This window comes from Lithobates pipiens, unplaced genomic scaffold, assembly GCF_037356315.1.
Source record: "Lithobates pipiens isolate NorthernLeopardFrog02 unplaced genomic scaffold, aLitPip1_a1.2 Scaffold_1, whole genome shotgun sequence".
In the NCBI taxonomy this organism is placed as follows: domain Eukaryota; kingdom Metazoa; phylum Chordata; class Amphibia; order Anura; family Ranidae; genus Lithobates; species Lithobates pipiens.
In genome coordinates, this window is record NW_027507685.1 from 69,433,294 (window position 1) to 69,505,382 (window position 72,089).

The 72,089-nt window shown below is 44.1% G+C and overlaps 1 protein-coding gene across 1 annotated transcript; it reads left to right on the plus strand.

Annotated features, from left to right (window-relative positions):
• Positions 1 to 11,871: 11,871 nt before the first annotated feature.
• CCDC61 (coiled-coil domain containing 61) lies at positions 11,872 to 41,752 on the plus strand. Its single transcript, XM_077455755.1, has 14 exons — positions 11,872 to 12,036; positions 20,797 to 20,952; positions 21,065 to 21,147; positions 24,164 to 24,324; positions 24,402 to 24,554; positions 24,646 to 24,856; positions 26,300 to 26,382; positions 27,918 to 28,105; positions 31,497 to 31,575; positions 32,164 to 32,222; positions 37,323 to 37,398; positions 39,943 to 40,012; positions 40,274 to 40,346; positions 40,622 to 41,752. The coding sequence occupies exons 2-14, from the start codon at positions 20,805 to 20,807 to the stop codon at positions 40,714 to 40,716; spliced, it is 1,479 nt and encodes a 492-aa protein (XP_077311881.1). The 5' UTR covers positions 11,872 to 12,036; positions 20,797 to 20,804; the 3' UTR covers positions 40,717 to 41,752.
• Positions 41,753 to 72,089: the final 30,337 nt, after the last annotated feature.

A 72,089-nucleotide genomic window follows, 5' to 3' on the forward strand; every position in this document is an offset into this window, starting at 1 on the left:
TGGGTGAACCGAAAAAAAATTGTGTCACCTTCCTGTTGCCTTCTGTTGCAAATAGGTCTATTTCTGGCCTTCCCCAGCATGACACGATCTCCTCGAACACTTCCTTGTTGAGGGCCCACTCGTCCTGACCTATCTTCTGGCGACTGAGAAAGTCGGCCAGGAAATTCTGGGTTCCCTTTAGGTGAATGGCTGATATTGAGGACAAATTCTTCTCTGCCCAGCAGAAGATTTTGTCCGCAATTACCTGCAGTGCAGGGCTTCTGGTTCCCCCTTGCTTGTTCAGGTAGGCTACTGCTGTCACATTGTCTGAGCGAACTTGCAGATCCCTGCCATGTAACCGGGACTGGAAGGTTTCTATAGCTTTCCAGACTGCCAGAAGTTCCTTCTGGTTTGAGGAACGACCTGTCTCTAGGTTCGACCAGGAACCCTGGGCTAAGGTTCCCTCTAGGTGGGCACCCCAACCCAGCGCACTGGCATCGGTCGTGACCACCACCGTAGCTTGTGGGGACCAGGGAAGACCCCTGTCTAGGTTGACCTGGGCCCGCCACCACCAAAGAGACCTCCTGACTGCCGAGGATAGGGGCATAACCTGATCCAGGCTCTCCTGCCTGCCATCCCAATAACGGAGCATGAGTCTTTGTAAAGGACGCTGATGTCTTGCCCAGGCCACCGCTGGAAAGCATGATGTCATCAACCCTAGGACTCTCATCACCTCCCTGATCTGGGCTTCCCGACCAGATTGAAGCTGGGCTACCGCCTGCTCCAGCTTGCCGATCTTCTCCTCCGGAAGAAATACCCTCATTTCCACTGAAGAAATCCTGTATCCTAAATACAGGACCTCCTGTGAGGGGGTCAGCTGGGATTTTTCCTGGTTTATCAGCCACCCCAGTGAGCGCAGAAACCCCAAAGCCTCCTGTATGTCCCTCTGCAGCTGTTGGGCCGACTGGGCTATGAACAGTAGATCGTCCAGATATGGGATCACTGTTATAGCCTTGAGCCTTAATGGGGCCAGTGCCTCTGCCAGAACTTTTGTAAAGACTCTTGGTGAGGCTGAAAGCCCGAAGGGGAGAGCTCGAAACTGGAGGTGTAACACACCCGTGTTCAACCTCACCGCCAACCTGAGAAATCTCTGAGATTCCGGATGAATCGGGATATGCAAATATGCATCCCTGAGATCCACTGTGGCCATGTGACAGCCCTGAAACAGGAATTTGGTTACCGAGAAGATTGACTCCATCCGGAACCGCTTGTATTTTATAAATCTGTTCAGGGGACGGAGATTCAGTATTAACCTGAACTTCCCCGAAGGTTTCTTTACCACGAATACGTGGGAGTAAACCCCCAAGCCTCGCTCCTCCTGAGGTACCTGCACCATTACTTCTTGGTCCACCAGATCCCCCAGAAGAAGAGCCAAAGCCTCTGCTTTCTCTTGGTCCCTTGGTAACCTTGTTACTTGAAAGTTTGGGAGGGGAACTGAACCAAACTCCAACCTGTAGCCGTTCCTTACAAGATCTCGAATGAACGGACTTTCGGTTGAAGCTTCCCACTGTGGGAGGAACTTCCCCAGTCTTCCTCCCACCGGGACGCAGGAGTCACTGGGTTTTAGGGGAGGGTTGAGGAGGATTGAATAAGATACCTCCTCTGCCTCTTCCCTTGTGACCCGTCCAATGCTTTTTGGGGCGAACCTCCCTTTCCTGCAGGTTTTGCTGCCTGGGGCTTCGAAAAAGGCGTTTCCCTTCAGGTCTCTTTTTCCTTTCTGGGAAAGCTTTCTTCCTATCCTGCGTGCGCTCTAACTCCTCTTGCAGGCCGGGCCCAAACAAATGGTCCCCTGAAAAGGGTAATCCACACAACTTTAGTTTTGAAGCTGTGTCTCCTGACCAGGTTTTAAGCCAAACGGCCCTTCTGGCAGCGTTCACTAGTGCTGCTGATCTAGCAGCCAGTTTGACTGATTCTGCAGAGGCATCCGCTAAAAAGCCCACAGCCTTAAACAGTAGCGGAAAGGACTTCAACAGCTGTTGCCTAGAAGTACCTGCAGAAATATGTGATTGTAACTGTGTAAGCCAACACTCCAAGTTTCTGGCCACACAGGTAGCTGCTAGGGCCGGTTTAAGCCCAATGGAAGAGGCATCCCAGGCTCTCTTGAGCAGCAGATCTCCCCTCTTATCCATAGGGTCCCTGAGTGAACCCATATCATCAAAGGCCAAATCTGTCTTCTTAGAGACCTTAGCCAAGGGAGCGTCTAATTTGGGAACCTTGTTCCAGGGATGCACCGCATCCGATTCAAAAGGGAACCTCCTTCTAAGGCTACCTGAAAAAAATGGCCTTTTTTCCGGTTGTTCCCACTCCAGCAGAATCGCCTCCACTAGTGACTTATGGACGGGGAATACCCTGTCTTTCATTACACTCGACCCTTGATACATCATGTCGTGTTTTGAAAGCTGGACCTGTTCTTCTCTGATTTCCAAGGTGTCATATATAGCCTTAAGGAGGTCACCCACATCATCCAAAGACAGCTTGTATCTGGCTGATCTAATGGCCTCTTCCTCCCCCTCAGATTCTGAAGTAGACTCTGTCCTAGAGGAGGCTAATGACCTGGATAACCTCTCCCTATCCACCTCCTCCTCCTGACTTGGTTCGGATAAGGAAGGCATACTCACGGCTCTGGGTAAAGAGACAGAAGGACCCTGCATCCTATCCATCATGTTTTTAAAAGATTGGAAGGTGGATGCAATCTCATCCTTTACGGATGTTAAAACATTGTGACAAGCTGCCACCGAGTCCTCTTTTACCAGGCTACTGACACAATCTGGGCAAAGCGGCTTCTCCCAACCGGTGCCTAACTTAGCCCCACACACGGCACATTTCCTTCTGGGTAAAGGTATCTGGGCTCTGTCCTGTTTAACCTAAAAACAAAGAAAAACAGGGTCCCATTAAAATACCACCCCTGACCACACCACTGTGCTTCTAGGGTCTGTTTAGGAAGTGCCCCCCTTCACCAGCAGGTTCTCCACCCCGGGAAGGTACTACGGGTCAGAGTGACCCCCCACCCCCCAGTGTAAGTCCTGGTCTGCCCTCACCAAGCTTACCTGAGAGGTACTGGAGCCTGTTGAACCGGAGTCCACCTGCACAACCGCACTCTCCATGGTTCCTGTGTATCACTCAGTCTCTCTGAGCCTTCACACTGCTCCAGGCAACCCTGTAGTCACACCGCCGCGCCCAAAGGACTGGAACGGGTCCTGCTGCGCCCCCTGATGACGCGAATCCGGCGGAAGTGCGTCTCTCCCACTTCCGTACGCCAGAGCGCAAAAACTCCGCCCCGACGCCGTGCGTTCCTTACGAACGCACCGCTCACAGTACCCGAACGCCGGTCGGTAGAGCGAACGTCTCCCGCCGCCTCCGACCGACAGGTACGAGCGGTTAGCGCTCCGAGGGGGAGATTGCCGCGTATCGGGGTCCCGTTCTCTCCGAACGTTTAAATGGCAGCGGGGACTGAAAGCTACCCTCTCCTCCCTTCGTTCGGACCGAGGGGTGCTAAGGGCCAGGTCCATCAAGGCGCTCTCCCCAGGCAAAACCCCTGAGAAGGAGCTCCCCTTACCAGTTCCAAGACGTGCTCCTTCCCGTCCGGCAGGAAACACAAAAACTGAGGAGGGCCTGGAGGACCACACCTTTTATTTAATTGGCTTGACGTGTTTCCTGTCCCGGAGGGAGGAGCCCTATATCTCAAAGGCTGTCCTGGAAGACGATATGAGAAAAAATTATTCCAGTATATAAACCATAGTTTGTAGATGCTATAACTTTTGTGCAAACCAATATATGCTTATTGAGATTTTTTATTTTTTACCAAAAACATGTAGCAGAATACATTTTGCCGTAAATTTATGAAGAAATTTTATTTTTTTACGTTTTTTTATTGGATATGTTTTACAGCAGATCGATTTTCAAAATCGTTGGTCTTTTTTTGTTTATAGTGCAAAAAAAAGAAATACACGCACACACACACACAATGGTGATCAAATACCACCAAAAGAAAACTATTTGTGGGAAAAAAAATTATATACATTTAATTTATGTATGGCGTTGCATGACCGCGTAATTGTCAGTTAAACTAACGCAGTGCCAAACGGCAAAAAAATGGCCTGGTTCTGAAGGAGGGTAAATCCTCCAGTGAGCAAGTAATGCAAGTTAGACCTCTTTCACGCTGAGGCAGTTTTCAGGCATTTTAGCGCAAGAAATAGCACCTGTAAAGTGACTGAAAGCTGCCTCCCATTCACTTCAATGAGTGCTTTCACACTGGGGCGATGCGCTTGCGGGACGTTAGAAAAAGACCCACAAGCAGCATCTTTAAATATAAATAGCGCTCCCAAAATGCCCCTGCCAACTGAAATGAATGGGCAGCGCTTCCAAAGCACCGCAAAGCTGGTCTTTTTTCATTTTTTTATGTTAAGGTCCTGTTGTCACGAGACCTATAAAAAATAAAAAAACAAAAAACAAAATAAAAAAAGGCCCGCTAGTACAAAAGTGCCACTAAAACAACCGTCGCTTTATCTCTGTTTTAGTGGCGCTTCAGTGTGAAAGTAGCCTTACTCAGTATGTTGTGTTAGGACTCATTTATACCACAATTTCTGTGTTCACTGTGTGTTTCTGCATGCGCATTTGTTCACGTTTTCAGTGCATTTGCATGCATTTTTGGAATAATTTTTACTAAGTTGCATTTAAACGCAATTATTTGAATACATAAATTTTTCTTTGAATATGGATTTGTACTGTGTTTTTGCTGCATTTAAAAATGCAGTTGACTGCATCTGGAGTAAATGAGCCCTTAAAGTTAAAGTAATACCAAAGCTTAATTTTTCTAAAATAACAAACGTTGTACTTACCTGCTCAGTGAAATGGTTTTGCACAGAGCAGCCCCATCCTCCTCTTCTCGGGTCCCACGCCAACTATTCTGGCCCCTCGCTCCTGCCAGCTGCCCCCACGGCAAGCAGCTTGCTCTGGGGGCACCCAAGCCGTGGCTCGGCCCTGCTCCCTCCGTTTGACTGGCTCACTGGCTGTGATTTCCAGCAGTGGGAGTCCATGGCTCCCTCTGCTGCCAAAAGCCAATTAGGAGTGTGAGTTACCAGAGAGTCAAGGCTCTTGTGAACATTGCTGGATCGAGAAGGGGCTCAAGTAATTATTAGAGGGAGCTGCTGCACACAGAAGGTTTTTACCGTCATGCATAGAATGCATGAAGATAAAAAAAACCTTATGCCTTTACAACCACTTTAAACCCATAAATGTAAAAAGCTTACAGTGCTTCTTACCACTATTGATTATGTTTTTCTATTTGAGCCTTGCTTTGCTTTCCATCTCTCAAATTCTCTTATCCCAGGGTCCAGTTTTTTGGGGGCCTCAAACCCTTACAGCACGGGTGCCCAACCAGTTGCCCGCGGAGCCCTCTGATGTGGCCCGCGACCTCCCGCTCTGGGCTGGCGGGTTGGCAAGCCCAGATTGCAGGTTGTCTACCCGCCATGCCAGAGCATCAGTGTTGTGAATGAAGCCAGTGGTAGAGGAAACAAGGCTCCTGTCATAGGTGGAGTGATACCAAATGCCCTCTGCCTGGGACACCAAGTTTATTACTAAAATCACAGTATATCTGGACATATCTGTTCTGCTGTGCTTACTGGGCTGCTTTTAAACTAATCCGCAGGTGTAGCACAGTGTACCTGCAGCTTACCTGCACTGAGCCATAGACTTCTGGTTTTACCTGTGGATTTGGTGCACTTTCAGAAAGTGCATCACACCTGCAGGATATGATAGAGTCCTATGGCAAAATACAGCTAACCTGCAGGAAAGCCACAGGTGCGGGTAGACCGCAGACCATCAGTGTAAAAGTAGCCTTGGGCCCCTTTAACATGATCTGTCTGACCCAATCAGACCCCATTCACCTCTATGGAGCGGCAGATGTAAACAGACTTGTGTCTGTTTACACCTGCCTCCTTCCAACCCAATCTGCTAAAAAAACGTAAAGTGGATCTGTCCCCTTCCATTTGATCAGATGAGAGGGCCCATAGAGTAGAGTGGGCTGTGTCTATGTCCGTTTTGCATACGCAAAGTGGACACAGAACTGTCATCTGCTCATTGTGGCCGCAAACTGGTTACTAAGCCGCTTAAGTGGCCCTCGCTCTTCAATAGGTTGGGCACCCCTGCCTTACAGGGACCCACGGAGCCAACTTTATGTGCACACTCCCAGTCAGCACCTATGTGCACCCAGAGGGGTTCATTTACTAAAACCCAAAACTAAAAGCACAGAAACCAGTCAGCTTCAAACTTCAGCTTGGTCCCTCTCCCCCACCCCCTTCTAACCCATCATGTAAAGCTATTTCTTTGTCTTACCTGCTGAAGGAGGATTTACTCACCTAAGTCACCCATCTGGTCCCTTCCCAGTGCCATTTTCTGCTGCTGCAATGTAATCCTTGTTGTCCCAGTACTCTACCATTCCCGCGCAATTAAATCACTCCTCTTCTGGCTCCTGGAAGTACTCCCCACTGGACAGCCAATAAGAAGTTTCCACCTCACACAGCCAGTGATGTGAACACCTGAAAAAGAACTCCACCAGAAGAACCTGGAGGAAGAAGAAGGATCAGGACCTGAAAGTTTTTTCCTATTCCAGCAATCAGCTAGAACACATATGTGAAGCACAAGGCATGCAGGTCAAATCTGGCAGCAACAGATCTTCAAAGAGAGAATGATCTCCCTGCAAGGCACAATGCCTACACAGGGAATAGAGTCAGGTCAGGTAGCAGAGGGAGATGCAAGGAAGCTCGGGGAGGGGGGGGGTTGATGTTTGGGGTTGCACACCCCACACTCTGTACACAGCGCACACCTGAACTTTGTACGCAACACACTCCTAAACCCTGCCCTTTGTACACAGCACATCCCTAAGCCCTGCCCTCTGTACAGAGCACACCCCTAAGACCTGCCCTCTGTGCGCACCGCCCCTCTAAGCCCTGCCCTCTGTGCGCACCACACCTCTAAGCCCTGCCCTCTGTGCGCACCACACCTCTAAGCCCTGCCCTCTGTGCGCACCACACCTCTAAGCCCTGCCCTCTGTACATACCTGAACTCTGTACATAATGCACTCCTGAACTCTGTAGACAGCGCATCCCTGAACTTTGTAAGTAACATACTCCTGAACCCTGCACGTACCACACCCCTAAAACCTGCCATCTGTACACAGCGCATGCCTGAACTCTGCACTTTGTACATATCGCACACCAGACACAACCGACCCTTTAAGGGCATCCATACTGCTGATGTGGCCAGTGGTGAAATGGAGCTTGACACCCCTGAGCTAGAAGGTAGTGGGATTGAGTGATGGGAGGGGGTAGTGTTTTACCCAGGGTAGGGCTCTAAGGCACCTCATCACAACAAAACTGCCCCTGATCCTTTGTCCAGATCACCCCTAAGCATTTGAAGTGCCTTTCCTAAAGTGTCTCAACGTTCAACATCAAGATTCCCATTATATTCAATGGTGCCGTTCACACCTGAGTACTGCACAGAGAACACATAATGTGAGTGCATTATTGATGCAATTTTCATTGATTTCATTGAGGAAGGTGCATTTTTGGTGTTTTTTTTTTTTTAACAGCCTAAGGGCTGGTTCACACCAGAACGCTGTGCGAGATAGGCGCATTCCTTGCACATTTCCTGCACTGCGTTCAAAACATTTTGGGGTTGATTTACTAAAACTGGAGAATACAAAATCTGGTACAGTTGTGCATGGTAGCCGATCAGCTTCTAACTTAAGCTTGTTCAATTAAGCTTTGACAATAAGCCCCACAATTTCAAAGCCACGTGTCAATGCAACTTTGGTTGCGACTTGAAAGACATCTGTGCAGCTTTAGGCCTGGGATCACCCAGGAACACGCAGCGCCTCGCAGCAGGAGGCCATTGTGTCTCCATTCACCGCTTCAGGTGTTGATTTCAGGCCAAATTTTGGGCTAAATTCAGACCTGAAATGGACCAAAAGACGCACAGGACTCCTGTGCAATTCGCACTAGAACCGCTGCGGAGATGTGTGAACCCGGCTCCATAGAGACCCGGTCACAATCTCCCGCTATGCAAATTGGATACGGAGAAACCTGCATCCAATTCGCATAAATTTGAACCCAGCCTCATGCATAGAGGTCTATTAAAGGCGCACCTGAAATTGGCAAAAATAGTGCAGGAACTACTTTTGCAAATCGGTGCGGCATTGCACCCATTGGAACGGTGCCAATTCCGGCAATAGGCCGCGAATTGTCGCACGACAAATCGTTTCAATGTGAACTAGGGCTAAAACCTGGAAGCTGATTGGTTTCTATGCAGAGCTGCATTCGATTTTGCACGCTCTAGCTTAAGCCCTTGTTCACACAGCTGTGACTTTCAATCCGACACCCCTGCACGACTTTGTCATGGCTTGCATGCAACTTTTTTTTTAACAGAAGTCAATACAAGTCGCGTTGAAGTTGCAGCAAAAGTAGTGCAAGAACCTATTTCTAAGTCGGAGCGACTTGAATCGCACCAATTAGAAGGGTTCCACCGTCGTTAATAGGGGGGGGCTACTTGTCATGTGACTTTAAAAGCTTAAGTCGTGGCAGTGTGAACTGGGGCTTAGTAAATCAACCCTGCTGCAAACTGCTGCGAGTGCCAATACATGGTTAACATCCCCCCCCCCCCCCCCAAAGATGCAGTATGTTTAATACAAGTAGCGCATGAAGTACGTTTTGCGCGTTCCAGTGCAATTTGCAGGCCATTCAAATTTAACCACTTCTCCCTGAGAGGGCGTACATGGACGTCCTCCCGATTCAGTGGTTATACCAGGATGATGCCTGCACATACAGGCATCAACCCGGTATCAATCTCTTCAGCTGGCAATTCCCTGCACCGTAAGAACAATCATAGCAGCAGTTCAGCCACTTGATTGTTCTTACGGGCGGCGGGAGGGGATGCGCCGCCCACCCAGTGCTTCCACCGGTGCCGGAGTTGACCAGGGAACAGATGGTCCTCCCGTCACCTCTATGACTCTTGGAGGTCTGGGCCTGACGTTATGATGTCATGCCCGGCAATTGCAAAGACTGCCATATTTCCTGCCACTTGGCAGGAAAGCCGAGATCGTCCTGTTTTTTTTTTATTTTTTTATTTCAGGCTTTCCAGCCTGAAGGAGAGATGTGAAGTCTTACACCCCTTTCACACCAGGGCGTTTTGCAGGCGCTATAGCGTTATAAATAGCACCTGCAATCCGCCCTAAAGAAGCTGCACCATTGTGTGTAGTGTGAAAGCCCGAGGGCTTTCACACTATAGCGGTGCGCTGGCAGGACGTCAGAAAAAAAGTCCTGCCAGCAGCTTCTTTGGAGTGTGTTTACCGCTCCTCCACCGCTGCTCCCCATTGAAATCAAGCGGCCATAACCCAAGTATCCTCTTTTTCGACCAGCGGTCCGCTTTCAGATAAAAGTGGTCTCTCACAGATTCGCCGTGAGATCAATTTTTTCGCTGGCGGGAGAAGCCCCCCCCCGCCATGCTTCGGTGCCCTCCGCCGCTTACCATCAGCAGCGGAGATCGGATGTTGCTCCTTCCTTAGCATTGAGATAGGAGAGGAAGATGGCCACCCATCTCCAAATCATTGCAGGGCAGAAGAGACATCAAAGCGTCACTTCCGCCCATAGCTCTTAAAGGGCCATTTTTTTTAAATGACAATTTTTTTTTTCTTTTTTAATTGCATTTTAGTGCAAGTGTGAGATGTGAGGTCCTTTTGACCCCATATCTCATATTTAAGAGGTCCTGTCATGCTTTTCTTTTTTTTTTTATTACAAGGGATGTTTACATTCCTTGTAATAGGAATAAAAGTGACAGTTTTTTTTTTTTTTTTTATAAAAGAACAGTGTAAAAATAAAAGGTAAAATAAATAAGAAAAAAATAATATTTTTTAATGTGACCCGTCCCGCCGAGCTCACGTACACGAAGGAAAACGGTGTTCAAACCACACATGAGATATCGCTGCGATCGGTAGAGCGAGAGCAATAATTCCAGCCCTAGACCTCCTCTGTAACTCAAAACATGCAACGTGTAGATTTCTTTTAAATGTCGCCTATTGAGATTTTTTGTCGTCATTCCATGAGCGGGCGCAATTTTGAAGCGTGACATGTTGGGCATCAATTTACTTGGCGTAACATTATCTTTCACAGTATAAAAAAAAAAATTGGTCTAACTTAAAGTGGGGTGCCCCCTAAAAAAAAATAAGTCAGCAGCTACAAATACTGCAGCTGCTGATTTTTAATAATTGGACACTTACCTGTCCCAGGGTCCAGTGATGCGGGGGAACGAAGCCCCCCCTCATTCCCCGCTCCGCTCACGGCGCCGTCATCCTTACTGTGGGCACCCGGCTGTGACTTCACAGCTGGGCACCCACTGTAAATGTGCGAGCAGCGCAGGGCGCATTGATACGCCGCACAGTCATCTGGGACACGTGACAAGTCCCAGATGACAGTGCGGCATGAGGGGAATTGATGTCACCAGCCCGGGCAAGGAAGAAGGCAGACTACGAGGGACCCCCTAGCAACGGGCATTTAGAGATGAGTAAAAAAAAATAAAAATTCCAATTATTATTATTTTTTTTTAAAAATAATTTTAAATTATTTTTCAGTAGCAACACTACTTTAACTGTTGTCTTATTTAATTTAAAAAAGTGTATTTTTTCCACGATGTGACAGAAAGTATTGCAATGACCGCCATTTTATTCTCTAGGGTGTTAGAAAAAAATGTATAATGTTTGGGGGTTCTAAGTGATTTTCTAACACAAATTTTTTTTTTAACTTGTAAACAAATCTCGAAAAGATGCCCAGTACTTAAAGAGGAAGTAAACCCTGATGGGTTTACTTCCTCTTTCATTCCCTGTAAAGGCAAAGCATAATGGACTACTATGCATCGCATAGTAGTCCATTATGTGTCACTTACCTGACACAGGAGCCGGCGAAGTCACCGCTGTCCCTTGTAGTTCCGAGCGTCCATCTTCTTGGTGGGTCTCGCTGCTCCGGCGCTGTGATTCGCCGGAGCAGCGATGACGTCACTCCCGCGCATGCGCACGGGAGCAGAGACTCGCGGCATTGCCGTCATCAACAATGCCCCACTCAGTGCGCCGCTGTGTACGGCACATGCGCCGTAGATAGCGGTGCCCGTCTTCGGGCAAATATCTCCTAAACCGTATAGCTTTGGGAGATATTTCTTGGACCTACAGGTAAGCCTTAATCTAGGCTTACCTGTAGGTCAAAGTGGTTTGTAAGGGTTTACAACCACTTTAAGTGGTTAAAAATGCTTGAAGAAGCTACCATGTAAATGGGGAACACAAAGCAGGGTAGTGCACTGTGGCATGCTGCTGGGTAAGGCTAAATTAACTGACCACACTGGGCATACGTTCATTTTATAGAGAAGGGGGGTCAGTCAGGTCTTCATAGCTGTACCCTCTGGGTAGGGTCTCATCCTCACTAGTTGCCTTGGTGACCACCATTATCAGCAAGACACAAAGAAAACCATGAACTGATTTAGTTGTCACCTGAACAGGAAGTGAGGGGGAGTGCGTTAATACCCCCCCCCCCCCCCCCCCCCGATGACCATTGACAGAGAATCCGATCTCATCTACTGTTCTGTCTCCAAGGAGAATGAACGGCTACAGGGACTTCCGCTTCTCACCGGGAACACCACCTCTACGCTAACATTCAGCGTGCACATGTCATTTGGAAGTGGGAGGGGCCCTACGGTTACCAAGCCAACAATGCTTCGCCAACCAATCCTTAGTATTTCCTACTAAAGCTGTTGTGGAAACTGTGACTGACAGGAATCTTCACCAATCAGGGAGCAGCAGCGAAAAAAGTCGCAGGAAGTTGGGTGACTTGCGTACAGAAAGACCAATGGAAGGGCGGAAGCTTTGTAGGTAGCCCAATGGGAATAGAGGGCGGTGTTGTTGGGGATACCGGCGGTTTAACTGACCGAAGGATAGTTGGTACAGGAAGAGGAAGAGAGGAGGTGAGTAATGGGGCTTTGCTGGTTTTTATTAATACATAGTCTGTGTTGTGACTGTTGCAGGTATCTGCTTGTATTAGTCCTTGGCAGGTGAACTGTGACTGAATAGACTGGCCTATAAGCCTTCTGCAGCCTAAAGAACTACAAATCCCATGCTGACCTATTCATGGCAATGCTGAGGGGAATATGGAGGCTACCATTGCAGGTCAAGACCTTGCCAACTGTTGGTTGCCTGGCAGTCGTTGTGATCCCCTGGTTTCACTACTTCCTGAGACAATGAGGAGAATTCACTAAAAGTGGGTGCAGCTGTGCGTGACAACCGATCGGCTTCAATATGCAAAACCAGGATTGCACCGGTATCTGTGCCGTTAGCGTGTATTTGCACGTGTGCTCATGTAAAGGCTCCCATGCCTTTGCTGTCTCATATGAGCCCAAGCACAATGATCACCTTGGTTCACACAGGAGCGAGGCAGGGAACTGCATGCGATTCAGACAGGAAATCACACCGCAATCCTGTTCAAATCTTGCTTGCGATTCTTTGTAGTGCAATATGAGCTTATTCATTTTGTATGGACTTAACCGCTTGCTGAGGTCATTATACTGCGGCAGGTTGGCACGGCTGCACAAATCGCCGTAGGTGTATGTTGGCCGATTTAAGAGCAATAGGGGGGCGCGTGCCCATGACGCAGGAGCTGATGCGTTTGGTGGGCACTGCAATGTCTGACAGCCACCTGCAATCACATCACAGAGAGTGGGAGGGGCAATGTCTCGCTGCCTGTGATTAGTGCTGCGCTGACTTCCTGGCGGGCTCTGCACATGTTCCATGCGAACACGCCTGAGCTCATCCCTAGTGATTAGGAACAGCTCTCTCTCTCGCTGTGAATGGTTGGGCCGTCTTCTGGGACCTGTGACGTATCCCAGAAGATTGCAGGAAGGGAATGGGGAGAGGTGAACTTCCTTCCGACGCCGTGGAGGAAGTGGGAGCTGGGTGCGGTCAGACAGGTCAGGGGGTCAAATCACTTAAAAAGCGTAAGTTCCATTTTTGGGTGGAACTCCACTTTAAGCTCTTGATCGCCCCCTAGTGTTAACCCCTTCCTTATCAGTGACATTTATACAGTGCATATTTTTAGCTCTGATCGCTGTATAAATGTCACTGGTCCCAAAAAAGTGTACAAAAGTGTCTAGTCTGTCTGCCGCAATGTCCCGCAAAAAATTGCAGATCGCCGCCATTACTAGTAAAAAAAAAAAGAAAATAATAATAAAAATGCCATAAGTCTATCCCCTATCTTGTAGACGCTATAACTTTTGGGTAAACCAATTAATATACAGTTATTACGAGATTTTTTTTTTTGTCAAATATGTAGAAGAATACATATTGGCCTAAACTGATAAAGAAATTTGTTTTGTTCTTATAATTTTTTTTTGGATATTTATTAAATAAAAAAGTAAAAAAACATTTTTTTTTTTTTTTCAAAGTTGTTGCTTTTTTTTTTTTTTTTGTTTTCGATAGCGAAAAAAAATAAAATGAATAAACCAAAAGAGAGATACGTTTTTGTTTGGGTACACCGTCACATGGCTGCGCAATTGTCAGTTAAAGCGATGCGGTGCCATATCGCATAAAATGGCCTGGTCATTAAGGGGGCAAATCCTTCAGGTCCTTAAGTGGTTAAAGTGATTTTAAAAGCATTTATTCTATGCATTAAGATAAAGTCTCTTGTGTGCAGCAGGGAGGATTTGATTTAAATCAAGTCGTTTTAAATCATATATATATATTTTTTTTTTAAAGAGCAACTGTCACCTCTGTCCTGCAGCGGCTCCTCCTCTGACCTGCTGTTGACTCACCGACAGTCCCATTCACTTTAATGGGACGGCTGGTGATGCAAAACAATGGGATAAAACAATTATTCCTGAACTTTGTTTTATCTCGTGGTTACTGTGACATTGTGTGAAACCATGCACTGCATTGATGCTATCTCAGCTTGCAGAGCTTGGATTCATTGAATACCCAAAAATGTAAATATTGCAGCCTCATGCTACATAACTAAGCTCCATTTCATGCTGAATAAAAAAAAATCTGATTTTGTTTTGATTTATATCCACCCTGGTCATGGGCTTCATTTGCCTGCTACCTGAGGAGATCTCGGTAGGGCCTGCTGCAAATAAAGAAATGCAAAGAAGCCAGAAAATGCTCATCTGTACTATGCAATCAAGTTCATGGGAATTTGCGGACTTGTAATAAAAGCTCTTGGTAAGATAAGCCATCCAAAGAACATTGAGCATCCCTGGCACTTCCAGGAGTGCAAGTTGCCTACTTCTGCATTGGTTCCACTTGCCAGTCACTACTGTGTATGGCAGAGGTGGGACCAGGAGAAGCAAGTGATTTGTTGCAGAGGTTTATGGTGGCTGCACATCTTACATGTGGTGAGTTGTAGCTGCTGCTAACGCTGATAATATTCCTGTGCCATTTGCATGAGCAAACACATTGGACAGTGTTAGTAGTTCCTGAAGTTGATGATTTTGTATCTATTTAGGATGATGAATAACGGAGATATAATATACTCCAGGCACTAGGCACTATTCACAATTTCTTCGGTATGTGCCATAACAGTCATTTATTTCCAGCCATGAGAGCTAAAAATAAGTCATCGTGGGAAATAACACTTGCATGATAGATTAGTGAATTGAGCCTATAGTCTTTTTATTGACTGCAATTGAAACTAAAGGAAACTTTAAGGCTGGATTCACATCTATGCAGTTTTAGTGCCTTTTGCATTTTGCAGATTTTCACTACAGTCCATTTAACATGGTTTCCTATGGAACACGTTCTGTAGTGCAAAAATCACTAAAAATGCATAGGTGTGAATCAGGCCTAAATTACAAATCAAATCCCTTATCCCTCACCCCCTGCTTTGATGAAAATAGAAAGTTACTTCCTAGAGCTTTGATGCAAACAAAATGCTGTTATTGCTGCCAGATCTGCTGAGCTACAGGCAAACATTTTGTATTTCTACTGGAGAGCCAGCCAGTCACAAAGACTAAAGAAGAATTCCATGTATAGTATATTTTTATATTGGGGTGGATATAAATCAATGATTTAAAAAAAAAAAAAAATTATTTTGATTTAAATCTGATTTTTTTTTTATTTACATTTTTCCGATTTATTATTTTTTTTTTTATCATATTCATGTTAATAAAATGCTTTTGGAGTAAAAATCTAAAGATATTTTTCTATTTAACCACTTCCCGCCCACGCTATAGCCGAAAGACGGCTACAGCGCGGGCGTTTCCTGCCGGGAGGGCGTCCCTGGACGTCCCCCTATTTACTTCCGCAATGTGCGCTTCTGAGATCGCTCATCAGGGAAGTTCTGTGCTGGCCGTGTCCCTTGGATACAGCCAGTCACAGATCGCTGTAAACGGCCAATCACAGGCCGATTTACAGCGCAATCGGCGTGTCCAATGAGAGATGATCTCCTATGTAAACATAGGAGATCATCTCTCAGCGCTGCTCTCCCTCCTCACACAGACAGCGTGTGAGGGGGGAGAGATGAACGGCTGCAGCGGCCGTAAGTTTAAAAAAAATAAAATAAAGTGCCACCTGTCCCCAGTGCCACGTGATAGTGTCACGTGTCATCAGTGCCACGTATTAGTGCCATCTGTCATCAGTGCCCTGTATAAGTGGCATCTGTCATCTTTGTCATCAGTGCCATGTGTCATTGTCCTGGTGCTCCAGGGCCTTCAAAAGTGTAATAGGTAGTCAACAATTTAGATGTGTAATTTATGCTCCTAGAACACGTGATGGTGCTCCCTGCATGTTGGGCCTCTCTATGTGGCCAGGCTGTGAAAAAGTCCCACACATGTGGTATCCTAATACTCAGGAGGAGTAACAGAATTTATTTTGGGGTGTAATTTGTGGTATACACATGCCATGTGAGAGAAATAACCTATTACAATGACAATTTTGTGGAAAAAAAAATTAAAAATCTTAATTCGCAAAGAATTGTGGGAAAAAATGACAACATCAAAAACCTCACAATGCCTCTTACTAAATACCTTGGAATATCTACTTTCAAAAAAGGGGTCATTTGGGGGGTATTTGTACTTTCCTGGCATGTTCGGGTCACAAGAAATGAGATAGGCCACCAGTACATCAGATGTGATCAATTTTGTATGATTCGCACCACAGCTTGTAGACTCTCTAACTTTCACAAAGACCAAATAATATCAGCTAATTTGGGTTATTTTTTTACCAAAGATATGTAGCAGTATAAATTGTAGCCAAAACTTATGAAGAAAAATTTATAATTTGCATAATTTTATCACATAAACAAAGAAAAATGCGTTTTTTATTTTTCAAAATTTCTGGTCTTTTTTTTTCATCTATAGCGCAAAAAAACAACAACCCAGAGGTGATCAAATACCACCAAAAGAAAGCTCTATTTGTTGGGGGAAAAAAAAAGACAAAATTCATTCGGATACAGTGTTGCATGACTGAGTAATTGTCATTCAAAGTGTGAGAGCACCGAAAGCTGAAAATTGGTCTGGGCAGGAGGGGTGTTTAAGTGCCCAGTAGGCAAGTGGTTAAACAACATTAATAATTTTGTTTATTCAGCATGAAATGGAGCTTAGTTATGTAGCATGAGGCTGTATATTCTGCAATATTAAAATTTTTTTTTTGTTAAACGCATTCAATTAATCCAAGCTCTGCAAGCTGAGATAACATGCACTGTATTGATGCATTCGCACAATTTCACAGTAACCACGAGATAAAGCAAAGTTCAGGAATATTCCTTTATCGCGTTGTTTTTCAAATCTATGTACAAACACTACAAACTGTATGACTGAGTCGGTTCTGCTATCGCTGTTTTACTAACCTGACAGCTTATTAGATCCATACCAGACCCTTATCCGAGCACGCTACCCGGCCGGCCAGGAAAGGGGGTGGGGACGAGCGTGCGCCCCCCTCCTGAGCCGTACCAGGCCACGTGCCCTCAACATGGGGGGGTGCCTTGGGGAAGGGGGGGCACGCGGCCCCCCCACCCCAAAGCACCTTGTTCCCATGTTGATGAGGACAAGGGCCTCTTCCCGACAACCCTGGCCATTGGTTGTCAGGGTCTGCGGGCGGGGGGCTTATCGGAATCCGGGAGCCCCCTTTAATAAGGGGGCCCCCGGATACCGACCCCCCACCCTATGTGAATGAGTATGGGGTACAACGTACCCCTACCCATTCACCTGTGAAAAAAAAAAACACAGGGATAAAATAGTTTATTGCACAGCTCCGGGGGTCTTCCGTCTTCGGGGGTCTTCTCGCCGGACTCCTCCGCTATCTTCTGCTAGCTCTTTTTCTAGCGGTGGAGCCTGGCTTTCTTCTTCATCGCCGCCCTCTTCTTCTGACTTTGGGGGTTTTGTCCCCCTCTTCGGTTCTTCTAAAAAAAAATTTAAGCAGAGGCTCTAGAGAATAAATTGTGGGTTTTGCATTTTTTTTTTTTTTTTGTCGCGCGATATTTGCGCAGCTTTTTTTCAAAACGCAGTTTTTTTGGGGGGAAAAATACACTTAAAAAAAAAAATGTTGATGAAAAAAAAAAAAAAAACACAATACATGACCCATTTTTTTGGTAAAATATAAAAGATGGTGTCATGCTAAGTAAATAAATAGATACCAAAATGATAGATACCAAAATGTAATTCTTTAAAATTGTGCACAACGGCAACAAACGACATCAAATTTACTATCCATGGGCGACCCTTTAAAAGCCTGTACAGGTTACCACTCTGTACAGAGGAGGTCTAGAGCTGGAATTACTGTCCATGATCTGACATTCGTGGTGATACCTCACATGTGTGGGATGCTCACGGTTTGATCGCCCCCAAGAGTGTTATTTTCCCAGTAGATATACAGTATACCCTGTTACTCATAAATGTTTTGTTCTGTATGTGTTGGCATTTTTTTTAGGGATGCACCGAATGGGTTTTTTGGTGCCGAAACCGATACCGAAAATGAAAAATACACTAGGCCGAAACAGCACCGATACTGAAAAATGACTGTTTTTAAAAAATATTTTTATACAGGAGGTGGTCAGAGACTGGGGACATGATACAGGAGGTGGTCAGAGACTGGGGACATGGTACGGGAGGTGGTCAGAAACTGGGGACATGGTACAGGAGGTGGTCAGAGACTGGGGACATGGTACAGGAGGTGGTCAGAGACTGGGGACATGGTACAGGAGGTGGTCAGAGACTGGGGACATGGTACGGGAGGTGGTCAGAGACTGGGGACATGGTACGGGAGGTGGTCAGAGACTGGGGACATGGTACGGGAGGTGGTCAGAGACTGGGGACATGGTACGGGAGGTGGTCAGAGACTGGGGACATGGTACGGGAGGTGGTCAGAGACTGGGGACATGGTACGGGAGGTGGTCAGAGACTGGGGACATGGTACGGGAGGTGGTCAGAGACTGGGGACATGGTACGGGAGGTGGTCAGAGACTGGGGACATGGTACGGGAGGTGGTCAGAGACTGGGGACATGGTACGGGAGGTGGTCAGAGACTGGGGACATGGTACGGGAGGTGGTCAGAGACTGGGGACATGGTACGGGAGGTGGTCAGAGACTGGGGACATGGTACGGGAGGTGGTCAGAGACTGGGGACATGGTACGGGAGGTGGTCAGAGACTGGGGACATGGTACGGGAGGTGGTCAGAGACTGGGGACATGGTACGGGAGGTGGTCAGAGACTGGGGACATGGTACGGGAGGTGGTCAGAGACTGGGGACATGGTACGGGAGGTGGTCAGAGACTGGGGACATGGTACGGGAGGTGGTCAGAGACTGGGGACATGGTACGGGAGGTGGTCAGAGACTGGGGACATGGTACGGGAGGTGGTCAGAGACTGGGGACATGGTACGGGAGGTGGTCAGAGACTGGGGACATGGTACGGGAGGTGGTCAGAGACTGGGGACATGGTACGGGAGGTGGTCAGAGACTGGGGACATGGTACGGGAGGTGGTCAGAGACTGGGGACATGGTACGGGAGGTGGTCAGAGACTGGGGACATGGTACGGGAGGTGGTCAGAGACTGGGGACATGGTACGGGAGGTGGTCAGAGACTGGGGACATGGTACGGGAGGTGGTCAGAGACTGGGGACATGGTACGGGAGGTGGTCAGAGACTGGGGACATGGTACGGGAGGTGGTCAGAGACTGGGGACATGGTACGGGAGGTGGTCAGAGACTGGGGACATGGTACGGGAGGTGGTCAGAGACTGGGGACATGGTACGGGAGGTGGTCAGAGACTGGGGACATGGTACGGGAGGTGGTCAGAGACTGGGGACATGGTACGGGAGGTGGTCAGAGACTGGGGACATGGTACGGGAGGTGGTCAGAGACTGGGGACATGGTACGGGAGGTGGTCAGAGACTGGGGACATGGTACGGGAGGTGGTCAGAGACTGGGGACATGGTACGGGAGGTGGTCAGAGACTGGGGACATGGTACGGGAGGTGGTCAGAGACTGGGGACATGGTACGGGAGGTGGTCAGAGACTGGGGACATGGTACGGGAGGTGGTCAGAGACTGGGGACATGGTACGGGAGGTGGTCAGAGACTGGGGACATGGTACGGGAGGTGGTCAGAGACTGGGGACATGGTACGGGAGGTGGTCAGAGACTGGGGACATGGTACGGGAGGTGGTCAGAGACTGGGGACATGGTACGGGAGGTGGTCAGAGACTGGGGACATGGTACGGGAGGTGGTCAGAGACTGGGGACATGGTACGGGAGGTGGTCAGAGACTGGGGACATGGTACGGGAGGTGGTCAGAGACTGGGGACATGGTACGGGAGGTGGTCAGAGACTGGGGACATGGTACGGGAGGTGGTCAGAGACTGGGGACATGGTACGGGAGGTGGTCAGAGACTGGGGACATGGTACGGGAGGTGGTCAGAGACTGGGGACATGGTACGGGAGGTGGTCAGAGACTGGGGACATGGTACGGGAGGTGGTCAGAGACTGGGGACATGGTACGGGAGGTGGTCAGAGACTGGGGACATGGTACGGGAGGTGGTCAGAGACTGGGGACATGGTACGGGAGGTGTGCCCCATTGCAGCCAGTGTGCCCCATTGCAGCCAATTGCAGCCAGTGTGCCCCATTGCAGCCAATTGCAGCCAGTGTGCCCCATTGCAGCCAATTGCAGCCAGTGTGCCCCATTGCAGCCAGTGTGCCCCATTGCAGCCAATTGCAGCCTGTGTGCCATTTTGCAGCCAGCCTGTGCACTGTGTGCAGGGAAGAGAGCCGCTGCCTGTTTGATCACAGCGCCGGGAACATGACAGCTTTAATTTCAATAGCTGTGTGTTCCCGGCCGCGTGCCGTCACACGCAGCCCCTCCCCCTTGTCTGGGCACTTTCATAGACAGATCATCCGTCCAATCCTGCGGATGATCTGTCTATCTAAGTGCCCGGACAAGGGGGGGGGCTGCGTGTGACGGCGCGCGGCCGGGAACACACAGCTATTGAAATGAAAGCTGTGATGTTCCCCGCGCTGTGATCAAACAGGCGGCGGAGGTGGCTCTCCTGCGCTATACACCCCCATGATGGGCGTCACCAGGGACGGGGGGCGGAGCCCCGTCCCCACCCAGGCCACGCCCCATTTTCGGCTCCATTATCGGCCGTTTTTCCCTTTCGGCAAATTGCCGAAAAGGGCATTTTCGGCCGATATGTTTCGGCGGCCGAAATTTCGGTGCATCGCTAATTTTTTTTATTTTTTTTTGCAGGCTCTAAGATGGATGAGGGTGAAGTAGCTGAAGCACGATGCGTGTTTAGAGGCATAGAACATATCCTGCGTATCCGAAACACTGATGATCACCTAGAAGTAGAAGTTGAAGATGCTCTCACAACTGACCAGTGGAGGGGCGAGTTTGATGCGGAGTGTGAGTGTTATCATCATGTAACAATAATCCATAAGTTCTTGTGTTTTCACTTGCCTATAGTTTCCCCATGTCCTTTTGGTGTAAATGGTTATTGATCTGCATTTCTTTGCAGTTGTTGAAGACCTTACTCACAAGACCGGAAACTTCAAGCAGTATGCAATATTTTGTAACATGCTGCATTCTGCACTTGTTCAGGTAACATACTTTTATATATAATTTTTGTTTTGGCGTTGCATGGTCACTTAACCCAGGGCTTGACAAATCCCAGACGCCAGGTCACTATTGCGACCAGAAGTTCCAACCTGGCACCTGGGCTGCCTGAATGCTCCTCACACTCCGCACACCCCTCCTGCTATGTATCCCGGGCTCCACTTGCCCATCTGCGGGCCTGCCATAGCGGGTGCTGCTGGGTAGAGAAGCGGAGGAGGAGAGCGGATGAACGTCTGCTCTCCTCCCTTTCTAGTTATTGTGAAGTGACATGTGATGCAGTGAACTGTACATTACATTACATTCAGTAGCTCACGGGGAGATATGCCTGGTCTTTTAGATCCTGCGTGTCTCATTAAAGTAAAAAAATGTAATTGTAAAAAACTAAAGTTACCCCATAAGAACATTAAATCCCCCCCCCCCCACATATACACAGGTACAAACATAAACACGCAGGGCACCTATGTTTGAAATCATTAAATGCGATACACATGTTGCATATCGCCGCACACGGAATGAGAGCAATAATTCTAGCACCAGACCTCCTTTGCGACGCTAAACTGATGACCTATGGGGGGCTTTTAAAGCGCGGCCTATGGAAAATATGGGGTACTGACATGTTTATGGTTTGAAATGTTGGGTATCTATTTACTTGACTTTTATATTTTACCCAAAAATTGGGTAATATATTGAGTTTTTTTGTGCCCCCTAAAAATTAGTGTGTGTGTGTGTGTGTGTGTGTGTTGTGTTTAATGCTGTTTTTTCCTAGACCTTTGTGGTAACATTGTGTGACATAAACAAATTGGAACTACCACTATTTTATTCTCTAGGGTGTCTGTTTTCAAGAAAATATATAATGTCTAGGGGTTTATTTAACCTCCCTGGTGGTGACCCCGAGTCTGGCTCTGGCTGGGATTTCAGTACCATAAGCGGTAACCCAGAGCCAGACTCGGGATTGCATCGCTGGATACAGGGAGAGTTTCTTACCTTGTCCCCTGGATCCAGCAATGTCCCCGCTGTGTGATTGAGCTGTCCTCCGCTCGATTCACACAGTGCCAGAGTGCCGCTGAGCTCCGTTCCCTGCGACGTTACAGTGCACGGGAGCGGAGATCGGCGCCAAATTCGAAAAAGTAAAAACGCACAAAACACACACAGTACTGTAATCTTACAGATTACAGTACTGTATAAAAACAATTACACACCCCCTTTGTCCCTAGTGGTCTGTCCAGTGCCCTGCATGCACTTTTATATTATAAATACTGTTTTTTTCTGCCTGGAATTTGGAGATTGCCCACAGCAACCAAAAACTGTCCCTTTTATGTCAAAAGTGATTTTAGACCAACTAGAAAACAGCCATAATAAATTAGAATCACTTGCAGAATTGAGCGATAGCCATTTGTGGGGAAATTCGTCATCAAACACTAAATCTAATGACAGCGACAATTCTGCAAATGAGAAAATTTCTGTGTTTTTGGATTTGATTACATTATTGAATAATTTTTATTATATTATACATTTTATAATACCCGGGATGTCTGCTGGACTCTGGTTTGAACAGATTTAAGAGAGTTAGTCCTAAGAATTGCAGGCCTACAATATAAAACGCCAAATTTCCATGCAAAATAATTGTACCGCTTTCAGCACCTAAAATCAGAACTAATCATACCGCCAGGGAGGTTAATCTTCGGGCACACATTTATTTATTTATTTATTTATTTATTTTAACATGTGCAAAAAATGCACAAATGGTGTGTGAAAGCATTAAAAGAGAAGTTCACTTTCGGGGACATGTTAAATCCGTAAAATTTGTTAGTTAAAGGGGTTGTAAAGTCGGAAGGTTTTTTTTTATTTTTTTTTTTTTTTTTTTTTTTTATCTTAATGCATGCTATGCATTAAGATAAAAAGACCTCTGTGTGCAGAAGCCCACCCCTCTAATACTTACCTGAGGCAAATTTGTAGGAATGTCCATCTGGGACTACCCTCCTCATTGGCTGAGACAGCACGGTGCCATTTGGCTTCCGTTGCTGTCAATCAGTCAGCCAATGCGACTAGAAAGTGGCGGGGCTCAGCTCAGTGTTAAAATGGCTACAGGGAGCTGTGACTCGGCTCGGGTGCCCCCATAGCAAGCTGCTTGTTATAGGGACACCCAACAGGAGGGAGGGGCCAGGGGAGCCGAAGAGGGACCCGAGAAGAGGAGGATCCTGGCTTGCTCTGTCCACTGCACAGAGGAGATGGGTATAACATGTTTGTTATTTATGCTAAAGTGATTGTAAAGTGTTTTTAGAAAAAAAAATAATAATTTTACTCCTGCAACAGCAGAAGTAGTACAACAAAGGAATATGGCTATGCTATTTGAGGCAGACTTCCTGGGAGCTTGAATCCCCCTAGTGGTTTGTTTCACAACCATAGAGTATGCCCTTGACTAGCAGCTGCATCTTCATCAAAAAAAAGTTGGTATGTCAGAATCCATGATTGGGCATCGCTCCCAAATCTTTTGCTTAATGAAACACAGATTAACACTGTAACGAGTACAATTTAATCTGCCACTTGCCTGACGATTTGCCACCAGCAGGAATGAACACTTAATGCCAGGCCATAGATGGTTCAGATTTCGGCTGGTTCAGCAGAAACCGACCGATATTCGAAAAATGTATGGGCAGGCTGATTGCACCCAAGTTGATCAATCAACTTGGGTGCAATCAGCCTGCCCATACATTTACATAAACCAGCCTGTTGGATTTAACATAAGATTATTGCTAGCAGCAATTATAGCCTCTAGCAGCAATCACTATTCTCCCCCCCCCCCGGGGAGTACACAGTGGTTACAGGAAAGGAAAGTTCTCCATTTATGGCCAACTTTAGACATGAAGGTGTACTAGTGACATTACTTTACCGTAAGGTTACTACTGATAAGATCCTTCAGCTGCTGCTTAAGAAGTCATGTATTTTTAAAACTGAATTTTTCCACGCAGATTTTCCACTTTTTTTTTTTTTGTTATCCTAGACCAGTGAATCGGTAACACTTGACCTCCTGACCTATGCTGACCTGGAGTTACTACGCCATAGAAAGGCTGGTGGGGCTCAGCGCCAGCCCCCCCCATCCAAAAGCTCAGCACTCAGTTCCAAGAGATACCTTATACTCATCTACTCTGTAGAGTTTGACAGGTGATTCTTGTTGCCATTTCTGTGTCATTACGGTTTACTAAAAAAATTCCTCTTCACTGATTAGTTTATATTTACAGAATACATTATCCTCTACCTCTGCCCTATGTTGGTAAACCAGACCCTGTCTATTTGCGGCAAGTGATTAGAGGGCTCAAGGAGGAGCTGGCTGTTCTCAAACTAGCACCAAGCGAAGAGAACAGAGAGACTGAAATCCGACATCTACGTGAAGAGTGAGTACTGCAGTAACTCTGAAGGACATCAGCAGTCTGTTCTATACGTTTTTGCTGTTCTCTAATTGTTGGCACTGCCTTTCATCTGCAGGCTGCAAAGGGTGACTGAGGAGAAACGAGAGGCTGAGCTTGCTTTACAGAGACTACAAGACATTGAAATCCCCAATGGAAAGGAAGTCAGCCACACGAGAATCCTAAAGAGGGCAGTACAGACCTTGGAGTCAGAGCTACAAAAAGAGCGAAGCCGGAATCAGCGACTCTCCAATAAGAGGAGGGAGGAATGCCGCCAGCTAACAGACCAGGTAAAGATCACAGTATTTTTATTTTTCAATAGTGATTTCATTCTGCTCTTAAAATAATGTTTTTATTATGAAAATTGTATAAAGATTATTTTATTTCCCTTCTCCTACGAGCCACTATTGTGTTGTGGTTTTTGTTTTGTTAGTTACTATAAAACTGTACCCTACAGCCTGCAGATTTTGAGGGCCATTTCTAAATCCTGAAGTTCACAATATTTGGAAGCTGTCAACATAGCTGCTAGATTTCCTGTTTGTACCTTGAGTTTTCCTTAGCAGCCAGGGGGGATCTCTTTTCAAGTACAGTAGTCCAGGGGATGATAAATATCTAATTAAAGCACTAGCTGCAGATTCCCAATACAACCTATGCAGAAAGCAATAAAATAATTTTCTAATAGTTAGGAAGGGTCAGAACAGACAACATTTAAAACCTGGTTGGAGTGGGCTTCAATGTGCACAGTATACCAAGCCAGAAAGATTGGATCAGGTAGGTGTTTTTTATTATGAGTTCTGTGGATTAGATTTTTAATCTTACCACTTCACGCAAATTGCCGTACCCATACGTCGGTATTTTGACGCTAAATACTGTTATGGCAGCAGCTAGCTGCCATACGCCTGGTATTTTCAGGAACAGCGCGCATTTCCCTTTACGATAAAAGTGGTCTCTGCAGCGGCTTCGCTGCAAGATCACTTTTATTTATGGCGGGAGAGGGGCCCGGTTGTCTCCCCTGCTTACCAGAGCCGTCAGTATAAAAATAAAAGTTAAAACAAAGAAGAGATTTCTTCTTCCCTTTTATTTTTTATTTTTATTTTTTTTACTTTTTTATTTATTTTTCTACATAACATCATTACATAAGTCACGCCTCCATATGCAAACGGTGTTCAAACCACACATGTGAGGTATTGCCACGATCGTGAGAGAGAGCAATAATTCTTTCTCTAGACCTCCTCTGTAACTCAAAACTAGTAATCTGTAGAAATTTTTAAACGTCACCAATGTAGATTTTTATGTGCCAAAGTTTGTCGCTATTCTAAGAGCGGGTGCAATTTTGAAGCGTGACATGCTGGGTATCAATTTACTCGGCGTTACATTATCTTTTACAATATAGGAAAAATTGGGCTAACTTTACTGGTGTCTTAAAAAGTGTATTTTTTTCCCAAATAATTTGCGCTTGAAAGACCGCTGCACAAATACGGTGTGACATAAAGTATTGCAATGACTGCCATTTTTATACTCTAGGGAAATTTTTGTGTGTGCATCTAGAAAAAAAAAACAGCATTTTAACTTGTAAACAAGTGTCAAAAAGAGGCTTGGTGCTTAAGTGTTTAATAGCATTAGCCACAGTAGACGCTTGTGATTGTGATGTGTGCAGCTAAGAGAGGAAATATTTTGCTTATGAATTTCTGGCCTCCGCACCTACTGACTATCTGCCTGTGTCCCTGATTTAGCTGGAAGAAGCACGAGCATTGGAACGGACCCTTCGTTTGAAAGTGAAGAGTCTGACCACGGAGCTAGCTATGTACAAAAGAGGGTGAGGAAACCTATTTGAAAACACTTTAGTTTCTTCTTGTTAGAGGTGCACCGAATTTAAATTTTGCTAACGAAAATTACAGTTTAAAAAAATTATATATTGTATCATATTCAACTTTTTAATTAATATCATGAAATTGTCTGACATTATCGGCACCTTTAGCGCAAGAAAAGCTTAGGAAAAATACATCCCTTTTAAATTCTATGTATGTCTTCACACTGGTCCATTGCGTTTGGTACATCTTGCTTGCTGCATTTTTGGTCAGTTAAAAAAAAAAAAGTGCACCAAAAACACATCTCCCAGTTGAAATACATTGAAAATGCATCAGTGTTGCATTTTTTATATGATTTTTTAGTCACATGACCTATGAAAAACACACCATAGGCACAGCAAAATTAGTAATAATTGCCGAAAACCCTATTTTCATCTGTCGAAATTTCGGTGCATCTCTACTTCTTGTTGTTTCCTAAATCATCTTTCTCAACATAGTGTGCAAGAGGCTCCACCTAATCAGGAAATATTCTCCTCAATCAATTCAGAGTATTGTCACCCCAGTTATTTCTGTTTCCTCCAGCCTAACAGGAACATCAAAACCATTTTGTTATTTTCTCTCAGGCCTGCATTCTAGTTTGAGGCTGCATTCACACCTGAGCGTAGCGCTTTCAAACGCTTTTTGCGGCGTTTATTACCACGATTTGCGGCGTTTTTTAACCGCGATTTGCCGCGAATTTGTGCAGGGCAAAAGATCACCAATGTTAAAAGAAGAAAAACGCCCAAATCAGCCCGATTCGCGAGAATAATGGATTTTTTCCCCTCCAGCGTTTTGTAGCTTCAGGCATCAAGCTACAAAACGCTCAGGTGTGAATGGGGTCTTAGGGGTCTCATTATCTGCTACCCCATGATTTTGGGAACAGTGGTCCTGGAGAGGCTGCTTATCTGATCTTTTCCCGGCTAGGATTTATTTTTATTTTTTACTATCCTTGTTGTGGTACCTTCCCTCCCCATAACCCTCTCGTTTTTTCCCCAAGGTCTCTTCTCTGCCAGAGTTGAAGCAACTTGAGCTCAGAGGCTCTAGTGGAGGCCTCCCTTACTCACCTTTTGGTTAGGCTCAGAGTCCTCCCCTGTGAAGAACCTTCAATGTATATTGCTGATTCTTGCGGATGAACCATAGAGCAGAAATGTAATGTTCTTTGTGTTCATGTCTGCAATTTGGAGGCAGAATAAGCGACTTATGTCACTTATGGTGTGCAGGGTTACTGGGGGCTACTTACTCAATTTTTATCCTCAATTACATTCTCCTTTTTTATTTTTTATTTTTTGTAGCAAGAAGAGGTAACAACCTAGGGGTTGTCTGCTGAAGTCTAATTTCATACAATATGCTACATTTTGCCTATGTATAAATATACAGCAAGGGAATAGATGGTTTAGAGATAAAACCTTTTGGCTTCTGAGGCCTGACCAGGGTATCTTTTGTGTTGCATTAAAGGAGGCTATGAGAGCTTCATATTTACTTTAATTCTTATGCTATTTTACAGGCGTGTCACACCAACTGGCCCATCACCACAGAGCCGTTCCAGTTCTGCTGGCCGGGGTCCTATTCAACGCAATAACTCTCGTGGAGAGGTTGGCATTCGAAGAGATAGGTCCACATCCCGGGAACGAAGTGGACTGAGCTCTGGAGAAGGAAGGACTAGGCAGTCAAGGTTATCACCTTCTCCAGTGGGTAAGCGGTGCCTTCCTTTGATTGCCATAAAACTATATGCATTTGGCAGAGATGCAGTCACACCCAATATACTCTGCACTAGAATTTACTCCACTCAAACGCTACATGTGACCTTTGAATATATGTGTGGGGCGCAAGGCCCAGTTACACATGCCCTCTCCGTGTTATATGCTCTGCTTATTGGCAGAGATGAGATACAACCCTTGCCATTTCTACAGAAATGGGAGAGGGAATAACAACTGTTCTTCACACAAGAACAGGGGGAGTGGATATTATACTTAAATCATAAATTTTATACTAACATTGAGGAAACTGGTTATACGTTCCTAAGGAGGTGTTATAGAGTCCCTAACGTCCTGCATTTCTTCTCTATGACATGTTGGCGCTATGGATCCTTGTCTCAAGAGAAGGCAACCTTTTAAGAGGTGGAGGTCTACATGAACAACATGGAAGAGATCAAAGATTACTGATTTAAAAAAAAACGTAAATTAGTTAGCAAGGCCCAAATAAAAAGTACAGATGGCTCGAGAGAGAGCGAGAGTTTGCTGGGGAGGGGCTGAGTCATAAGAGGGCTAATGAGAGCTGCAGAGCTGGAGGTGTGTCTGTGTAAATCCAGGAAGTGAACAGGCAACTGCCCTTAAAAAGGATGCAGCCAGACTTAGGGGAGGGAGATTTATGCATAATGTACAAAGTGGTTGGAGGGAAGCTTCAGAATGGCAAAGATGGTTTTTATTACAAATTATGTGAGCAGACTGCAGTTTCTCTTTTAAAAGTTAGCTTTAGTGAGAAACTTTCCATTCACTTTCATTCACATTTTGTTTCATGTCTGGAAAGTAATTGGTCACCTCAAGTCTGAGTCTATCATGTACAGAGGTCAGTAGGATAAAGGGCAGTGTACAGAGATCTTGTAGCATATAGGGGTCATTAGTATGTAGGGCAGATTATAGGAGACACCAGGGTAGAGGACAGTAGTGCAATTGTACAGGGCTCAGCAGAGCAGAGAACATTAGGGCAGTGTACAGGGCTTAGCAAGGGAATGCCTCCACCGCCTGTGATTGGCTCTTGGCTTTGACAGCTTCCCACCTGAGCTCTTCCCTGATTTCTACCTGTCGCTTAATGGTTCACACATCATAGTGAAATGAAACTTCTGGAGGGCCTCTCCTTTTACTGTTCAGGGTGCAGAAGACGTACACAGTGAGGCTGTAACAACCTCTCGCCCCCTTCTGTTACCTCTCTCTTCAACAAACCACCATGTCAAGTTTTCATGAATGACCCCATCTATGACTGCTCTTTCTGTTTTTTGGTCTTACATATTTCTAGTTCATATCCATGTTAAGAACCAGCTTTTGTGACAGAGTGCTGAGTGTGGCGCAGGGTACTGTGAGGTAATTGGAGTAGCTGTAATACCAGGGGAGAGCAGAGTAGAGTACCAATTGCAAGTCCTTAATTATTATCCCCATTAGAATAGAGGGTAATGTCCAACATGATTGATGATGCCACTCAGTGCACATCCTGCTCCATGTATGCGTTCCTTGATGAAGCAGTCGAGTACAAAATACTGCTGTGCGAGATGTCGGCTAGTTGTTTCTCTGGAAGCCCAGATCATGGCTATAGAAAACAAGGTGGCAACACTGTGCAGCGTCAGCAACTTGGAAAGGAGTTTGGACATTACCCAGAAGTTGCTGGCGGGGGCCAACTTGGAGGAGTTTGTAGGCACAGGAGCCAGAGATAGGTAGCTGGGTGACCTCTAGAAGGAGGGGAAGAGTGCTAGGCCTGTCCTGAGTTGGTACACCCCAACACATTTGCCAAGTTGCATAATGCTGGGGGATATAAACTCAGGGGTGTCTGTGCTGGAGCAGGCACTCTCCCCTAATCTGTTAAAAAGACCGTGGTCCCCAAACAGTATGTTTGTTGTTTACCGGGCACTCTGGTCCGGCACATCGTGGAACAGGTGGACAGATTATTGGGTGGTACATGTTGGCACCAATGACAGTGAGAGGAAGGTGGAGAGTCCTTTAAAAATGTATTTCAGTTACCTAGGGAATAAATTGAGAAGGACCTCCAAGGTGGTTTTCTTGGAAATAATACCTGTGCTTCGAGCCACGCCAGAGAGGCAGCAGGAGATTTAGGGAACTGAACAAATGGCTGAGGAACTGGTGTAGGAAAGAGGGGTTCAGGTTCCTGGAGAGCTGGGCTGAATTTGCAGTAGGTTACCGGCTCTTTAGTAAGGATGAGCTGCACCTTAATGGGAATGGTACAGCTCTATTGGGAAGAAGCATGTCCACAAAGTTGGAAGGAGGGTTTAGAGGTAGCAATAACCAGCAGTGAGCATAGGACATGGGGGAATAGTGGAGACACTAGTGATGCTATATCCATAACATCTAATCCTGGGAATTATGGGTTACCAAATCAAAAACGAACTCTGAGAAACCATATGGAAAGAAATATGCACAGATACAAAACTCAGGGGGTATGTTCACAAATGCCAGGGGCCTAGTCAAAAACATGGAGGAACTGGACATGCTACTACACGAGGAGGCTGTGGGAATATCAGAAACTTGGTTTGACAGCTCACATGACTGACTGGCAAACATCCAGGGGTATTCCTTGTATCGGAGGGACAGGGAGGGTAGTAGAGGGGGAGGGGTGTGTCTATATATCGAGAATGATTTAAGGGTAGAAGAGCAGAATGACCTCAGTGATGGGGGGGGGGGGGGGTGGGGGGCTCCGTATGGGTTGAACTCCAAAGGGTGGATGTGAGCGGGAAATTACTAGTGGAGGTATGTTACAGGCCCCCTAACCTGAGGGATGAGGTGGAGTTGGATCTCCTTTCACAATTGGAAATGGCAGCTGCACAGGGAAATGTTGTCATGATGGGGGACCTCAAATATCCTGATGACTGGATGGAAGGGACAGCCCACTCATTAAAGGCCCGCCATTTCTACAGGACAGCTTCATGTCCCAATTGGTGGGGCTGCTGCATCACAGGAGGTTTTACAACCCCTTTAAGCTGTGTAAGGGATTTTTCACTGTCAAGGAGGTAAGGATATGGAACCCTCTTCCACAATCGGTGGTGTCGGCAGGAAGCATAGATAGTTTTTTAAAAGACTCTTGAACGCATCTTCGCAAAAACATACAGGGATATGGGAAATTATTTTCTTAAACCCACACACACCTACACATGTTGAACTGGAAGGACTGCTGTCTTTATTCAACCTTACCAACTATATTACTATGATATTTTATTGACACTGTACCATGACAAGAGCATTAGTCCAAAGTAAAACTTGCATACTTCTTGCTGTCTACTTTAAATAAAGCATTTCTGAAAAAATATATAGACTTTGTTCAAGCATTTAATCTACATTTCTTAATTTGTGCTATCCTTTAGCTATCCGCCCTCCACGGTTTGATCCTACAGCTTACATCCGAGACAGAGACCGTAAACAGAAGGATGTTGACCTAAAGAAGTGAGTAACTACACTTCCAATTGTTCATCTACCTTTTGGGCCTTGTTCACACAGGTGCTATGTGTCCTCATGCCTGTCTGAATTTGGGGTGGCTCTGTATAGAGCTATTACCAGTGCTCATCTTTTGTGGTATATATTTACCTATTAAATTTGATTTATTGGAGCCCACATGGAAAGCACTTGAAAGTATTGTGAAAATGTTCTCAGTCACACAAGTGTATGCTTCACTTCTGCATCCAAGTCCTACTAAAATGATTCAGCCAGTTTTACCCCTACTTCCCTTTTGTAATTGTGTCCCTTCTAAGTATGTGTGTTTGTGTATAATATATATATATATATATATATATATATATATATATATATATATATATATATATATATATATTATAATATAATATAATATAATATAATATAATATATATATATATAAATGTATGTATATGTTTTTTTTTTTATTTTTTTTATTTTTTTTTTTTAGATTTTTACTGACATTTTCAGTGGATATAAGTGTGTAGCAAAATACATGTGTATTACAAATATCAATAAAGGGTTCAGTAGGCTTCTAAACGGTTTAAACACTTATTGCAGAGGTCGACGGGCATTGGCATCCCCTTCTAGTATGAGAGGACAGAGGCGCAGTCCATCAGGTGGGTCACCTTTTACATCTTAATACTTATTATTTTTGTATGCTTTTGTTTATAGCAGCCTTTTTCAACCAGGGTGCCTTGAGGTTTCTTCAGGGGTGCCTTGGCAAAATGCCTAAAAATGTATCACAAATTGTATACAACAGAACTCCGCTCACCCCACCATGTGTCCGATCCCCATTAGGAGATCTCACACGGTCCACTATAGTACTCCCCCCCTAGGAGTCCCCCGCCCTCCCCGGCATTTGCAGCGCCCCTCCCCTCTCACTCTGAGCCACCAGTAAATCCCATCCTCCAGGGGCAGCAGTGAGCACTCTACACTGCACTCTCTGGTAGGACAGTCAATAAGCACTCTATACTGCACTCTCAAGTCTGAGCACTCTCGTGCTATATTGCGCTCTTAATAGAACTCTATTCTGCTCTCCCCTGTGGGAATAGATTGATCCTTTCTCGTCTCTCCCAGTGCTCTGTCCATCTCTGGTGCAGCTCTGACAGTACATATTTAGATTGTCATGGTCTGACTCCCCAGGCACATGTCTCCCCGTCCTTCTCCTCTTGGTATAGAACTTCCTGTTGGTTCCTTCACTCGCCTCTGATGGTTCATTTTTCAGCCCCTATCCTATCGGGGTGTCTCTCACTCCCCTCCTCCGGCCCCAACCTTTACCCTCTCCATTAGTCTCCAGTCATTCCGGCGGCCTCTTCTTGGCTCTTTCCCTGTAGTTGAGATAGAGTCCTCTGCAGAGGATGGGCCATTCCACCGCCGGGGGCCTTACCACTCGCAGCGACTGCCCCAGGCGGCAGAGGGATCCATGCTGCAGTCAGTGCCCCGAACTACGAGGGTCCTCTCCCCGCTGTATGTACCTGGAATATTTCTGAGGTGATGGGCCTCATCCTCCCATCCGTGAGGCGGGCTCTAGTCTACTGTGATGCGGCTCTGGTCCGCTGAGACAGCCGCTGACAATCGCAGGCAGCCCGCCTAGAGGTCATGTGACCCAGGTAGCAATCTGGCGACATACCTTGCGTGCCCACAGAGGGTTCTGCATGGCAGCTGACCTAGACCATCTTCCGCACTGACCGGGAAGACTTCCCTGCAGTAGAGTGATTTGAAAGCGAGGCTTGAAGAACTTATGGAGCACAGCATGGAAGGGATGATGTCAATGGTGGTGCGGAGGACGGTCTATGTGGACAGCTTTACCCCAGATGCCTGCATACTTAGGTGTGCCTGTTTTAATTATCAACCATGTGAGTTGCTAAATGTTGTACCTTCATTTAATGCAACCATATTACAACACTTAGAGGAGCCTTTCTTCTCTTTTATACTCCGTTGTGACGTGAAGCTACTTGCATATGAAGACATTGCTTGTTTATCAAGTCAAAATTTTATATAAAGAATTTTTCTTGTCTTGCAAAACACTCTGAAACCTAGTTACTCTCAATCGGTTTTACTGTTTTTGCTTTGGAAGAATAATGTTGGGTGTCCTACGTGTGAATGTTGCTGTATTGTGTGCTATTAGAATATTTTTTATTTTTTTTTACATTTTAGAATGGGGTGCCTTGAGACTGTCCATAACTTTTAAAGGGTGGTCGATTTCATGGAGGATCAAACACCCCACAGCTCAGCAATTTACGTTGTACTCCCCAGCACATAAAATGTATTCAAGGCTGGATCACTTCTTTATCTCTGCCCCTCTCATTCCACACATGGTCGATTCTGAGGTGATGCCTATCACTTGGTCGGACCATGCCCCATTACTCTAGATCTTCTGCTCACTGAGGCTTATCCCAGATCCTGCCATTGGCAACTTAACAATCATCTCTTACAATCTGAATGCTCCCGCTCTGTCCTAGCAGGGGACCTTGCGCAATTTTTCAAACTAAACAGAGGGACGGTGTCTGACTTTTCCACTCTGTGGGAGGCGCACAAGGCCGTTTTTAGAGGTGCTTGCATTGCTGAGAGCTCTAGACTGAAGAGAGACAGAACCAAACTTGTCCGTTCTCTAACTTCCGCTCTCCTCTCAGCGGAGTGGAAGCTTTTGGGCGCCCCCACGGTGGAGAGATTGCGGAGAGTCACCCTGCTCTGGACAAAGCAAAAGTTTTACGAATTCTCCAATAAACCCCACAAAATGTTAGTTAACCGGCTTCCGACCAGCGCACGCCGATGTACGTTGGCAGAATGGCACGGGCAGGCATATTGGCGTACAGGTACGTCCAATCTCTAATGCCATCCTGTTATCGCGAGAGCGCTGCCAGCGGCACGCTCACGTGCTGGTCGGGTCCCCGTGAGTCCAGTCGTGGGTCCTGCGGACTCGATCGCCACGTGCATACCTGCGATCAACTCACGGGGCGGCTGAACGGAGAGATGCCATTGTAAACAGCATCTCACCGTTCTGCCTAGCAACTAGGGACGCTGATCTCTGCTCCATGTGATTAGAGCAGAGATCAGTGTTCACTAAATGAAAGCCCAACCCCCAACAGTAACACACCGCTAGGAACACTTAACCCCTACACTGCCACCCACTGGTTAACCCCTTAACTGCCAGTGTAATTTACACAGGAATCTCTGCATTTATATAGCAGTGATTGCTGTATAAATTACAGTGGTCCCAAAAATGTGTCAAAAATGTCTGATGTGTCTGCCATAATGTCACAGTCACAATAAAAATCGCTGATCGCTGCCATTACTAGTAAAAATAAAAAAAAATGCCATACAACTATGCCCTAGTTTGTAAACGCTATAACTTTTGCGCAAACCAATCAATAATTGCTTATTGCGATTTACAGTGGTGTGAAAAAGTGTTTGCCCCCTTCCTCATTTCCTGTTCCTTTGCATGTTTGTCACACTTAAGTGTTTCGGAACATCAAACCAATTTAAACAATAGTCAAGGACAACACAAGTAAACACAAAATGCAATTTGTAAATGAAGGTGTTTATTATTAAAGGTGAAAAAAAATCCAAACCATCATGGCCCTGTGTGAAAAAGTGATTGCCCCCCTTGTTAAAACATACTATAACTGTGGTTGTCCACACCTGAGTTCAATTTCTCTAGCCACACCCAGGCCTGATTATTGCCACACCTGTTCACAATCAAGGCATCACTTAAATAGGAGCTGCTTGACACAGTAAGGTCCACCAGAAGATCCTTAAAAGCTACACATCATGCTGAGACCCAAAGAAATTCAGGAACAATTGAGAAAGAAAGTAATTGAGATCTATCAGTCTGGAAAGGGTTATAAAGCCATTTCCAAAGCTTTGGGAATCCAGCGAACCACAGTGAGAGCCATTATCCACAAATGGCGAAGACATGGAACAGTGGTGAACCTTCCCAGGAGTGGCCGGCCGCCCAAAATTACCCCAAGAGCGCAGCGACGACTCATCCAAGAGGTCACAAAAGACCCCACAACAACGTCCAAGGAACTGCAGGCCTCACTTGCCTCAGTTAAGGTCAGCGTTCATGCCTCCACCATCAGGAAAAGACTGGGCAAAAATGGCCTGCATGGCAGAGTACCAAGGAGAAAACCACTGCTGAGCAAAAAGAACATCAAAGCTCGTCTCAATTTCTCCACAACACATCTTGATGATCCCCAAGACTTTTGGGACAACATTCTGTGGACCGATGAGACAAAAGTGGAACTCTTTGGAAGGTGTGTGTCCAAGTATATCTGGCGTAGAAGGAACACTGCATTTCATAAAAAGAACATTATACCAACAGTAAAATATGGTGGTGGTAGTATGATGGTCTGGGGCTGTTTTGCTGCTTCAGGACCTGGAAGACTTGCCGTGATAAAAGGAACTATGAATTCTGCTGTCTACCAAGAGATCCTGAAGGAGAATGTCCGACCATCTGTTCGTGTACTCAAGCTGAAACGAACTTGGGTTCTGCAGCAGGACAATGATCCTAAACACACCAGCAAGTCCACCACCGAATGGCTGAAGAAAAACAAAATGAAGACTTTGGAGTGGCCTAGCCAAAGTCCTGACCTGAATCCTATTGAGATGTTGTGGTATGACCTTAAAAAGGCCGTTCATGCTCGAAAACCCTCTAATGTAACTGAATTAGGACAATTCTGCAAAGATGAGTGGGCCAAAATTCCTCCAGGACGCTGTAAAAGCCTCATTGCACGTTATCGCAAACGCTTGGTTGCAGTTGTTGCTGCTAAGGGTGGCCCAACCAGTTATTAGGTTTAGGGGGCAATCACTTTTTCACACAGGGCCATGATGGTTTGGATTTTTTTTCACCTTTAATAATAAACACCTTCATTTACAAATTGCATTTTGTGTTTACTTGTGTTGTCCTTGACTATTGTTTAAATTGGTTTGATGTTCCGAAACACTTAAGTGTGACAAACATGCAAAGGAACAGGAAATGAGGAAGGGGGCAAACACTTTTTCACACCACTGTATTTATTTATTTTCAAAAAATATGTAGAATACGTATCGGCTTAAACTGAGGGGAAAAAAACATTTTTTCTTTTTATATATTTTTGGGGGATATTTATTATAACAAAAAGTAAAAAATTTATGTTTTTTCAAAATTGTCACTCTATTTTTGTTTTATAGCGCAAAAAATAAAAACCGCAGGGGTGATCAAATACCACCAAAAGAAAGCTCTATTTGTGAGAAAAAAAGGACGTCAATTTTATTTGGGAGCCACGTCGCATGACCGCGCAATTGTCAGTTAAAGCGACGCAGTGCCGAATCGCAAAAAGTGGTCTGGTCTTTGACCAGCAAAATGGTCCGGGGCTGAAGTGGTTAACAAGCTTCGTCCGCACATGTTCAACTCCTTCCCTGAGTTCCTTATACGACCTGACGGAAATGAGACCCATTGCCCTCGTGAAATCTCAAAAATTTTTGGCAGATTTTACCAGAAACTATATAACTGTTTAACCCCAGAAAACCACTTTCATTTCACACTAGAGAAATTTGAGTCCTTCTTCTCCAACCTGAAACTTTTAAAGGGTGCCTTGACTGGAAAAAAAAGGTTGAGAAACGCTGGTTTAGAGTTTCATTATACTATGCGTCTAGATAAGTAGCACTTGAACTTATTAATTCTGTTTTATATAAACATGACTTTGTTACCTATATATGTTTCATTTCTGAAATAGCTGAGAGTCTTCAAAGTCATCGATCCTATCAAAGCTCTGGAGATGAAATGGAGTATGTCAATCCATTACCCAGCAGGTAAAGTTATGTACTGGGCCTATAGTTCCACAAGCAGTTACAGGGGGCCTAATGCATTGAATCTACCTGTATAGTGCCGTACTAAAATATTGTGAAATAAAAAAAAAAAACGAAAGCTCGTATTTACTGAGAATGCAACTCTACTTCTCCTGCCTGAACCAAGATTGAAGTTGTTTTCCTAAAGTGACTCAGACAAGAAGGCTTTGATGTGGGGAGGCTAAAGAACCCTAATGGCCTTCTAATACCGCTTTCAAAGCAATCATATGCTGATCTGATCATTTAGTATACAGCTTTCGATAGCCAATCACAACAGTTCATCCGCTATTGCCCCATCAGACAAGCAGGGAAACTCTTTTTGTACAATACCAGATCTTATGATTTTCCGTTAATCAGTACAGTTGTCCAAAAATACAATACAAATACACTACAACACATTACATCACTTATTAATTTTTTTTCTGTCTTCTGAGAATTTTTGCAGCTTTAGTAACCTATTCAATTTCTACTTGCGACTAGCAAACGAAAAAAGTCAGACGATCGGTCGTCCAATTTTCAGATCATGTGTACAGGGCATAAGACTTGACTTATTGATTCATTGGATATGTAAATAGTGTTTTTTTTTTTTTTGTTTTTTTTTTGGTATTCTAGTCCAGCTTTGCATCTGTACTGACAAGTCAAAAAAATAATGTTTTGGTCTGCTTGTAAACCTGAGATGGCTGATAATTTGCAAATTAGTTGGTACAAGACCAGACATCTATGCAGGGCAAAGCAACATATTTGAATTAAATTCCCCCCCACCACTAAAAAAATATTTCAAGCTTTGAACATTGCATGGAGCACTGTTCAATCCATCATCCGAAAATGGAAAGAGTATGGCACAACTGCAAACCAACTAAGATATGGCCGTCCACCTAAACTGAAAGGGAGAACTTTAATCAGAGAAGCAGCCAAGAGGCCCATGGTAATTTTAGAGGAGCAAAAAAAAAGAAAAGAAGGTGGGCGCACCGACCTAGTGCATTACCACAGATAAAGCTTTATTCAAGTAAAAAACAGCAAAATATATACTCGCAAACGAGTATTGATAGAAGGCATAAACAATAGATGAGATTCACTGTTCTGAACACTGACAAGCCAGGACCTTGAGAGGATCAAACGATACCTGAAGATGTCTGACGCGTTCCGGGGGAGAACCCCTTTCCTCAGAGCCTAAAAGGGCAACCCATTTAGGCTCCGAGGAAAGGGGTCATTTAGTGAGTATATATTTTGCTGTTTTTTACTTGAATAAAGATTTATCTGTGGTAATGCACTAGGTCGGTGCACCCTCCTTCTTTTCTTTTTTTCTTTAGTGTATGAATACCCATTATTCTGAGGAGGGCTGCAAGACGGCAGACATTACTGTATGGAGCTGGCTACATCACACATTGAGTAACTAGATACCTGAACGCAGGAGAGATTTTTGTGTTAACTTTAGAGGAGCTGCAGAGATCAACAGCTCAGGTGGGGAGTATCTGTCCACAGGACAACTATTAGTCATGCTCTCCACAAATCTGGCCTTTACGGAAGAGTGGCAAAAAGAAAGCCATTGTTGGGGAAAAAAATCCTTAAGAAGTCTCGTTTGTGAAAAGCCATGTGGAGGACACAGCAAACGTGGATGAAGGTGCTCTGGTCAGATGAGACCAAATTTTACTTTTTGGCCTAAAACCAGAACACTGCGTGGCCGAAAACTAACACTGCACATAACCCTAAACACACCATCCCCATCATGAAACATGGTGGTGGCATAATTATGTTGTGGGGATGCTTTTCTTCAGCAGGAACAGGAAAGCTGGTTAGAGTTGATGGGAAGATGGATGGAGCCAAATACAGGGCAATCTTAGAAGAAAACCTGTTAGTCTGCAAAAGACTTGAGACTGGGGCAGGGGTTCACCTTCCAACAAGGCAATGACCCTAAACATACAGGCATAGCTACAATTGAATGGTTTACCTCAAAGCATATTCATTTGTTAGATTGGCCCAGTCAAAATCCAGACCTAAATCCAATTGAGAATCTAGGCAAGACTTGAAAAATGCTGTTCACAGACGCTCTCCATCCAATCTGACAGAACTTGAGCTATTTTGTGAAAAAATTGACAAAAATGTCACTAGATGGGCAAAGCTGATAGCGACATCCCCAAGAAGTCTTGCAGCTGTAATTGCAGCGAAAGGTGGTTCTACAAAGTATTGACTCAGGGGGGCTCAATAAAAATGCACGCTTTTCAGATATTTTATTTGTAAAAAAGAATAAAAACCATTTATCATTTTCCTTCCACTTCACAATTATGTGCTGCTTTGTGTTGGTCTAGCACATTCAATCCCAATAAAATACATTCACGTTTTTTGGTTGTAACATGACAAAATGTGGAAAATTTCAAGGGGTATGAACACTTTTTTTCAAGGCACTGTATGTGAATAGCCTGATATAATTGCCTTCTTGTACCATCTCTATAGTTTTGTGTATGTCAACTTTGTGCACACTACTCACAATATGCTCTAACCATATTATAGTGGTGAAAGAAAACAGGCCACACGTGGCAGGAAACCCTTTGCCCCTTCATCATGGAATAGCAGGAATAGTGTAAGTTGCCCTTTTCAATTCTATGCTGCTTTCTTGCCGATTCCCTGTTTCTCAGCATGAAATATGATTTAGTACCTTGATTGCCACTGAGTTTGTCTGTAGGAGAATTTTTTTTTTAATTCTTATTTAATTATTATATATATATATATATATATATATATATATATATATATATATATATATATATATATATATATATATATATATATATATTTTTTTTTTTTTTTTTACTTATTTTCGTTTTTTCCTCTGGTTCTGCAGGGGAAGAGAGACCGATCATCTGGGAAAAAGAGGCTTTCCAGCACACCAAACTATGATAGGAAAATTGAGAAAGGTAGCAAAAATTTTATCATTTCAAGCTTTAATTCTAGACTAGTGCAAAAGTAGAATCATTGTTCATAGTTCCCTATCAATGTTCTTCTTGCTCCCCCCCCCCTTTTTTTTTTTTTTTTTTTTTTAAAGATAAGAAGGCATCTGGTTGTTATGTGCCACATTCATAAATCTGCACCCCAGAATTTAAAATGTAGTTTTCTTTAAAACAAGTTGGGGTTTATACTTCTGTGTTTCTATCTAATCTAATGTAATTACATTTTCTTGTACCCAATGCAGAAAACCGCTTTGACCCAGTCTCTGACCTATCGGATATTGATGCCCGACTGCAGGCCCTGCAAGATTATATGAAGAACTTAGATACACGCACCTAAACTGGACTGTCAAAGACATTTATCTTGTGTTTTAGTCTAGGACTGTGCTGATTTATACACGGACAATCCGAAAGTTTCAATTCTAGACCAAATAGTCCCAAATTGAAAATGCAGAAAATAATCCTTCGGGACATTATACGCTACGAGCCTTGCCAATTTCATGCTGTTTCTTGGTTGGATGATGCTATGGAATCTGCAGTTAACGTCACAGGTTCCCAAGAAATTACCAATACTGAATCACAGAGTGCAGAAGTTTGGCAAGGACCTGACATTTTTATTGAAAACTTACTTTTTCAAGATATGAAATCATTTACAAGAGAGTTTTACTTGGAATGCACTAAGTCAGTGGACCAAAAATTCAAGATGGGTCAATTTTCCTTTTCTCAGAATTGGATCTAATTTGGCTTACTTGAACCAGAAAGCATAAAAATGTTTTTTCAATGCAAACGAAGAGACAGATTTATACCTACTACTTTATTGATTGTATGCTATGTTGAGATTGTAGGTATGATTTTTCTTTAAATTTATTCCATTAATTAATTATTTTTGGACTTTTCTGGATGGGGTAACAGCTTTTTTTTTTTTTTTTTTTTTTTTTTAAATGTGAGAAGTGTTATTTATTTAGAATGTATTTTATAATTAAATTTTTAAGGCTAACTCCAGCCAGAACTTTATATTTTGTTTTGTACAAAAGGAGGATGAGTTAGAATCTCTGGGAGATTTACCCCCAATTCATGTCCAGGTGACAGTGTCACAAGGACAGGAAGTGATGGGATGGGTATATTAGCGAATTTATTTAGAAAGGGATTGTTTTTAGAACATATATTAGGCTTTTATTGCTCTTTATTTCCCTGTCCTTCTGTCAGCTGTACTCCTTCATATTTCTTGTCCTGGTGTCTCTGTAGAAGTGAGAGGAAATCTCCCCAGTGCAGACATAGGCAGCAAATAAAAATTTACAGAGGTTCTGACTATTACCTGCTCTATTAAAAAATAAAATTAAACCTTTGGCTGGAGTTTGGTCTTTGTTTTAAAACTTTTTTGTTTTTAAATATATTTTTATTCAAGGTAAACTATTGTGTGGTCATTGTCATGTTCAAAAAAATAGTTTTTTTGAAGTTAAAGCGGTAATAAACCCACAGATTTTTTATTTTTTTTTGTCTTAAACCTGTAAGGCAAAAAGCATAATGAGCTACTAGCTCATTATGAAATACTTACCTTAGAATGAGGCGTCGGCAGGAGATCTCGGTCCACGCCGAAGGAGCTGACACTTTCCCTCGGTGTGTCTTCCGGGTATTGGCTCCGGCACTGTGAGTGGGCAGAGCCGCAATATCATCACTCCTGCACAGGAGACTTCTTTCTGGCAAGGTCCGGCAGCTCAGCCGGGACCTCAGAGTGTATGCACCGCTGAAGTCAGCGGCTGCATAAAAGGGAATATCTCCTAAACCGTACAGGTTTAGGAGATATTTTTTTTTACCTACAGGTAAACCGCCTTATATATTACCTGTTGGTCAAAGTGAAAAAAAAAAAACCCTGAAAATTGTATACTTACCTTTCCATAATTTTTCCTTTCCTGACGCATCCCATGGCAGCACACACATTGGGTTGTGACTCTGCCTCCACAACCTGATAGGACTGGTTGGCTATAAGATTCGAAGAGGAGTCCACCATTGCATTCTCAGTAACTATCACACACATTGGAAACTCGCTACATGGGTGGGTGCTTTCAGAGGGTTTTATTTACTCAAGTACAAGGTATGGATGAATTAGTTTGGATGATTCATCTCCCGAACTTAACCGTAGTTTAATTGAGCCGGGTCTATTCTGTAGTGGGACATGAATGTGGTTTTTGAGGTCCAAGTTGCTGACTTGCAAATAGTTTCTGGGGATACTCTACAGTACGCTGCCCAGGAGGTCACTACTGCCCTCATCGAGTGGGCCCTCAATCCCTCCGGGATTGGGAGAAGCTGCATTAAGTATGCTTTTTTTTTTTTTTTTTTTTTTTTTTTTTTTTTTGATGGATCTAATTAGCCAAGATGCTATTGTTCTTGAGGAGGCTGCCTGGCTTTTTTTTTTTGCACCGTGTGGGATAACTAGAAGGTTTTCCCTCTTTCTAAATGTACGGGTAACTTCCAGGTAGGTGGAGATAACAAATTTAACATCCAAGGGATGAGGATTCCCCTCACTTTTGAGAAAAACTGGAAGATTAATTTCCGAGTTTAAGTGGAAGTTAGACACTACCTTGGGTATAAACTGATCCGAGGGTCTGAGGACGACTCTATCCGGGTAAAAAAACAGATGTGACTCTTTAATTAGCAGGGCTTGCAGTTCCGAAACTCTTTTGGCTGACGTTATTGCAACCAAGAATGATAACTTGAGCATTAAGTCCCATAGGGATGCTGATTCTAGAGGAAAGAAGGGTTCCTTCGACAGAGCTTCCAAAACAATTGATAAGTCCCAGGTCGAGAAAATTGGCTTCCTGGGGGGGCCTTATTTTCAGGCATGCTCTCTGGAATTGGATGATGAGAGGATTCAAGGCCCATTTAACTCCTGTCATTGCGGACAGGGCAGAGACTTGGACTTTTAGTGTGCCTAGCCCCTTCTCCAGACCTAGTTGCAGGAACTCTAGAACCTGAGAGACTGATGGGAAGAGAGGATTCCAGGACTGTTGTTGTGCGAAAGCGGAGAATTTCTCCCAGATTTTGTTATATGCGTTGTTTGACTTTTTCCTGGCTTGCTGCAGTGTAGATACTACTCTGAGCGAACACCCCTGATCTAACAGCCTTTCCCTTTCAATCTCCAAGCCGTTAGATGTAATTGTTCTGGTGATGGATGTAGGAACTGTCCTTGCGAGAGAAAATCTGGAGACAGTGGAAGTGGAAGCGGCTCCTCTGTGTTTAACTGCAAGATGGTCGCAAACCATGGCCTCCTCGGCCAGAACGGCAAAACTTCAATGACTGTGGATGTCGAGCTCCTCAACCTGGTCAGAAATCTGGCTATTAGGGGCACTGGAGGGAATATGTACCCTAGGTGAAATCTCCAAGGTTGGTGAAGACAATCGATTCCTGACACTGTTGGGTAGGTGGTTCTCGCTAGGAAGCGGGGACATTTGTTCTCTGGTGTTGCTGCTAAATCTATGTCTGGTGTCCCCCATCTGCGCATGAGAAGGGCAAAGGCCTGGTGACTGAGGGACCACTCGTTGTTTGATATAAATACTCGGCTCAAGTCGTCCGGGTTGGTTGTGTATCGCTGGGACGTATTTTGCTTTCAAGTCCGCCAGGTGGACCTGCGCCTGTTCGAGTATGGGCCAAACTTCTTCCATGAGCATGTTGCTTCAGGTACCCCCGTCTTTGAACGTAGTTTACAGCTACCGTATTGTCCATGCGCAAGAGGACACTCTTCCCTGTGAGGAGTGGGCCGAAGGTTAGGAGGGCTTGCCAGGCGGCCCTGAGCTCCAGGATGTTTGAAACTATACCCTGTGGGCGAAAGGACCAGCTTCCCTGCGCCCCCTGGTGTTGATAATGTGCTCCCCACCCATGAAGACTTGCGTCCATCGTTATTATTTCTGGTAGTGGGGGTACAATGGTGCGGCAGCGTGTCAGATTGCTGATTTGAGTCCCACCACCATGCAGATTTCTTTACTGACTGGGTGATCATTATTCGCTGAATCATTGAAGACGCGTTCCATTGTTTTAGGAATGAGTTCTGGAAGACTCTCTAATTCCACTGGGACCACTGGATCATTAGGAAGGTGGAGGACATTGAACCCAGGATGCTTAGGCACGTTCTCGCAGACAAGTGGTCTGCCGTCAGGAGCCTCTTTTATTTTGTGGATGAGTGGTTTGTGGCTTCTCTTGGGGAAGACAGACTGTGTTGGAACTGGTATCCAATTCGGCTCCTAGGAAAATCATTTTCTGCGCTGGGACCAGGCTGCTCTTTTTCCAATTTATTATCCACCCAAACTGTTGGAGATTAGTACTATTCGATGTTGCAAGAGTGTTTTCTGACTGTTGGCTAGGAGGAGAATATCATCAAGATAGTGTAGGGCTCTCAGTCCTTTCTCTCTCAAATGTGCTATAACCGGAAGTAAGACCTTTGTAAAGGTCCTGGGTGCCCTGTCGAAATCCCAAACAGGAGGCTTTGGAACTGAAAATGTCACTTGCGAAGTGTAGGTACTTCTGAAAAGTTTGCATGGGAATGTGCAAATAAGCATCGGACAAATCGACCAAGAGCATCCAATCTTTTGCTCCTACTGCTAGTAATATGGATTGAAGGCTCCCCATCTTGAAGGATTCTACTAGAATCGTTTGGTTGAGATTTTTTTTTAAAATCTAGCACCGGTCTCAGGTCTCCTGTCTTCTTTGTAACTAGAAAAAGCGGGGTGTAAAAACCTACGCCTCTCTGCTCCCATGGGACCTCTACAATCTCCTGCTTCTGTAGCAATTCCATGATATATTTTGACTAAAAGTTTCCACTTTGGGCACAAGGATGGTAGTCTGGTAAATCTGTAGTGATCTTTGTGGGCTCTGTGTTTGAACTTCCATCTGTGACCTTCTTGAATGGTAGATATCACCCAGGGGTGTTTATATAGTCTATTCATACATGAGCAAATAGCCTCAGCCTCACTCCTACTATTGTGGGCTGGGCGTGCTTGGCATCAAAAGGACTTCTGTTGGTCTCCTGGAATAGTCGCCTTTTGACTTCTATACTCTCACGAAAGACGGCTGTGCGTTTTGCCAATTCCGCTTGAACACCTTCCCTGGTTTATAAGATCTTGCATCTCGATATCTTTCGAGCAGATGAAGTCTGAAGGATGGATTCTTTTGTTGCTTGGGCCTTCTATCCGACAGGATGAGACCCGATTTTCCTCCCGTGACCTTTGATATTGCAGAATCTAACTTGGGACCAAATAGGTTGATACTGTTGTAGGGAATCCTACACCAACTGGATTTAGAGGTTGTAGCCGTGACCCAGGGCTTTAGCCACATCACTCTTCTAGAAGTTACAGAGGCCAACATTGCTCTTGCTGAGGATCTTATATCCACTGCAACTTCTGCCATGAATTCTCCTGCTAGGCTGAGTTCCTGCAAAGCGAATATGATTCTTTCCTGATCTGCTGCTTCCAGCAACAACTTTTCAACGTTGGAAGTCCAGCAGGTGATGGCTCTACCGACCGCTGCCAGAGGGACCGCTGGCCTGCAGGCCCCACCTGCCGATGAGTAGGCCTTTTTAAGATCGAGATCTATTTTACATTCCATTACATCCCTAAAGGATTCTTCGATTGGCAGGGTTACATGCCTCACCAGCCGCATCAGTGAGGAGTCCACCACAGGAGCCAAGATAAGGGGGTTAACCATTGGTTCTTTTAGTGGATAGAGCTTGGTTCGTCTATTATTTAACCCGGATTTTTTGTCCAGTTTAAGCCACTTGTCCTTTATTCTTCAAGCTCCTCGATGAATGGAAAAGTTTTGGGATCTTTTTTCAAGTTAGGGAAATATTTCTTTAGCTTAGGTGGGGCATTCTTCTCCTCCCACCCGATCCCCTCTCACTGATTTTGCAAAGGGATCTATCAGTGCAAAATCTAATGCGGTTGGCGTCAAAACGTTGTATTCTGGGGAATACTCTTGGTCTTGATGAGCGTATGAGGTTGAGGCCGAATTTAGAAGATCCGATCGGCTCGTAAGCTGCCACCTGCATGATTGATTATTTTACCGATTCCCTTATTAAATTTAGATGCCTCTCTTGCGTCGGATTCTTTGTCACGGGTTGCCTCGTCCAAGCAGATTTGGCACACCAGTTTACTTAGTAGGGCTTGTGCTCCGCAGACCCAGCAGGTATTAGCAGCAGGACGTGTATGATGTCCATCTCGATGCTGGTGTGAGGAAGATGAATCTCTGCAGTGGTGGGAGGTGCTTGATCGGCTCCTCTGGGAATGGGAATGTCTTGAGGGGGAACGCTCTTTTTGTTTAGAATGCGATGACCCCCGAAGACCTGCCAGAACTACCAGGAAAAAATGGCATTAGAGGCAGTGCTCTCTTTTCTCCTCTTCTCTACTTACCAAACACAGATGCCCCCCTTACCTTGTAGTTTGCGGATGGTCTGCTGAAGCAGTGGCCTCCATAGGAGTAAGTAGAGTGTACCTATAAGAAGAGGTTCTTATTAGAGGCAAATGCAGAGGATGAGCAGCAGATGCTGGGATAGAAAAATAGATAGGGGTTTAGCTTACCAGTGACCAGGGCAGACAGAGCTTAGCAAGGCAGCAGGCTGTGTGAAGAAACCATGATAAAGAGTGGTGTTTTTCAGAGACAGCAGGTTTTTGAAAGGAAAAAGCAGATTTTTAAATAGACTGCCGTCGCGGCAGAGATGATGTTATTGCCGCGCATGCCCTGTAGCGTTCTGCGATGCTTGGCACCATCTTCGAAGCTGGCAAATACAGAAACAATGCCTGTGTCACTTCCGGGAGCGCCGGAGAGTCCAGACGCGGCCGCCATGATGGAGAAGGCAGCTCGGCCGAGGGACTACAGCGCTCCACGCACCCCAGAGCTGAAGTAAATGAAAAATAAAGGTATGGCACACAGCAAAGAAGGAAGGAGGTTCAGTAAGCTTATGGTACAAAGAGGAAGGAGGAAATGTGGAGGAGGAGGACGGCTGCTGCACACCAGTTAAACCTCTTTTAAGGTTTGTCAAGTATATTTCAATTTTACCTGCCCCTGAGACCATCAGAGTGGGGTTTTCCTGCATATAGCTCCTTTAGAGACTGTACAGGCAGGGCTTCCAGCTAGGAGAGGCTGAAGCTAGCTTGGTCGAAACAGTAAGGGGTTTCTATATTTCTAACCGATCCTGAACCGAATGATAGTCCACACAGTTAAGGAAAAAAAGGAGAATGCAATGGTAGACTCCTCTTCGAATCTTATAGCTAACCAGTCCTATCAGGTCGTGGAGGCGGAGTCACAACCCAATGTGTGTGCTGCCATGGGATGTGTCAGGAAATTACTTTATCTTGTCTTTGTTCTTAAAGTGGTAGTAATGTTATAGAATGATTCAAACAAGCCAGTTGTTTAGCCCAGGGGACCATTCAGCAACAGAAAGTATTATTGTACCATTAAATCAGTCATTTACCATCATACAGATATTTAGGTAATACTTGCATGTGAAAATTAAATGTCAAGCTGTATACCTTAACAAAATACATTGGAGTAGCTTTTACAAATACAGTGGATATAAGTATACGTACCCCTGTTAAAATGTCAGGTTCCTGTGATGTAAAAAAATGAGACAAAGATAAATAATTTCAGAACTTTTTCCGCCTTTTTAATGTGACCTATAAACCTAGTTGCGTCCTACAGCAAAAGCCATGGTCCACAAAGAGCTTCCAAAGCATCAGAGTGATCTCATTGTTAAAAGGTAACCGTCAAGACAAGGGTACAAAAGAATTTCCAAGGCATTAGATATACCATGAAACACAGTGAAGAAATTCATCATCAAGTGGAGAAAATATGGCACAGCAGTGACTTTACCAAGGACTGGACGTCCCTCCAAAATTGATGGAAAGACAAGAAGAAAACTGGTCAGGGAGGATCCCAAGAGGCCTACAGCAACATTAAAGGAGCTGCAGGAATATCTGGCAAGTGCTGGCTGTGTGGCACATGTGACAACAATCTCCCATATTCTGCCTTTTCTTACAAAGAGCAACATCCAAGCCCAGCTAAATTTTGCAAAAACACATCTGAAGTCTCCCAAACGCATGTGGTAAAAGGTGTTATGGTCTGATGAAACCAAGGTTGAACTTTTTGGCCATAATTTTAAAAGATATGTTTGGCACAAAAACACTGCACATCACCAAAAGAACACCATGCCCACAGTGATGTGGCAACATTATGCTGTGGGGCTGTTTTTCTTCAGCTGGATCAGGGGCCTTGGTCAAGGTAGAGGGAATTATGAACAGTTCCAAATACCAGTCAATATTGGCACAAAACCTTCAGGCTTCTGCTAAAAAAGCTGAACATGAAGAGGAACTTTATCTTTCAGCATGACAACAACCCAAAGCATACATCCAAATCAACAAAGGAATGGCTTCACCAGCAGATTATTAAAGTTTTGGAATGGCCCAGCCAGAGTCCAGACCTGAATCTGATTGAAAATCTGTGGGGTGATGTGAAGAGGGCTGTGCACAGGAGGTGCCCTCGCAATCTGACAGATTTGGAGTGTTTTTGCAAAGAAGAGTGGGCAAATATTGCCAAATCAATATGTGCCATGCTGATAGACTCGTACTCAAAATGACTGAATGCTGTACTAAAATGAAAAGGCGCTTCAACAAAGTATTTGTTTTAAGGGTGTGCACACTTATGCAACCATATTATTTAATTTTTTAATTTTTGCGTCCCTCCACCTAAGAGATTTCAGTTTGTTGTTCAACTGAGTTGTACAGTTTACAGGTCACATTAAAGTAGGAAAAAGTTCTGAAATTATTTATCTTTGTCTCTTTTTTTACATCACAGAAACCTGACATTTTAAAATGGGTGTGTAGACTTTTTATATCCACTGTATGTGGTGTGTTGCGTCCAGCACCTGTCCCATACCTTAGTATATTTAGTATGGCAGCCTCTATATGTGTAAATCAGCTTTTTGTAGGGAAGGGATGGAATTATTCTCCTGGACCCATACCTCAAGCATTGGCGGGGGTAGCCTGCATCCAATTTTGCGTAATCTCTTTGTGATCAATGAAGAGTGTTTCAAGTAAAAATATATTTGGAAATGTATTGGGGTCCAGAAAGAAGCCAAGCAAGCAGGGTTTGGGGCCTAGAGACAAGGGAGAGCCCATATGGTCATGCAGGAACTGAAGTATTTGGATCCAAAAGGTCTGTACAATGGGACAGGACCATATGAGGTGAAAAAAACATGCCTGCATGCTGAAAACGTTAGGGGCACAAGGGACTGTGAGAGGATTTATAACAGGAGTTAGGTAGGCCCTGTGTAAAATGTACAGCAACACCATATGATGTCCATAGGATTGGATCTAGGAGTAATTCTGGTAAATGGTGATTGTACCATAGTGGAATGTGACTACGAATGTGAGGATTACCAAGTCTGGTTAGGGCTAACTCCCAAATGTGTTGATGAAATAATATTATTATGGGTATGTTGAAGACTGATACCCCTAACAACGTGGAAAACGGACTATAGGCGGGTGAGCTGGGTGGGAGGCTTGTCCACACATTATGGTTTGGTACCTCTGAAGATCTGTTTTATCAAGGTGGTAAAAATGGGATAGTTGAACTGCAACGTAATACAAGTTGAAGCCTGGAAAGTCTGCGCCCCCCAGGGCCGTCTGATTTTTCAGTGTTAACCATTGTAATTTATGCCTGCCATTGCCCCAGACAAAGGTATTCAAGATGGAATCAATAATCTTTAAGATATTTAAAGGTAAACAGGGAGTGCCAAGGACGTACAAAAGTTTAGGCAATAGAACCATTTTGATCATGTTGATTCTACCCATGACACCTAATGGAAGCCTTGCCCAGATTTGGGTTTTCTGCTTAATTGGGGTAAACAAGGACTCTATATTTAATAGGATATAATCCATAATAGAGCAGGAAACCCATATCCTATGGTACCCGAGTAAAGCCATGCTGGCAAGAAGTAGACTGGCCTGTTTGGCAGTGGGTGGAAAGTGGTCAAGGGAAAGAATTTAGGATGTATTCCAGTTGACATGTAAGCCGTAATGAGCACCTAGTTGGTCGATTGCTTGAAGTGCGGATGCAAGGGAGGGCCCCGGATCTTTCAAGTAGAGAATGGTATGCTCAGCATACACGTCCACGGTTTCCACCAAATGGCCTGACCGAAGGGCATGAGTACTAGGGTGGGACCTATGGTATATAGCCAGGGCATACAATAGCGGGGAAAGGGGGCAGCCTTGGTGTGTGCCTCAACTCAATGGGAAGGGGATTGACAACCAGTCATTCGCTGAGACTTTGGCTATAGGGAACCGATATACTAGTTGCAGCCGCTTAATAAAATTAGGACCAAACCCATATCTCTGTAGACATCCCATATGTACCCCCCACTCCACTTAGTTGAACGTCTTGGTGGTGTCTAATGCCACCACCACTCTAGTGTCGGTAATCTCATGTAAAGCTTGAATGTTCATAAACAACTGTGTAATGTTAATTTCACTGATCTTACCTGTTTGATCTGAGTGGACTAAGGTTAGCTTCTTGACTGAACCTAGTTATTCTAACACTTTTGCTAGAATCTTCGTAAGAATGATTATTAAAGCTTCACGCATAGTTGGAAGTAGAATAGAAATATCAAAAATATTAGGTAGGCTGTATAAAATGCAAGTGGTAGGCCATCTGAGCCTGGGGCCTTGGCAGTAGTTAACGGGGACACTGCTGCTGACACCTTATCAGCAGACGGGGTCTCCAGAAGGTTTGCTTGTTTTTCCATTAGGCTAGGGAATGAGAAAAGCTTGACTAGAGATGGTTAAGAGGGTTACCCACAAGGTGCAGAGACTAGAGAAGTAGGTTTAGAATTCTGTGGTAACCAAACTAGGGTCAGTAAGAAGCGTCCCATTGAGGATTGTAAAGGCTACCACCAGAGGCCTGAGATCATGGTGGACAAAGTAGACCAGGGGTTTGCATGCATGTTCTCCATGTTCAAAAATATGTTGTCATTTGGCCTGCTCAAGATACAACTGGTCAATTATACGTGTATGCATCTTCAAAGTGGTGGCTGTGGTCGGGCGGGGCTCGGGGGTCCCAGACAAATAATTCCTTTTATAAGGATTTTAAGCGGGATATATGAGAGGTGAGTAAGGCACGGGCATGTAGCCTTAATGCCTTTCATACGGCCCCGGGGGTGGGGGGTGCTGTATCAATGTTGGTATTGAAAAAGTACTGCCATTTAAGTGCCAATACCTCCGGGTTGCTTAGGGCTGTCAGCCAGAAAGGTTTGAGGTGCCAGTGGGGTGCTGCTGGTAGGGGTTTCCCAAAGCCAATTGTACCTAGTAAGGGGAGTGATCTGACAAAATTCTGGGGCAAAAACCAACATCTTGGAGTAGGGTGCAGGAAAGAAAGAAAACATCTATACAGAACATAGAGGAATGTGTGGCTGAAAAACAGGAGTAAAACCTACGGGAGGGATAGTTGTAGTGCCAGGAGTCTGCAAAAGCAAAGTCTGGTAAAAGGCATTGTATTCTCGCAGGATGTCCTGAGTGGCAGGAGGTCCTTGGCTTGAGTGGTCCATGCCAGAGTCCAGGACCATATTGAAATTGCCTAGCCAAACTGGGTGTAGGCCAGGCTCTCATTGATTACCGCAGCATTATAAAGGGGGAGGACATAACATTAAGTAAAGGATGACCAAGAATATAAGCATGCAAGAAAACAAATCTGCATTGTGCGTCTGCAAGTAGTTCAAAGGATATGGATTTGGCTATCAATATATAGAGACTCCCCTGGAAAAGGCAGAGTGGGTGGCATGGTAAGCCCAATTCACCCAAGGGTTTTTGAGAGCTGACTGTAAGTGGCCTGTGACATGTGTTTCAATGAGAACTATAATATCTGCCTGTTGGGCTTTTAGAAAGGCTAGGGCTGCAGAGTGTTTAATCTTTTCACGAAGCCCGCAATCATTACAAGTAAGAGATTTTAGGGGGCCATAGTTTAAACAGGAATAGATATGGTTGCACAAGAGGGGGCCAGACCGACATGGCAAACCGCAGAACAATATATTATGGTGTGGTCTCATGTATAAATTATGGTAAATGTGGCACTAGGTTGCCTAGTGGCATGCAACAAACATAAAGGAAATAATATGTTGTAAAACATATAAAGTAACTCATACCCCACCCCCTACCTGACTCTCAGCTCCCTAACATAGCTGGAGCATAAATCCCTCAAACTTTACCAAAAAACGCATTGTTCATGTACATAGACTGTAGGTTACACAACCTAAGGAAAGGTTGTAAATGCCTGAACCATCTGGCCAGGCCAGAAGGGTGGGACAAGAGTGCAGCAGAGCTGAGGACACGGTGGGTCCCCACCACCAAGAGATCTTCTGTAAGGGAGGGTACAGACTTCCAAGGGAGAGGGCTATCATTAGATCGGTATCAGAGATTATGGCGAATGCATCAGACGAGGATCAGGCTGGTCCACTGACCACTAATCGAGCCATTTGGATGCCAATTCAGGATCCTCAAAAAGGTGGACATGGCTCTCTGGCACCACCCAAAGCCTAGCAGGGTGTACTTGACGTGTTGAAAGCAGAGCCGGCGTTTAACATCAATAAAACGAGACCGCTGCTGTTGGACTTCTGCTGAGAAGTCAGGGAAGGCTGCCACCCTAACATTTTGAAAGGGAATGTTGCCAGGAGCAGGATGGTATCCCGGTCCCTGTAGTTAAGCATCTTGGCTATAAACGTGCACAGTGATGCTCCCTGGGTAGCCGACTGGGTGGCATGCGGTAGGCTCTCTCAACCACAAACATGGCAGAAAAAGCTGCCCTGCTATAGGTGGTGGTCAGGAGTTTCCCAAGGAAGATGGATCAGTGCCCTCTGGGGGACCCACAAAGCGGATATTGCAGTGGTGGAGGCAATTCTCCATGTCGCCTTGCTTCTGAGTAAGCTGCTAAAGTTGGTGTTGCATGTGCTCAAAGGAGTGCTGTAATGGCTGCAGCATGTCGTCAGCTTTGCAATACGGGTCCCAGTTTCCTTGCTTCTGTCTTGCAATTAGTGGGAGTCCTGGCGTATAAGAGAGAGATCGACTTTGACCTCTTCAATCTTGGTAGTAAGTGTCCCCCGACACATGGAGATAACGTCCAAGACTTTAGCTGTTTCTGTCGTTAAGGGTTCTGAGTCGGAAGTGAGGGTACCGCCATCTTTCCCTGCAGCCTCCCAGTCTTTATGTCGAAGTTTCTGAAGCTTAGAGCTAACTTTACATGCTTTTCGTGAAAGGAGGCATGTTATGCGGGGGTTCTCTGGACCAAGAATCAGTATGTGAATGTCAGGATTACTGCCAGGACATCGGAGAAGGGATGTGCTGAACACGGAGCTCTCCTCACAAGCATCCTACTCCATCGTGCTCCAGGCTATGCCCCCCTTGTGTGATAATTTTAATGAATTTGATCACTTGAATCAGTGGCAAAAGAGGGGTAAAATCTATTGGTGTCTGCTATGCTTCAAAGAAAACCGTCAGGCTAGAAATATGGGAGATGAGATTGCTGATGATTTATTTGAAGACCCAGTGACTGTCATCTAACTCGTAAGCTGGAAAAAAGAGGATTCCCTGGTGAAGTCACGTGATCGTGAAACTACGCGTCGGAACAGACAGGCACTGGAAGTGACGTCAGTTTGCGAGCTCGCCGTGTTTTGCCGGTGCTGTTTTGTTTGTATACTTTTAATGTGAGTACTATATTGGCTGTTTTTTAAATAAACGTATCCATTTTCAATATACTTCACGATCTGGGTCCCCATTCTTTTCCTTCTCCTCTATACACCGCATTGGACCTGGAGCTCCTCCTTTTATGCCTATTGCTGAGTTACACAGGAGAAACCCTTATGCCCCGTACACACGAGAGGGATTAAGTCTGACAGACCTCCAAAGGAGTTCCGCCGGAGTTCCGACGGAGTTCTGGCGGACTTTTCGACCGAACGGACTTGACCACACACCATCACACCAAACTCCGACGGAGTCGAACGTGATGACGTACGACTGGATTCGACGTAGGAAGTTCCTAGACAGTAGCCAATAGCTGCCCTAGCGTCGGTTTTAGTCCGTCGGAGTAGCACACACACGAGCGGATTTTTCAAAGGGGACCGGGTCCGGCGGAGTTCCGTCGGGAAAATTTAAAGCATGCTTCATTTCTAAAGTCCGTCAGACTTTAGCTTCGCTAAAGTCCGTTGCAGCCCACACACGATCGGATAGTCCGCCGGACTCAGTCCGTCGGAGTTTGGATGTCGAAAAGTCCGCTCGTGTGTACGGGGCATTACTTGTTTATGGCAGGAACCCGGACTACCTTGGTCATGTCTATACTTTCTCACGCTGTTACCTTACGGCGGTAAGGTAAGGGATCACCTAACACAGAGGTGTAATTGCACTGAAGAAACTAATCACCAAGTCACTCATTTTTGGATGTGCACGGAGTGTCATTTGAAACTGCACTTCACGGCTCCAGTTCACTCTTATACGGACGTGTTCTATACTAGTAGCACTTTAAAGAGGAAGTAAAGGGAAAAAAATAAAAACACACCCTGCAAGGCAGAGGCATAATGAGCTAGTATGCATAGCATACCATCTCATTATGAATAACTTACCTGAGAACGAAGCGCTCCTCCGTCTTCCTCTTCGCCGCTGCCATGGATCCCGGATAACGCCGGAGCCGTGATGACGTCACTCCCGCGCATTGCGCACGGGAGCTGACACTCGCGCCATATTCGCCGCGATCTGTGGCCTGCCCAGTGCGCCTGCGCGCCGCTGTCTATGGCGCATGCGCCGTAGACAGCGGTGGCTGTCTTCTTGTAAATATCTCCTAAACCGTATAGGTTTAGAAGATATTTCTTGGACCTACAGGTAAGCCTTAATCTAGGCTTACCTGTAGGTCAAAGTGGTTTGTAAGGGTTTACAACCACTTTAATATTTATCTGAAGAATTACTTATGCAGCCTTTTTCCATCACTTCAATATTAGCCTATACGAAGATTGTATTTCACTATTGTCACTTTTATCACTTGCACTTTATATTTATTCATTTATAGTGGCTATTCTCTAGTACTGTACGATTAGCAATCAGGATTTATTTCATATGTGCTTTATTGTATATCCACTATTATTATTTTAGCTAATACCTAGAGCGCAACATCACTCATTGATTTTTATTCCTAACTAGTAAGCTGGCGACTTACGAGTTAGATTTATTAGTAAAAAATTGGCAATAACTAGTATGAGGTCCTACCTGTTTGGATATAAATTGAAGGTTTGTATTTAATGTAGGCCGCTGACACTGCATAGTTTGATGCTAACTTTTGCTAATCTAGCTAGCCAAATCTGTGAAAAATCTATTGTGTAGGATAACTTTATAGCATAAAATAAATAATTAGGTCAGGGGTCCACTGACCTCACAACTCCATCTTGTTCCAGATCTGTAAACTACTCTTCTATGACATCAGGGTGACTGCTTTAAATCTGCACCTTTTTAAAAACAAGCCATCTATTTAGATTTGGTTCAGTTTGTAAATGCTGTGAGCAAGTGTGTATAGCAGTGTTTCTCAACTCCAGTCCTCAAGGCGTCCCAACAGGTCATGTTTTCAGTATTTCCCTCAGATGAAACAGCTGTGGTAATTACTAAGGCAATTAAACTGATCAAATCACCTGTGCAAAATAATGGAGAGCCTGAAAATATGACCTATTGGGGCGCCTTGAGGACTGGAGTTGAGAAACACTGGTGTATAGCATCAAACCTACATGTGCACACTAATGAAATAAATTGTCATAATAGCAACCAAAAAGTCCATAAGTGATAAATCCCAACACCAAATCAAAATACTCTGAGATAAAACTTCTAGTTCTTCCACCACAAGTGTTCAGTATGAAGATGGCCACTCACCAGAGATGTTTAGCCCCTTTTTACAGGACAGTCAAAAAATGCTTTTGGAACACCAGATTCCGCTAATAGCATAAATCCACCCCAATGGCCACTCACGATGGAACTAGGATGTAAAAAATTAAACCACAGGGAACATGGATAAAAGTTTCATAGTGTAGTAATTTTTAATAAAGTAAAATTAAAAACAGCATCAATAATAGCAGTTACACTCACATGCTGAAGTGCCTGGCCTGGCACTAGGTTTAATCAGCGTGTGTGAGTCAGCTAATCCCCTGGGGATGGTATGTGTTCCATGTCTCACTTCGGAAGCCAAAGCCTGGTATGGGGTATCAAGTTAGGACCTGGAAGTTACAGATCCTCTGCTCCGACATATGTTTCGCCGTGATTGGTGTCTTTAGGAAGTGACGTAACGCAGCTTCCTGCTTGGTTTTATGTGAATGGGAAGGCTGCTATTGGTGTGGCTCCTCCAAAATGGAGAGGACGAAAATGTGATACAGAATCTGCCTCTAGGGAGTGCCAATGCACACACGCTGCCCACACCGCACATTAACTGCTTCAGCCCTGGAAGATTTTACCCCCTTCCTGACCAGAGCACTTTTTGCAATTTGGCACTGCGTCGCTTTAACTGACAATTGTGCAGTCGTGCAACATGGATCCCAAACAAAATTAATGTCCTTTTTTCCCCACAAATAGAGCTTTCCCAAGATACATAACAATAAGGTCACTCCCCCAGGCAGACCCATTGGGAGTGGGGTAGATTCCCTTTACTCTCGGTTAGGCAAACATATCAATTTTTTTTTGCGGCCTATAACCACTAGGGGTTAAGCATATCTAAAGGATAGCAAGGACCTTATTAATAGGATTAGGGGAATGGTCATAGGAGAGCGCACGTTGTTGGTCACAGTGGATGTTGAATCCCTATACTCAAACATCATACAGCAGGATGCCCTCAATGACATGTTTATTGTTTGGGAGGGTTCAAAGGAGGAGCTGGATGGCTATTTAGTGTATATGAATAACAATAAATATCAAATAAGGTTTCCCAGCAATTGGCATCAATCATGCATCCAGTTTTTGGATCTCGGGATCTTTAGGATGGGTTCTGGTTTGGGGACTCGGGCCCATTTTAAGGAAACTGATTGGAATGGATATATTTCCACCCGCAGTTGCCATTGCCCTAATTGGGTGAGAGCAATCCCAAGGGACTTAGAATTAGAAGGAATTGTGCGGGTGAGGATGATTTTATGGCTCAAACCAACATGCTCATTGAAAGATTTATAGAGAAAGGGTATAATAAAAGGCAATTGGAGATTACGAGGGAACAAGTTAGGCAAATCGATCGCCTCACCCTTTTGAGACCTAAAACCAGGGACCCAGCAGGGGACCAATTTAACTTTGCATTTGTTTCAGGCTTCCATCTCCAACACAAAGAGGTGGAAAGGATAATTAAAACTTATTGGCCCATATTACAAAAAGATCATACCCTTAGATCCTTCCCAATAAACCTAAGTTCATTTACAAAAGAGCCCCAGGGTTACACAATATGTTGGCCAAAAATGTCATCCGCCCCCTCAAAAAAAAAAAACACCCCACTTTTTTGGACCATACTGGATTCTACAAATGTATGAGATCCAAGGCATGTAGAACTGTCAGGGACAAAACTAGGAAAGCTATCAGCTTCCCATCAATGGTCATAGGTGGTGAATATGACATCAGACAGTTCATCACCTATGACACAAGATATGTTACTTACCTGCTTATGCGTCTGTGCAATTTCCAATATGTTGCTAGAACCATGGCCAAAAGAGTGGGAGAACATATAGACAACATAAAAAATGGATTTAAACACCACAGTGTATCCAACCTTTTTAGGTTGATGACAACAAGGACCCCTCTCTGCTCAGGTTCTGGGGTATTGATAGGGTTCGCCAGCATTGGAGAGGTACGGACATGACTAAAAAATGTTGCAGATGGAGATGCAGTGGATATATAGACTTCAGTCTGTCCAGCCTGTGTGATTAAACATCTACAGTAAAACCTTGGATTGCGAGCATAATTCGTTCCGGAAGCATGCTTGTAATCCAAAGCACTTGTATATCAAAGCGAATTTCCCCATAAGAAATAATAGAAAGTCAAATGATACGTTCCACAACCATAAGTCCTTCAGTTTATAGTCTTTATAAATAGTCTTGTCTTGTCTTGCAAAACACTCTCAAACCAAGGTTTTACTGTATATTACATTACATTTTTTTTTTTAACTGATTATCGATTGCAGAAATCAATTTTTATCGGTTGTATTTGATTTTCAGATTAAACCCTGGAAATACCAGGGTTTCTATTTGAATATTAAATTTTTAACATCACAATACATTAAAGTAGTCCTTCACGTCTTTTGTATATTCGACTATTCCTTTTTTTATTTGATTATTTATTTTAGGCATGGATGTATTGGTAATTTTGGCCATATCGATATTCACCACTAGATGGTGCTGTCCTAAATATTTCCTTCAATCTTTAATGTGCCAATCTCCAGCTGTTCCATTGTTGAGCAGCTGAGGACTGATAACTCCATCTACTGTGCTCCTCCCTCCCCATCCTACATCATATGGATCAGTGAACTTCTGATATAGTGTATTTCTTAAGGAGTTTTTACCCCCGCAGCTTTACTTACTGCATACTGTAGTCTGTATTACAAGCCACTTTCTGCCTACTGTAGGTAAATGAGAGCCCCTAGTCCTAAACATCTCAGATGAACTCTGGACAGTTTAATTCCAATCTGGACTCAGGACATAAAGGTTGGCCCATGTAATACCTACCTGTTCTTATCCATGCATCCACAGTTCAATCAGTTAATAGTTATATATCCTTCTTGGGGTAGCTACAATTCATTGCTCTATTAGGAAATATGACAGTAGTTTATGGAGTTTATTGCTAACCAATATTTAAACTATCCTTAACCCTAGAGCAGGTTGTTTGTCTGAATGAATATGTGTATGTGTGCACAACTGCGATCTCTCCCTCTTTTTAAATGACAACGTTGTCTTTTTAATTATCTTGGAAGGTAATACTCAGATTGATCCTTTTTGATACTTTTGTTGTATTCGTTATTATGGTGTGTTTTTTCTATAATAAAATTTATTCTAATCAACCGTAGTGTTCGATTACTGTGACCCCCTTGGAAGGCCTTTCCTTTCCTTTTTTTCATATGCATTTGTATTCAGCCGCCCCTGAGTCAATACTTTGTAGAACCACCTTTTGCTGCAAGTCTTTTTGGGGATGTCTCTACTAGCTTTGAACATCTAGAGAATTAACTTTTTGCCCATTCTTCTTTGCAAAATAGCTCAAGCTCTGTCAGATTGGATGGAGAGCATCTATGAACAGCAATTTTCAAGTCTTGCCACGGATTCTCAATTGGATTTAGGCCTGGACTTTGACTGGGCCATTCTAACACATGAATGAGCTTTGATCTAAATACTTCCATTGTAGCTCTGGCTGTATGTTTAGGGCCATTGTCCTTGCTGGAAGGTGAAACTCTGCCCCAGCCCTCTGCCACAGGTTTTCTTCTAAGATTGTCCTGTATTTGGCTCCATCCATCTTCCGATCAACTCTAACCAGCTTCCCTGTCCCTGCTCAAGAAAAGCATGCCCACAACATAATGCTGCCATCACTGTGTTTTACGGTGGGGATGATGTGTTCAGGTTGGTGTGCAGTGTTAGTTTTCCGCTACACATAGCTTTTTGCTTTTAGGCTAAAAAGTTTAAATTTTGGTCTCATCTGACCAGAGCACATTCTTCCACGATTGCTGTGTTCCCCACATGGCTTCTCACAAACTGCAAACATGACTTCTTATGGCTTTCTTTCAACAATGGCTTTTTTTGGCCACTCTTCCATAAAGGCCAGATTTATGGAGTGCACAACTAATAGTTGTCTTGTGGACAGATTCTCCCACCTGAGCTGTGGATCTCTGCAGCTCCTCCAGAGCTACCATGGGCCTCTTGGTTGCTTCTCTGATTAATGCTCTCCTTGCCCGGCCTGTCAGTTTTGGTGGACGGTCATGTCTTGGTAGGTTTGCAGCTGTGCCATACTCTTTCCATTTTCAGATGATGGATTGAACAGTGCTCCATGAGATGTTCTAAACTTGGAATATTTTTTCATAACCTAACCCTGTTTTAAACTTCTCCACAACTTTATCCCTGACCTGTCTGGTGTGTTCCTTGGCCTTTGTGATGCTGTTTGTTCACTAAGGTTCTCTGACAAACCTCTGAGGGCTTCACAGGACAGCTGTATTTATGAGATTAAATTACACACAGGTATACTATATTTACTAATTAGGTGACTTCTGAAGGCAATTGGTTCCACTAGATTTTAGTTAGGGGTATCAGAGTAAAGGGGCCTGAATTCAAATGCACACCACACTTTTCTGATATTTATTTGTAAAACATTTTGAAAACCATTTATCATTTTCCTTCTGCTTCACAATAATGTGCCACTTTGTGTCAGTTTATCACATAAAAATAAAATGGTAGGTACATGACAAAATGTGGAAAATTTCAAGGGGTATAAATACTTTTTCAAGGCACTGTAGATATGATGCTCAAGGCTTTTCAGGGTTTCTACTTGGGCACCATTATCTTTTCTGTATGATTGTGATAGTAAATGGAAACAATGGGGGTTATTTACGAAAGGAAAATCCACTTTGCACTACAAGTGCGAAGTACAAGAGCAAAGTGCACTGGAAATTGCACTGAACGTGCACTTGGAAGTGAAGTTGCTGTAAATTAGAGGGGTAGATCTGAAATGAGGGGAAACTCTGCTGATTTTATCATGCAATCATGTGCAAGCTGAAATGCTGTTTTTTTATTTCCTTGGATCTACAGCGACTGCAATTCCAAGTGCACTTTGCACTTGTAGTTTGCATTTGTAGTGCAAAGTGGATTTGCTTTTCATAAATAACCCCCAATATCTTCTGTAGAGTAGGGCTTGGGACCAACGGTTAATATTTTCCTTTTCTAAAGCAGATACATCTGTTCCAGGACTTGTAATTGTTTACACTCATTCTGGCTTTTGACCAACTGCTATATGTTCCATATCTAATGCTGATATATTAGTTCCAGGACTTGTGATTGTTTCCACTCACTCTGGCTTTTTTTAAAATATATATTTCTTTGTTTGTGAAGAGTAGCAGTCTAGACCAGTGGTATCCAAATGGCAGTCCGGGGGCCAGATGTTGCCCTTTGCTTGTTTTTATCCAACCCTTAAGGTATTATTTCATCCACTGACACCAAGAATGGGACATAATTCTGCCCATTAATCTCCCAATAATACCAACAATGGGACACGATTCCTCCCATTGACACCAACAATGGGGCCCCTATGACATCAATGATGGGGTACAATTCCTCCCATTACACCAATAGTGGGACACAATTGCTCTCACTGAAGCAAACAATGAGGCGTTTTTTTTTTCCCACTGATGTCGAGACCTTCATTACTCCCACCGGCCACAGTTCAGCCCTCCTAAAGTCTAAAGGACAGTAAACTGGCCCTTTGTTTAGAAAGTTTGGAGACCCCTGGTCTAGACCATTCCAACAATGCGCTCTCCACTTCTACTAAGCCACTTTCACAACCCAAAAATTAGGATTAAGGAAAGAACACAAAGAAACAAACAACAGAGGTCATTTCCCCAGAATGTCATTTATGGAGCCCATATAGATACAGTTATTATACAGATACAGGTATTCCTGTCCACTGCCTCAGTTTACTGATGTAGCATCCCAAAATACCCAAACTTCGAGTATCAATATCCGATGTTGAAGCTTACGTTCACACTGCTGCAATACGATTTTGATGAAATAGCACTAGTGTGAACCAGGCCTTAGGATTTGCAAACTGTTTTGCAGCTGTCAGTTGCAGGTAACATTCCTATTATGCATGAGCTCTTCACTAATCAACTTATTAAAACCATCCTAGAAACTATAAAAAGTCCCAGAAATGTATGTTTATGCACTAAGGGCTTCTGTACACAAGTTCTTCTCAGATGGATCTGCTGAACTGATCATCCCCAGTGTCCAAGCTTTGCTGTTCTTGCAAAGCTTCTAGACAATCTTTTGTTTGTGGAACTCCTGTAGACCCCTTTGGTACATTTGGAGACAGAAAATATTCTATGCAAGTCAAATCTGCGCATTTTTTCCATTTGTTTTCAAGGCCCTAGGGCTTTTTTGCACCATTTGCAGAAGACCTGTGTTTTTCTGCACTAGAAAATAAAACATTGCTATGATGTGCAAAGAAGAGCTGTACGGAATTATGCACCATTCTCACATGAACTGTGGGAAACCTACAGAAGTACTCTGCTCATAAAAGAAAAAAAACCCACATGTCAGGAAGTGGGGGAGGAGAGAAGAATGGTGCTTTGACTACTGAGGCCCGACTCCAATCCTACTGCCTCCTAGTTTATATGGCTCTAATGAAGGATACACCGATTGGGACGTTCTCACAAAAAGGCTCCAGTAGAGGGGCTCTGATGAGGGGGACTAAGATGTAAAGAGAGGTTTGATGAGGACTATAGTGTAAAGGGGTGCTCTGATGGAGACTGTGGTGAAATGGGGGCTCTAATGGGGAATCTGATATAAGAGGGCTTTGATGGGGATGAAAAAGGTGGCTCTATGCAGGGGACTAAGATGTAAAGGGAGGCTCTGATGGGATCTGTAATGTGAAGGAAAGCTCTGACAGGAACTATGATGTAAAGGGAGGCTCTGAAATAACACTAGCAATAAACTTTCCAAAATGTCCTCTTCTCTCTCCACAAATGGGAAGGGGAAGTGATGACATAGGATGTGATAAAAAATGTGCATGAAAAAAATGGATTTTAATGTGCATAAAAACAAATCATGTAAACTTGTGTCTGCAAATTAAATCTGCACATTCTTTCCTTCAGTTTGTCTGCACGTATGGTGTGACCGAGGCTTGAAAGACATCTTCGGATGGTGGCATTGTGCTTGCATGTCAGCCTGTTCTCCAATGTTCAAGAATGTTTTAAATATAAGAATTATTTTTGTGCTGCTCAAAGCTAAAAAAAAAAATTACCAGCTCAATAGCAGCTTTAAAATCTGCTCTTTACACTATAGATTCGGTATGCTAACAGAAACCCTTGGAGTCTTTGTACAGATACCTTCTCCTGTAGCCTGTGCCAGGCAAAGGAATCATCAGCAACTGAAGACAGAGGTGGTTTATGACATTATCTTTTCTATGATTGTAAGCAGCAGCATCTGGTATGAATCGTATGATAGCTTTTAAAATCAATTCATTGCTCATGGGACTCAAAGAACACATGGCCAGGAACAGGTTTCAGTTTCTGCTATAGGCCCAAAGCATCACAGTAAATATATATTTCTTTATCATACATCGCAGGACACAGAGCAGGCTATAATCATAACCATCTGGGTTATGTGCCACCTATAGGTGAATGGACACTGGCCAACCAACAACAGACAGGAAGTTCTCCCCTATATAACCCCACCCACACAGGAAGCACACCATTTTTCTCGCCAGTGTCTTTGAATCAGGACATTGTCTTGCCTTCTTTTTTTCCTAAATCATAGTCAGCAGGGGGAAGATTACTGCATACTTTAGATGTAGTTTCGAGCTGTCAGAATCTATTTGAGAATGTTGGCACAGATCAGGAAGTTGGAATCCTTTTTTGTACTGCCAGAAGGGCCCAGGAAAGGGCAGGCAACATCCCAAGCAGCTATATTGCACTGAATACGTCAGTTAATTATTCTTAATTCTATTATTAATTATACTCATGACTTCTTTTCTTATAGATTGGTCTAAGTGATGATATGGAAAAACACAATGCCACAATTATTCCATATTGCTTTGTGACAAGAAAGAAGGTAAATATTGTACAAGTGTCTATGACGAGGGGACAAACAAAACCTTTTGGCCTGTCTGACAATGATGTTTATAGTGGCAAAGAAGCTACAAAGAGCTATTTAGACCAGCTATTTATCTATACAATATATACCTGTATGAAAAAGAGGCCCACTTAAGACTCTGGAGACCTCAGAAAGTAGGGGAGCTGGTGAATGCTTTTAAAGAAAATCCTTATTAAATTCTTCTAAACATGTCACCATGTTGTCATGCTGATTCATTTGCTTTTGTACTTTGAGTCACAGACCTGGACCAAGTATGCAGATCAGAACTTCTAATTTGACTTTTCTAATCTTTATGATTGTTTCAAGTTTGTAAGTTTGGTACTGAAACCATTTTGGGCAGCATAACAGCCAAGAAATTAGCATTTTTAGAAAGAGGTTGACAACAGCAAAGCCTCCATGTTTTTTCATGAAATTAAAATTGTCTCAGAAACCTGGGTGGAAGAAATAGAGTCTGATATTGCAGGTCTCCCTTTCTGAAAATTCAAATTCCCTGGCTGCCATGCTGCTTTAATGGCTACAGCACTTTCTGGGACACTGGAACAAGGAACTCTAATGCCTTGTACACAGAAACTGTGCGATTGGATCATGTTGTCGGACAATATGACCATGTGTGGGCTCCATCAGACTTTTTCCATCGGAATTTCTGACGCACAAAGTTTGAGAGCTGGATCTCAAATTTTTTCCGACAACATGATCCGATCGCGTCAATTCCGATTGTGTGTGGCCTAGTCCGACGCACAAAGTGCCACGCATGCTCAGAATAAATTAGAAGACGGAAGCGCACGGTCTGGTAAAACTAGCGTTCGTAATGGATATAGCACATTCGTCACGATGCAATGTTAAAAATTGTTTAATGCAGCGCTTTTTCTTTATAATGCTAGAAGAATTAAGTTGTTTTGCTGCTCATATTCACACACACTTCTCCAAAATGTATTTCTTTATTCTTTTTCCTGATTTCATGAATAGAATATTTTTATTCGTCAGATCTCCCTAATCATTTTGGATTTTTATCTTTTATTTATTTTTTATTTTGTGGTTGCTTTTTTAATCAAGATCTCCTTTTTTTTAATTTTGGTCATCTTCGTAATTTTTTTTGTGTGTTTTGTGTGATAGCTTACCACAACACCATTATTATCTTTTTATTTTATTGTTTTATTTTTTAATCTCGAGGAGGTTGGTTGGTGTTGGTGCCCCTTGTTAATTTGACTTTGTATTTTTGAAATGTACCTGCCTACTCACAAATAAACTGTCCTTTTTAAAGTAAAACACAAGTATTTCTTTAACCAAAAAAAACCTTTATTAGGTGTCATAATCAAATAAACAGGAAGGCAACGTTGGAGAAACTGGTAAATTTGGCAAAGCCTTTGACCTCCCAGGGCACACATCAATTATTTAAATGCAAAATTGGTGGCCTGAGGAGTCCATATCTAAGGGAGAACAGTCTGGTCCAGAAGTCCCAATAGATCAGGAAGAGCATATGACATCTATGTCCCCAGGCTGTGGTCATACAAGAGCCTGCATCTTCTGTCAGACCAGACTGAACCCAGGCCATTACTCTCTGGTCTTCCTTAGACACTTCCCTCCAGGCTTCCTTCCAGGCTGTGGCTCTGCTGTTGTAGTTGTGGCAGGAGGTGGAAGAGGAGGAGGGCGATGGTCAACCTCCCGGCTGACACTTGCCACAGCCTCCTCCGGGCTGCCACTTGCCACAGACTCCTCCCAGATGAGGTCTTCCTGTGTATGTAAATGGGACGTAGTTTTAGTATTTTGTTCATCAATCACACAATTTTCAGCTCATGACTGTTGCAAATTGAATGTTAATAAATAGAACAGACTATCATTCTGACCCCAGCATTTTTCATTCGTGTCCCAATTATTTTTGGTCACTACTGTCTATTGATATGTAAAACACTTTGTTAAATCAGAACTTACTGATCAATAATAACATCTAGTTTACATCGTGAAATGTAATGAAAATATGTTGAACAATGCTATACCTGACTCAAGCTGGGCTCCTCCGCATGTTGCTGTCTGGAAGGCCCAGGTTGGGCATCGGAAGCCTCAGCTGGGGGGGAAGGAAGCCTTGAAGGAAGACTGTAGAGTGCTGGCCTGGGTTCCCTCTGGTGTGCCAGAAAATGCAGCCTGTCATAGTACAACATCCTGGGGACATAAATGTCAAATGCATCTCCTGATCTCAGGGAATCCTGGATCTTCCTGCACACCCTCAGATATGTACTCCTCAGGCCACCAATTTTGGCCTTCACATAGGAGATGTCTGCCGTGGGGACCATCATCTTCACCAAAGCAAGCAGTTTCTCCTGCGCTGCCTGCCTTTCTTAGGTCCTTAAAAAAGGGGTGGTTCACCTGCCACAAGCAGGGCAGCTCCCTGAGCATATCAATGAATATGGAAAGAAAATCTGAGTCCTTGAAGGGATCTATATTCTCTGCAAGACACAACACAAGACAAAACCTAATATTAGGCTAAACTCTTCTAATCTTGTCCCAATATAAGCCTCAGTCTAGAAGCAGTATAGGCCAGTGCTGTACCAAGTTAAATTTGTACCTTCGTTCGAACGATCAGCGCTTCCGCTACTCTGTCCTCTGCTCACAGATCGTACGTACGATATATACAGTGTGCGCATGCGTGAAACTCCGCCTGCCCCTGATGTTCTTTCTAGTCTATTCCCCCCTTCTCTTTTGGTGGAGTGGGGAGAGCACATATCGGAGACACAGCAGGTGTGCGCTAATTATTCCAGTAATGAGGAGGATGAGGAAAGCATGGAGCCAGAAACGTCCTGATCCCGGAGGAGGAGATTTAAGGCCTCAAATATGTCCTTTGTAGAGATGTTGGACATATTAAAGAGGAATGACTATGATGGGAAGTATGGACTTTACTCAAATCCAAATATCAGAAAGTCCAAGATCATGACTAAAGTTGTGAAGAGTCTTCAGAAAAATTTTGGGGTACGATGATCCAAGTATCAACTGAGGAAACGCTGGTCTGACCTGAAACTGAGGGAGCACGATCAGTACAGAAAGATCAAGCGAGTTCTTCTAAGCCCTTGTACACACGATCGGACATTCTGCCAACCAAATCCGTTGGATTTTGTCCGACGGATTGTGTCCGAAAATGTTGCATACACACGGTCGGACCAAGTTGTCGGAATTTGCGGTTGCCAAGAGCGCGGTGACGTAAGCCGTGTACGGCGGGACTAGAAAAGGGAAGTTCAGCACCACGTCCGGCACCCTTTGGGCTCCTTCTGCTGATCTCGTGTTAGTAGAAGTTTGGGGAGAGACGATTCATGCTTTTCAGATTAGTGATTCAGATCGCTACTGCTCTTCGGTTTCTGCTTGTCTTTGCGTATCTGATAATCAGTGCGTGCAGTCATTAAGTATTTGTTTCTCATTGTGGACTATATCTTGGTATAGTATGCTTTGAAAGGCATTTTTTATTGTCTGCTTGCTTCTGCTACTCAGGTCGTTTTTTCAGGCCTTGCTGTTTATCGGTGCTTTCTGGTGTCCGTTCTGACCAGCCGACCGTTTTGAAACCATGTTTCGTCTACGTACTCGTCGTAGAGTTTGTGCTGTGCAGGGGCTTCGTGTTGGGGTTCTTACTTTTTATTTTTTTATTTTTTTATAATTGGTATTTTATTGTTATTTTCAAAATTGAACAAAAAGAAGGAGAAACAACACAAAAAATCAACATACATAGGGAATATAAGGGGAAAAGAAAAAAGGGGGGGGTTCCATGGGGGTGGGGGGAATACATACAACCTAGTCAAGTTACATGTAAGCATACATGGTGGCAGAGAGTTACTTCCATTCAACAAACCCAGGGCATCACCCTTCCCGCTCCAGACATTCGATCCACATGAGTAGGTCCCTCTCCCATACTAGAAGAGGGTGGGGTGCCCCCTTAACACTGTTAAATCTTTACAAGTGACTCCTACCGCATAGGAAAAAGGGAAGAACATATTAAGTCAACCAAAACCAAACATCTTCCATTAGAGTATGTATAGAGGCAAAGGGGAGACAGAAAGAGAAGAGAGTTGGGATGGGGGTGGGAAAGGAAGTGGGAACATCATGCCTCACCGGATTATGTGTTCAACTCACCAGCAGAAGGTGCGTTCGGAGGAGAAAGGTTCGCCTGCACAAGTCTCCCAAATTCAGGGTCTGCTAGGGCAAGAAGCGTGACATCTAAACTGGATGTAACCACAGTTGCGGTCTAGACATGGGCCTTCCATGGTGCCCACGTATGCTCAAATTTCTCCCTGGTGTCCCTACAAGTGGCCATCCAGCTCTCTGCTTCCATTATCGGGGTTCTTACTTTGACACAAGCCCGGTCCATGAACAGGGAGGGGAGGCGTTTGTGGACCAAGAATTGGTTGGGCCAGCGTGACCAGTTCTCGCACATGCCTTTGCTCCGTGAGATCTGCGAGAATAATCCTGATGATTTCAGGAATTATCTCCGGATGACGGACCCCGTTTTTCACCGTCTGCTGGCTTTGCTGACCCCTTATATCACCAGGTAGGATACCTGCATGCGGCAAGCCATCACTCCGGAGCCGAGGCTCATCGCCACGTTGCGCTACTTGGCGACAGGGAGAAGCCTTCAAGACCTCAAGTTCTCTACAGGCATCTCCCCCCAGGCTCTGGGGATCATTATTCCAGAGACCTGTTCTGCCATCAATTAGGTCCTGCAGAAGGACTATATGAAGCTAAGTTTTATCCTTAAACATCACATTCTATGTATTTAATGAATGCTAATGTCTTGCATTTCTTTCCTCATTCCCTAATTACCATCATTGCAATATGCTCTAATTCGTATACTCTGCCCCTTTCTCCTCAGGCATATTTTCCCTAATTACCATCATTGCAATATGCTCTAATTCGTATACTCTGCCCCTTTCTCCTCAGGCATATTTGCCTCACTAACTTGCCCACCATGCTCTTCTTGGCCCATAAAATATAGTCTAGTCACTTACCAATGTCTTTTGTCAGCTCCATAGTATTGCTTTTCCCTAAACACCCCCTAAAATGTCAAAAAATGTGATGTGTGTGCTTCAATTCATGCAGAGTGACTTTTTTAAATTTTTGGGGTTGTGCCAAACTCATTAAGAACCCCCCTCCCCCCAAATGCTAGCTCAGCTGATAGCAATCCTCTATCTGATGACTTGACCAAACCCAATACACACTCTACCTACCTTTTTGATGATCACATTTATGGACGAGTTCACCTAAGCATGTAGTGCAAGGGCCTGCCTCAATTCTTTGAAATGCTATTTTTTTTAACCTATTAATTATCTTGATATGTAATAGCAGAATGTCAAAATGTGCTTCCATTTTGTTTTCTTTTTGGTATTATGACACTTCTTACCTGTCCGGTGGGCTGCCAATAGTGTAACTAAGGAGGGGCTTCCCAAAGTATCACACATTATTTAGGCATTCAGCTCTCAAACAAGTGGAGAGGGTTACCTGTCCTAAACATCCCCCCTCATTTTTTAGCAAGGGCACATCAGATGGGGGGGGGGGGGGGTGATGACTCTCATAAGGGGACCTTATACTTTAGGCTTTAAATACTCAGTTCCCAAAATGTTATACTAATTTTGACCAAAAATGTGGGTGTCTAATCTGCTTGCAATGTTGATTTGTCAAATTACAAATTTTTGTTCTTGTTTCACTACACAGTGTCCTTCAACGCCACAGGAATGGCAGACTGTGGCCTCACACTTTGCCAGTTTTTTTCAAGTTGTGCCTTTTTCACCAACAGTGCATACCCAAGTTCAGAGCGAGATGAGGGGACAGTCTCTTCTTCAGATAATCTTATGTTGTGGGTCTGCTACACACACACCTTGTTTTTGTAACTAATGTATGTAGTGCATTACTGACCAAAATCGTGCTCATTTTCAGCACCATGGCAGGAAAATTGCATAATTGTCCAAATTTACACCTCACTGTGGGTGCTTTTTAATAAAGGCACATCCACTATGCACTACAAGTGCACTGCAAAAATACACCTGAAACTGCACTTGGAGTGCAAAGTGGAGTTGACTTTAGTAAATCACACTCCTTCTCAGCACAAACTAAAATTTTACTAAAAATAAATTTTTTGCGCAATGAAAAAGGAAGCCACACATTGTTGATAATTAAACTTTTTAATACAAGCACATTCACATGTGCGTTTCAAAAAGGTTTTTACAACAAACCAAGAAATTGTGTGTATCAAAAACAGAGTTTAATCAAAATTTTGTTTACTTGTTGTTTTTGTGTAAACAGGCATGTATCAAACCGTAAAATACAGAACACAGGAACTTACAAAGTTCAACTTTGAAAAGTGAAGATGATATCAGACATGAGTATGTACAAACTGGGCTGATATTGCCTTCATCACATGGGGTGTGACCCCTGAAAAATCCAAATTTGGAAGATGCACACAGTGTGTCAAAATGTGCTATCTCCCATCATGGGGGATCAAGGTACATGCTTTGGGGCTGCAATCCCTTCATCTCAGCCACTTTACACAAAACACGTACATTGATCCCCCAGGAAGCGCATGTTTACACACTCTGTGCATCTTCCAAATTTGTAATTTCGATAAATACAACATTTTTTGTTTAAAATAGCAAAAATAAAACCCTATCTAGTTTTTTGTGTTTCACACTCTCCCCAAAACATCAATGATGTTCTTCATTTTATTTTTAACATCATTGATGTTTTGCTGTATATTTTCCAAATTCTGATTGCACCCCATTATCTCCCCAATCAGGATCTGGGCACTTTCACTGGTAAAACGGGATTCTTCTTCCACATCACCTACAAAACAAAGCAAAAAAACACACCATGTAATAAAAATATGGTGACATACATTGATGAGCTTACCAGAAGCTGGGTTCTCCGACACTCACCTGTTGTGGTGACAATTTGCCCAACCTCCACGATCTCTCCTTCCTCCTCCTCCTCCTGCTCCTGCTCCTCTGTTTCTGCTTTTGGAAGTTGGCCTTCTTTGGGAGGGGTGTGGTCCCTGGTGTCCTTATACTTGCCGAGTCTTCTCTCCTCTATGAGAATGTAAACAAAGAATAATTACGGTAGCACACAGAGGGCAGAAATAGGAATCTGAAACATTGCTTGGAAGTGTTGTACAATTGTGTTTTTTGGCCGAGTTCCAAGGTGAGAACATTATTGTGGACACTTTGTTAAGCTGGAATACTTCCCTGCAGAACGATGTTTCTTACGTACGAATGAAACCATGAACTTGAAAGTGCCCATTTTAAAATGCACAACATGAAATCAAAGCACATGGAGCAGTATGCAAGCAAGAATAATCATATGAACACACGACAACTACTTACTTTTTTTAAGAACACGCTTGATCCTTAGGTACTGCTCGTGCTCCCTCAGTTTCAGGTCTTACCAGCGTTTTCTCAGTTGATCCTTGAATCGGCGTACCCCAAAATTCTTATGAAGACTCTTCACAACTTTATTCATGATCTTGGCCATTCTGATATTTGGGTTTGGGTAAGGTCCATACTTCCCATCATAGTGGGTCCTATTCAATATGTCGACCATCTTTAACATCTCTCCAAAAGACATATTTGAGGCCTTAAATCTTGTCTTCCTGGATCGGGACGTTTCAGGCTCTGGGCTTTCCTCACCCTCCTCCTCGTTAGTGGAACTTTTATTAGTGCGCACCTGCGTTCTCTCCGCCATGTGATCTCCCCACTGCGCCGGAAGTGAAGGGGCGGGGAATAGTCTAGAAAGAACGCGAGGGGCGGGCGTAGTTTCACGCATGCGCACTGTATATAAAACGCAACATGCGTGTATCGTCCGTACGATCTGGGAAGAGAGTGAGGCGC

Coding starts and splice junctions, on each gene's coding strand:
- CCDC61 (XM_077455755.1), top strand. CDS start 20,805: ATGGATGAGGGTGAAGTAGCTGAAGCACGATGCGTGTTTAGAGGCATA. Junction 24,857..26,299: donor GCCGCCAGCTAACAGACCAG/GTAAAGATCACA, acceptor TCCCTGATTTAG/CTGGAAGAAGCACGAGCATT. Junction 40,347..40,621: donor TGATAGGAAAATTGAGAAAG/GTAGCAAAAATT, acceptor TACCCAATGCAG/AAAACCGCTTTGACCCAGTC.